Source organism: Cryptomeria japonica, chromosome 4 (assembly GCF_030272615.1).
Source record: "Cryptomeria japonica chromosome 4, Sugi_1.0, whole genome shotgun sequence".
NCBI classification, from domain to species: Eukaryota; Viridiplantae; Streptophyta; class Pinopsida; order Cupressales; family Cupressaceae; genus Cryptomeria; species Cryptomeria japonica.
The window spans coordinates 39,180,039-39,252,127 of record NC_081408.1 but is presented as its reverse complement, the minus strand read 5'-3'; the positions used below and the strand labels follow the sequence as shown (position 1 = coordinate 39,252,127).

Below are 72,089 nucleotides of genomic sequence, written 5' to 3'. Positions count from 1 at the left end.
GAAGATATAGAAAGAGGGAGTGCTAGAGAGATGGAGAGATGGAAGAAGAGAGGAAGAGGGGGAGGTGTAGATGGATGGATAGAAATATAAACATATGAGATGTGATAGAGTAGGAGAGATGGAGTGAATAAGAGAGAGAGGGAGGGGCCACAAAGCTATAAATAGGAACAGAGAACTAGGGAGAGTGAGTGAGTGAGTCAGTGGGAGTGAGAGATAAAAAGGGAGAGAGATATAGATCGACTGAGGGAGAGAAATAAAGAGGGAATAGAAGCAAAGTAAAGAGATATAAATAAAAATAAAATTTTAAAATATGATTATTCTATAATTAATAAAATTTTAAATATGATAAATAATTATAAACTAAATTATCCTAATAACTTTTAATTATTATTTGTTATTTTTTTATGAATATGTGCATCAGTATCTATTAATATAAAAATATAATACACATATCCAAAAAAAAGGGGTAGAGGGACACAAGGTCGTTTCATAAGAAGACATAGAAATAAATTCCAAACTTAAATCTAAATTAAAAATTAATATAGGATAAACTAAATGAAAATTCAAAATTTATCAAATATATATTAATAAAATAATGATTTAAAAATTAATAATTAAAAACTAGAAGTATTTTTGTTAATTTATTAAAATTAAAATATTAATGGATCATGCACCTAAATAATATAATTTAGACAACATTATCATAATTGAAAGATAAACTCAATATTAATAAATATAAATATATTATAAAATTGAATGTAGATATAGTTAAAATATTAAATCAATTAAATTTTAAAAATTAAAATTGTAATTCAAATAAAATATTAAAAATAAAATAAATTATATGAACATTGTTAAAACTAAAATTTTAACTTTTATATTAAAAGTTACCAAGTAACATTAAACCTTAAAAGTAAAATCAAATCTATTAAAAAAAATATCAATTCATAATTTATTTATTTATTTAATTCAATTTTGAGTGAGCCTGTTGATCCTAGGAATGTTAGAAGCAAACAGCCCTGACACATGTTATATATGAATAATAATAATTAATATCATTATTTAAAAAATTATTTATATTTATTTAAAACTTATTGTTGATTATTTATTTATATATTTTAAAAATGAAAATTTATCTCAAAAATGAAAGCATATTAATTAGTGTATGTGTAACAGAAGCATGTATATTCAACATGGAACTCACTATTTGATGATCTAAGAAATATTATTATTTATGATAGTAAAATATTATAATACATCTTCAGAATTATAAAATTTGTGTAATGCTAAAATATATAGATCTATGAATCTCTCACCATTATAAGTGAGGATGTTAAATCTTATGAAGAGATATAATAAAAAAATAAAACATCTATTTATGTAATAGTTTCATAAATTGAACTTGTGATAGAAAAGATTGAATTCACAATGATGAAGAAATCATATAAAATAATATAATAAAATATTTTAAATTTATTAAAAGAGAAAAAAATAAAAGGTAAAAATCAGCATTTTAATTAGACTTAAATAGTGAGTAAAGTATGTAGTTTCCAGTCCTATAAAGATTCTTAAGAAAGAATGAGAAAATTCATATAAAAGAAATATAATTGATTAATGAAAAATAGCTTAAATCTCAAAAGGGATAAATATTATTGATAGTAAGTTGATCTATTGGATCAAGCTTATGTCTAATGCATATATTGGAAAAAAATGTTAAAGCAAATCTTTAGAAAAAGGATGCTCCATGAAAAAAAGGAAGAAACGATTTCAGTCATAAATTTGTTTTCTTTTTAAATGGGAATATAATTAGGCTTGTCAATGTGATGTTTATTATTTTTTTATTAATATTAATAAAATGGATATGAAGAATTTATTTTCTCAACATTAAGTAAGAGGTGAAATATCTATATAGAAAAGCATAGGATTTGTAAAACTGGAATAATATAATCATATTTGCAATCTATAAAGAGTTTAATATAGATTGAAGAAAACATTAAGGGCATGTTGTGAAGTTTAGAAATTTATTATAGAGTTTATAAAAAGCCCATCTTACACTGATCTTTATGTAATAGAATGTGATGATGGATAAAATAAAGAAAGGTTTAGCAAGAATAACTGAAATGAACAATCTAGAAGTGTTAATTGAAATGAACAATCTAGAAGTGTTTTGCTATTATTGTGGGTAAGAAAAAAATATAACTTGACACTATTTTATTAATCTAATTATAAGGGATATGTCATCTTAAAATAATAACATCATGCATAGGTGAATCAAATGATTTAACCTTTCATAGTGTATTCTTGTCATTACGATAAGGCATAGGATCATCATTAAGAGTATTTGGAAATGAAATAAGAGTCTATTAATATGAGGGTATAAGAACTTGGCAATTTGATGAAAGAGGGGAAATATAATATATGGTAAAATAACATCTCTATAGAAAACACATAGAACAAAAATTGATGAGTATATCAAGGATATCATGTGGAATAAAATACTTAATATTTAATAAAATATCTCAAGGAAATTTATATGATGAGACATAAAATGCACTGTAAAAAAAGTAAATTTTACAAACCATGAACTAAGCTTATGTAGGTAGCAAAACATGATGTTTTTGATTAAGGAAAAACAAGTTTTTAAGGGACCAGAAACCCTTTACAAGACAAGTTTTAGGACCTGTAACCTGAACCGAAAGATAAACTTGAAAGTCCACTCAAAGAAACAGAACACAATAGAGACTCAGCACAGCCAATCAAAAGAAGGGGAACAACAAATACCCCCACCAAACACCAACAGGCTGCAAAAAACTAGCAGACCTAACCCAACCAGGAAGGATCAAGAATTTGTCCTACCCTTGTGGGATCGAAGGGTCATATCAAAAGAGGACTGGGACAATTTCAATTTTTTACTTTTAACAGTAATCCATCCCTCCTCAACCCTAGTAGCAGCCTTTTGCCAAGAGGATGGATCCAGAATAGAGGACCTCCCATCATCAGGAGGAACAGAGCCCGCATCCAAAGAGGTAGGAACAGCAGAGGTAGGGATAGCAGAGGTAGGGACAACAGAAGATACAGCAGCAATCTGGGACGCGGGAGGGTCATCCATTGAAGAAGATCCATCATTTTTCAAACGATCAGCTGGGGTGCAAGCATCCACACATTCCTGAGGAACAAAGGCAGCAACCAGAGGCACATCAGCCTGAGGAACCTGTGCCACCACCTGGGAGAAGCTTTTCTTTTTAACAAAATAGTGTTCAAAGGATGCACCCTTCCACCAAGTGATGTTTAGTTCAACCTAGAACGTCATATTTACAATGAGATCATATCAAGGTGCACATACATTTTTTTAAATAAAGAGGGAGGTTGTGATATATCCAAACTTTCGTTTGAGATGACATCAAATAAGAAAAAAAAAGTGCATCTTACAAACCATGAACTAAGTTTGTGTAGGTTGGAAAACACGATGTATAGTTAAAGATAGAACTTCATATTTACAATGAAACCCTATCTAAGTGCACATACCTTGATGCAAGAGCATCCAAGGGTGTATGGTAATCTTGCATCACCAAAATTATTTAAGTTTATGTCACTTTTTCTTTGTGATTTTTAGTTGCGGGCACTCAATTCAAGCACCTCTAAGCGTAAGAAAATGTGTCCATTCATTTGGTTGGGTAATTTTTGGTATTAATTTTATACTAAGGCATAAAGTGGGGTTTTCGCAATTTGGTAATTTGTAAAATGTAGATTTTTATGTGCAATAAAAGCCAAAAATGTCAAAATTTGACATTTGAGGCCAAAAAATAATGTTGAAATATTATTTAGTAATTTTAGAGAGCTCTCTCACATCCAATCTATGATGGGGGGTCAAATTGGGCAACAAATGAGTTGCTAGAATGATTACAGGAGCATTTATGTAGTCGATCATTTTAAAATTGAATGTATTTGGGGAGTTACATCTCCAAAATTGGCATATTGTAGGAAGTGGATGCTAGGAGGATTTCAATGTCTTTTTTGGGGCTATTGGTTTATTCATTTTCCACCAAGAGCAACAAAAGCTAATGCCCAAGTACATAGAAATTTTAATGAAGGGTCTTCAATGATAAAGTTGTAGAGAGAAGTTGTAAAGGAAGACCCAAATGCCAAATTTGAGGATTGCAAAGGGTTTGAAGGTGTATTTGTAGATGTTATATCTTATTTTGACATGATTGTTCTAGATTTTTAGTGAATGGATTATTTTTGTTGAGCATTTGCAAGGTTTTGAGATTAAATATTAATTTAAAGTTGCTTGAAGCTAGTTGTAAATTGTGGAGTTTTATGGGTTTTCCAAGATTTTGTCTAAATAATTAGAATGGTTTTGATGGTTGAAAAATGGTGATCTACTTGTAATCATGAAGATGAATATGAATTTTCATTGTACAAGTTTTCAAAAGAAAAGGCTTTCATTACATAGTCCAAAATATTATTCAACAAGTGCTTTAACCAGCGAAAGCTCAACCCTTTCTCTTCCTCCTTGACATTAGCTTTGTTCACTTTCCATAGAATCCCTATATCTCTTGTCGAGCTAGCAGCCTCCTGGATGCAGACCGCTCCATCTTCTGCAATAAAGGATGAATTTATCCACCTCTATCAAACTAAGCTTTGTTTCTTGTAACAATAAAAAATTTGGTCCCATTCTTTCCAATTGGCACTTTATGATGCACCTCTTGTTAGGGGCATTCAAGCCCCTAACATTCCATGTGATGATCTTCATGGATTTTGAAGGGAAGGAGCTCCTCCCTTGGATCTTGTCATGTACTTTTTAATGCTTTTGAAACCTTTCTCATTTGCCTTTTCCTCCCTCTTTCGTTTGTTTGTTTTCCTTCCTAGTCTCTTGGTAGTCTTATTTGATTTCTCAAGTTTCATGTTAGTTGTCTGGCTAATTGTTCTTGGTTTTGTGATTCCTATTTCATCATCTTCTGGATATTCAGACTACAATCTAATTGCAAGATAATTTGTTTTGGTGAGAGCTTCTAGAATCTCCTTGTCATGATCATCAAGAATATTCTCTCCTATGACAAATTACCCTTCAAATTGGGCTCTACTAGGGGAGAGGACCCAGTAGTTGAATTTGTTCCAATTTTTATGATAGAATTTGTTGATTTAATAGTCATACTTGTTGATTTGATACCCATACTTGTTGATTTAATGTCCAATTTTTTTGGCAACGTTGCACCAATAGTCGTGACTTTAAAGTTGTCATTATTGATGATGACTACCAATAACTTAATGAAATGTGGCCCTAAAACCTTAGTTACAAGTAGGGGACTTTCCAAGTAAGATATTGTAAAAAATTGGGAGTGATTTGAAATTTCCACATAAGATTTTGAGAAGCGCAAAGTTAAGGTGCACAACTACAGAGTCCTCTCCCCTATCTCATATGGAACCAAAGCCATTGATTCTTCCAAGAAGTCATTTTTCTTCAACTTCTCACATTGTTCTTTGATTTCATCTTCCCTTTCGAATGAGTCTGGGATTTTCCCTTCTTCCAATGCACAAGCAATCCATGTTTCGGAAACTTTCTACTGAGATTGAAAAAATATCGTTTGTTGAGCCTCTAACCTCTCCTTTGTCTCATGTTTAGAGACTTTGTGAGCCCCTTCCAAGGTATTTGATCCTTGTCTTGTGTTACTATGATAGTTTCTTTTTCCTTTTTAGGAGTTCTTCTTAACCCATGTTTTTGGGATGGGAACAAGGCAATGCTTTTCCCCATTATTCCTACCTTCGCATTTCAAGCAATAAAATTTCCTTCCTTCTACTTCATTTGGTCTTGATTTGTTATTTATTTGGTTTCCTTTAATCTTGCTTTTACTTGTTTTAGAGTCTTCCTCTAAAATCACATTTATTGCAACTCTCACTATTTTGCTTTCCTTTCTTTTCATGTGAGTATTTTTACCTCCTTCGCTACCTTGTAGAGTAGACCAATGTTTATGCATCATTTTATATTAGACCTAATTTTAGCTTCATTGTGAGTTTCATTTTTAAATTCAAGGCAACAACAAATATGGAACAAAGGATTAAACTTATTATATTCATAATACGTCTTTGAGTCTAAACAAATTTGTAAAATTTGGAATAAGCTTAGTGTAGTTGATAGATTGACCATAAATGGAGGGTGCTAAAATAAATATCAAATACTTATTAGACATAATATTTAATAAAGTTGGTATGACTTTGAGATATATTTTAATATATGTCCTTTTTATTTATCTTATTCATAATGTGGATTGACTCTTGTGTTTGTAATCCTTTCTAAGAAGGTTTTACCTTCTTATTTCTTTAATGAATATATTAGTTATTTTTGTGTGCTTCATTTCTATAATAGATATGTCAATAGATAGAACCCTGCTCAAATAAGGATCAAATAAAAGCTAGGTTAACTATAATTTTAATTTTTTGCCAACTAGCCCCATTTGTCTTTACCACTTCAAGCTAACTATGTACACGATATTTTAAGGATTCAATAAATTGATGCTCGAGAACACATTTTAATGGATTAGCCCAAACTAAACACTAGCAAAATTTTGATGATCGCATACATAAATTTACAACACTTAACTTTCCTAGTCAACAAAAGGCATGTGGATTCACCATTATGCGACAATGCCAATCCAATTGTAGCAAGTCACACAAGATGTCTTCTAATTACAATATTTCAAGGATTCTTTTGGAGAGTAAAATATGTGTATGCATTTTTCACCACAACTATATGTTCATGAATGATCTTAACACCAAAAAAAGAATTTAGCATTTAGTGTTGTTGTTTATATTAATTCATCTACACAAACTATAATCAATCATGACCAATATATGAATATACATCATCGACTATTGGAAATAAAGAAACTAAATGCACTGGCATCCATTTGACACAACATACAAATTCTTCTAATTCATCTCTATCATATAATTGAATCTTGTAAATACTATGTACATCATGGATAAAAGCTTAGCTATATTCAAGTCTTTCAATTATTATATAATTATTTTTATACCAACATGTCAATAAAATGGATAGGGTTTTATTGTTGATATAGTACTTGTGGTTATAAGATTTATTCTTATAACACATTCATGTTATATACTATCAATAATTACTTCATAATGGAATGTTTGTCAAGATAGATTCTTACATAAGCACTTAAAAACTTATGAAACCTTAAATACATTCATTAACAAGTATGATAAATATTTGTTTGTTTGATATAAAATATTATATATATTTAATGAGGTCAATTTGTGCTTGGACATGGAATTGGTCTAGTTCTTTTGTGGCATTCATTGAAGAGATAAGCACTCGCTCTATATCTCCGAAACCCTACTAACATATGATTGAAATCGAGAGTGGTGGTGAAACCCTTTCGCACTAGTAAGCCCATAGAGGTAAAATTTAACAGTGATGTAATGATGGATGTAATGTCCCACTTTGAAATATAATTTAATAATAAATAATAATAAAATTAAAATACAAAAGAATAAATATTAAAATTAATATTAAAATATAAAAGAATATAATTAAATATAATTAAAATTTGATTAAAGTTAATGAAAGGTCAAAAGGCATGAAATGATAAGTTGTGACTTCCTCAAACATGAGATATAAAAGGGAGAAGAGAAACTCATTTGATGGGGGGAGAATTTGAAAAATGAGAAGTGCAGATTTGATTTAAATAAGAAGTACATATCTGATTATAAAAGATTATGTCCTTTCCAAAGGGCAAAAATAATGAAGAGTTGCACTCTTTCAAAAGGTGCTAATGGTGAAAGGGTGTGTCTCTTGCCAAGGGGCATTACGTTGGTGGAGAAGAAAACGAAGTATTAAGGATAAGGGATTACTGGAGAAAGGAAGGACTCTGACACCACTGTTGCTGCCTCAGTCCACATCTACACCCTGACTAACACGATAGGGGTATAAAACAACCAAAGAAATTCAGAAAGAAGAATTTTCAGGTATGTCTTCATCTCCTAAAGGAATGGTAATAATTGTTGCTAAGATATTGCAAAGAGTAATACGTGTATCTAAAGTATGATAGAAATCACTTCAGTATGTCACGAATGTTAAACCATTTCCCACAGCTAATTATAATTGTAACAAATCTACTATATAGTTTTCAGTAACTTACTGTATGTCGCATACTCAGAAAATATGCTCGACTAGTTAAACGATACAAACAAGTTATAATGCACGACAGTGTTTAGTATTAAACCGTAATTATTCATCATTCAACCTGTATAACATATTAAACTGCAACTATGTATGTGAATTGATAGAGCTGTGCATTTCTAGTAATTAAACTTAATGTCATATATGTATTTACGATCCCAAGCGGTCACAATCTGATACGCATAAGCAGTTTATAATAGTAATAAATATGAATAATGTTATGCTAAGGAATTGACACTAGACTTTCACAGTACATCTGATATATTTTGATATACATAAGTAGATTATTATTAAAGTTAAACCACAAATGGCATAAGCGGGATCCTTAATGATTTCCTTTTCTGTTCACCTGATATAATAACCATAAGGTTATACATAAATTGGATAAAGAGAACTGCTGAAATATTGACAGATTATTTTACAGATCTGAAACTATAACATACTGTACAATCTTATGTCAATAACAATAAAAATGAATCTGCTCACTAATTTACTTAAAATCCCGAGAAGGCAGAGTGTTTGGGAGAGGAGGATAACTGTCTCAGTTGTCCACCTACTGATCCATGTAAGATCAGTAGGCCAGTAGGGCATATGATTGCTACTGGGCCTGGGACTGGCAGTTAATAAGCCCCTCTACAATCTGAAACTTTCTTGGTTTAATAATTGTAGGGTGACACAAGGAATGAATTGCGGGGATAAGACCCACACCACTAATAGTAAGCCAAAGGGGCATAATGGCTGCCTTTGGATCCAGAGTGGGATGGATGGGCTAACTGGATCATTCCCTGTGCTACCAACTATGGTTATTAAAGGAAAAAAAAAGTTATAAACCATATAAGTTGCAATTGAATAAATCCTGTTTCCGCTGCATATGTATAATCTGAAAAAAGTAATTTCTGTATGTTCTACTGTGATTTTTCTTTGAATGAACAAGTAAATATAAGATTATAAACCAAATTGAATTATTAATTCAATATTAGAAAGAAGACTATGTTTCTCTGTTATGACTATCGGTATCTAAGAAGTTGGAAAATGCGATATTTAAGATAGTTTGTCTCCTAATCAATGTAGTTTAAGTCATAAGCATGTTGAGATGGATTAATTATGGGGAAAACAAAGCTAGACCTAGTAGGGGACATTACAATGGATATCAGAGAATGAAAATATTTTGTTGAGCATGGCTTGATTGGAAGGTTCCATCATTTTTAGCCCCGTCTCCTCGATTTTCATCAATGGATCATTGATTGTTGGTAGCCTACTTTGCAAAAAAAAAAAAAAATCTTGAAATATACCTCTGTGCTCGTGGGTTCTTTATTGTGGTTTCCTACAATGTGCAAAATCGAAACAATATTATATGCAAGTTCTAATCTTGAGATCAACACATCTTAATGTCACCTCACTTACCTCCCAGTCGGCTTTTGGAGTGAACCATGTTTTGAAGTTAATGTGATTCTTTGGGTAACTTTTCGCTATTGATAATGATTCTTTAGAGTGTATACAATCTTTGAGTAATGTTAAGGTCATTAATCAAAATTAGTTAGTAAATTTTAAGATCTCGACTTTTAAGATCTTTATGCACTTCTATTAATTGTTTCAACTTGAAATAGTCCAATTTTAAGTATCTCTTTTTATAAGTATGACTCCCTTAAACTTAACTCATATAGCAAAAATAAATAGATAGACAAGTAAAGATGGAACAGATAAGTAAAGACACAAAGAACTCCCTTTTATTTAATATTTACTTATTTTGAAGAGGTATCTTTTGTTTTACTTATCAATTATTATTTTAATCACTATTAATAGTACACTTATTATTAAATATTAATAAATTGACATGCATATGAATACCAAATTTAAGATAAATTATTTTTGTTAACACATTCATACCATTACAATTCAGCCTTACTGAAATTATAGTTACACCTCTCAACATAATAAAATGTTCATCAAAACAATGTATTGCTGTTATGTGGATAAATAGTATGCTTATGTATACAACTACTATTCTTATGCATACAACTAATGGGGTGACAATTTGTATGCATTAGATTTATTCATATTATATGTTTGTCCTATGACAAATGTAAAAGGCAACTACAATAAATACCTTGTAAAGACAAGAAAAATGAAAACATGAAAACATGAAAATTCAAGTGCATAAATGGACTCTTTTACCTTGTTTTTTCTTTTCTCTTTTGATAGTGCGTAAGAGAAGTGTACCCAATGGCTTCACTTGATGTGTTCTTTGTGATGTGTTGATGGATTGAATGTGGTTGTCTGGTAGACAAATAGAATGATATTAGGAATAGGATGATAGATCAAGAAAATGACAACATAAAAATATAAGGAAGATGGATCACTAAATGGATAGCATGATGATAGCATAAGAGTATCAAATGGGATGTGAACCCTCCAATTTATAGATTTTTCAAGAGGAAAAATAGAAAGCCAATACATATTTGTTAATGGAGGACTAGGACATACATATTTGTTAATGGAGGACTAGGACTTGAAGAAGATAGGGGCATGGATTGAAGATTTTATCATGTGACAAATGTCCTATGAGGCTAAGAGGTAGGTGTGTGAGCATTAGATGTGTAAAAGGTAGAGTGGCTACTTTATGACATGTGTAAGAGATAGGGTGGATGCATGTGTGAGCAAGTAGGATAGGCAAGCATCCTCGTGCATGTGACATCATGAGGTATGTAAAGAAACTTTTTCAAGTGATGGCAAGTTTAGATTTTGATCCATGAAGATCAATTTAATAGCTATAATTAAATGGACAAGGATTGAAGATGATGTGGATTCAAGTATTAAAGAAAATGGTAATGGAGATTAATTATCCTAAATCAATTAATTCAATATTAATTAATTGATTTCATTGAAAGATTCAATAAATAAAATTAAGTAAAAGATGAGCTAATTCAATAGTGTCTAGAATTTGATGCGTCAAATGTAGTCATGTATAAACAAATTTATACATCTACACTTTGTATTTTAACATGAAATGTCAAAGGTTATCCAAATGTTGTCACTACTTAGAAATCCATTTATTTTTTAAAACCACCTCCAAAAGTCAACTATGGAAGACTAAGAGTTGCAACAATAATTTTCTCTTTAGATGCCCCTATGGAGAATTGAATTTGGGTCTCCACAATTAAAACACACCTTAACCAATTAAGTTCGACCCCTTAGTCATATAAGCTATGTGGTATTTTATGTTCACGTATTCAATTAATTGAGTTGGATATAAAGGCTATAGATAAAATTTATGGTAGCAAAGGTAAAGAGATTATTTAGGTTGCATGTAAGTTATAAATAATAATTTGATCTTTCTTTTTTTTCAACTACTAGAATTTCTATGATAAGATTTTAGTCAAATTTTAAAAAATATATTTTGAGGACACTTCTTACTAGATGTGTTGTTGTAAGGAGTTCCATAGTGATTCACACTACAAGCCTTAATTGCAAATAGATAAAATTCTATCACTTTATTTTTTAACAAAGGGCCTAAAGGAAGCAATTATCAAGATAATGGCTTCTTAAGGATAATACAAAACCTAATACCCATATTTCAATCACGAAAGTCATATTTAATAATTGTGCATTGTCTAAAGAGCACTAAGAAACATTCAGTAAACTACAATTACCTTCCAAGATTGGCTTTAAACTCTTCCCAATGATGGATCCAATATTGACCCCTAAAACAATGAAATCTTGACAACCCACATAGCCGAGCCTAATAAGATTATAGAAAATTTAAATACTATTAAATAATCTAACGTGAAAAAATGGCAAGCACAAATATTACAAAATTAAACTGTTTTACTAATATCGAGAATATAAAAAAAATTAATACTCGTTGAGAATACAAAAACAAGATTCATCACAATATGGCTTTTTATAAAACCTTCCCAAGAAGATCACCCAATTAGCCATCAACTAACAAGACACTTAGCAACCTATGAGAAATTTAAACAATTAACTATGCTAACAACAATTTATTAAACTATTAACACCACAAAATCACAAAATGACAATATTATTTGATGAATGATAGAAACCTAATACGTTTGAACATATAAACAATTCCTGCAATCAAACCCAAAAATTCAATGTAAATCGATACACGTACGTACTTCTCTGCGATCTAAAAATACATGATATTCGTTATGCATAGAAAATCGTGAATTTTCTTCTTACAATAAGCAGTAATGCTTAGTGTATTTTATTAGGTATTTAGACCATTTTCTTCATACAATACGTAAGGCAGTAGTCCTAGTGTAATTTAGACCATTTTCTTCACTCGATATGTAGGACTGCTTAGTGTATTTTATTAGGTATTTAGACCATTTTCTTCACTCGATATGTAGGACTGCTTAGTGTATTTTATTAGGTATTTAGACCATTTTCTTCATAATACGTAAGGCAGTAGTCCTAGTGTAATTTAGACCATTTTCTTCACTCGATATGTAGGTCAGTAGTGCTTAGTGTATTTCCTTGGAGTTTATTTTGTTTTTCACTATATCTTGACTGGCAGCCTTTTATTTAAAATAATTATAATATTCATCTTCAAATAATATTATACTTCTATATAGATAGATTTTACCTATTTATTTCTTTGGTCCATATAAATAAACTTGGATATGTTAATTTAAGGGTTTTTCTTATGTAATCTTCTTAGATATCATAAACGATTACTGTGGCTATTTTCTTCTGCAGATTTGTTTCTTCTGTGTGCTTTGTCCACTAGGAATTCCAAGGTACCTAAATCTTAAATAGAATAGCCTATCAATGCTACATTGTGTATGATATTTGTGTAGTTATCGCAGGAAAGATTACTGCCACCGTGTAGGTATATTCACCTTCAACTGAGGGTCGTTATGGTTGTGGTCAACATTTTTAACCTCCACAAATGGTAAACAAACTTGAAATGTTGGTTTTCACTCTCTCTTCAACAATTTACGTGCAGATGTATCTTAGACTTCAATTGCAAGTCTGCCATCAACCTCTTGATCGTGCCAACGTTATAATTCAATATAGGTCATGCAGAAGTTAAGAGCATGAAACAGCAGGGTGTCCTACCAGTGGCCCAGAGATTCCAAAAGCGAGGTCTCAAACATAGCCCTAAAGATGTTGGGCAGGGAATAATATTTCATGGCACTCCAAAAGAAGATAGTTCCAGAAAAAGTGAAACAAGAGTTCAGAGGATGCCAAGAAAATTCCACTACCAAAGAATGCTAACTTCAGAAAATCAATAAAAGCACAAAGGTAACCTGTGACAAATTTCGATACATCAAAAAAGGAAAACGTAAAAACAAACAAAAAATTTCAAGAAAGACAAAAAAAAAATCTTCCTAAAAGTGGGCAGGATATACACGCTCTTGGAAATACACCCTCTTGGAAAATGCCAGAACTTTGTCCATAAGTGAACCGCACGGCTACAGTTTCTCCCAAAATGAAAACTAAATATAGTTACAGTAAGGGAAAAGATTTGTCAGGTATAACTATTTTTCAAATACTTACTAAATAGCTGCAATCAGGTAAATGCTTCATACAAGGTAGCTATAATCAGGTAAATCTTGAAAGATCAAATCATTTTTCAGTTACTTCTTCCTTTTCGTCTCTTTAATTTCTGATAGTCAGAAAGCTTCTGTATGATACCTAAACAAAATGTTCATCTTCATCTATTCTTTGCCTTTTTGCTCCCAAATAAATTTTGAACATTTTCTTAAATATCTGACAATATATTATTTCACTGGTTACAAATTGAATACGATTGAATACCATTGAGGTGCCACATGCGGATCATCACTTATGTGATGATTTTGCATTTTTCCTTCTGAATTCTTTAACAGATAATTCAGTAGCTCTCATCCAAAAAAATGATACATTAAAATGGACTGGTACTACAAATCCCCAAAAAGTGAATCACAGAAATGCTTTAGAATCCTGCTATTTACTAGTATAGATATCTTAAATACATCTTCTAAGAGATGCCGAGATATACCAATATAACAAAATTAATATATTATACCAATTTATATAATTAATTATGCCGCACACCTCAGTTTCAAATTCAAATTTATTCCAAGGAATTGAGAATTCTGAGCTCTATCTCTTTTGCTCATTGTATAGATGGCTGCTTGAGTACTTTCAGATTTTGTTTGTTGTATCTAACCTGATAGTGGCTTTATGGTTTGCACTTTGCAGTACTGAGAAGAACTGAATGTATAACTCTTCAGTAACGTATTACCAGTCTCTATTTCCTGTAAGGAAATTGAGAACTTCTGTACTAAAATTCTCAAAACAACTTGTTTGGTGGTTAAGTGTTGGTATCTCTCATAACTGAACGGCTTTGGTTGTTAAGTATTGATATCTCTCATAACTGAACGGCTTACTTCTACAATCTACACATGGAATATCATTGCTCTTTTATTTCATTTATCTATCAAAATAAAGAAAATCAAACCTTAAGAATTACTTTACTCTGCCACATCAACCAAGTGCTAATCATTACTCTGCTACACACAGGAGATTGCCCTCCTTATAGACCAGTTTTATTTAAACTGTAAACATCAATTTTAAAATAGAACTTTTGAGAATGTAAAACTTCAGCCAAGTTGAACATTTACTATTGCACACATTTAAAGAACTGTATTTCAAGACTACTGTTCAATTCTAATGCGGTTAATGTGATAGAAATTCTCTATCACTTTATACTGTATTACAAGAGGATGTCATACAGGTTCTTTGAGAAGGATCACTAAGTCCAGGTTATTAATGTCAATTAGACAGTTAAAAATTACGGTTGTTGACTTCATTCAAAAACAGCATATTTTCACTAGTGGCGCAAGTTTTCCACAACATAAGATGCATAAAGGTCCCTGTGCAAAAAATACATCAGAAAATTACAGTCAAAAACACAACTAAATTTTTAAGCCAAAACATTCATGTAATTTTGTGAGAGGAGAAGCATGATAATAAAAGGAAAGAAAGGCAAAGCCATAGGAGAAGAAACTAACATGGAGTACTTTATGGCTTTTTCTGCATCTTCTGCTGGAAGAAAGTCATTCACGGCAACTTCCTTATTTTCATTCTTTTTGTCTGTACCACACAAGTCAAGGCTCCCTCCCAAATATGACCACATAAAACCTTACCAATATGCAAATTAATTATTATTAAGATCAAAGCAGAAATAAATGGAGACCTCTAGCATACCTTGTGGACCACCAGCTAACTATCTGGATATATTTTCACTAAATAATGCATTGAATAGTCTAAAACTTTACCATATAGAGAACAATTGTTGCTTGCTAAGCATCAAATGCTGATAAATTATCCAAAAATATGCTTATAAATATCATATTCAAAAAAGTCTAGATGTCTAGCATGAACTTGATTGACCATGTGAGGTAAAATAAGGGATGAACAAGGTTAATCTGAGCAGTTGGGTCAACAGAAGCACCAAAACTGATTGGCATAGGTATAGCTATATAGTGTACCAAATATATTCTGCAAGATAATCACCAAAGAATACAGTATAGAGATACCGGAAAGAAACAATGGATTTTAGTGAATCAATGAAGAGAAAGCTCCTTGATGCCTCAATAATGAGGAAGGTATTTTTAACAATTGAATATTTCTGAAAGCATCAATTTCATTACCATCAAGCAATGGCAACTGAAACTGATTTCCTGCACACTTATCAGAGCAGTTTTCCTGGATGCAAAGGGATTCAATTGATCACGTATTACATGAAAACAAACACACTTTGCTTTTATAAAATAAAGTTATTCAATCATACTTGATACTTGATACTTGTCCCCCTGTTCCAGGTATTTAGATTTCAATACTTCCTAGATGTAGCACAAAGAGGAATGAACATTGCAGATATATCAGGCAGAATATTACAATCCACCGAATTATATTGTATCTGAAATTACATTTTGCATCACAGATACATGGAAGCGCTTGTTTGGGATTTTGGGCTGGACCCTCAGCAAATCCAAGGCCGCTCCAAACCCAAACCTGTATAAGAACCATATTTTGCTATTCGTGGACCTATATAGATGAACCCAGTAACATAGTATTATACTGTTGTTATACTGCTGTATATTGCTGTCATGATTAATTGTTGTTATGATGTTGTGTTTGATCTTGAATTTGGAGATCTCTCTCTCTCTCTCTCCCTCTCTCTCTCTCTCAGATATCTTTGATAATATATATTGCCATCCCCAAAAAATGGACCTCAGATTAACATCCCCTACCATCCCACTGTCCCTGTCCCTAAAACACCATTCAACAAAGAATTCTTCACTACATAAACTTTCTCTTTTCAGATGTTAATGCATGTGGCTGCTAGTTCTTCCTTACCATACACCAATGCATGTCTAAAACCAGAAACTTTCTTTATTCAGTTATCTTCTACAAATAATGAATTGAACTTTTTATTGTCCTATGTTTTGTTGTTTGTTTGTTTACGTGTGTGTTTGCGTATGCATTTATGCACACGTGTGAGAGTCAAATACTCAAATATATGCAATATCCATGTGTCATATCCCAGGCTTCATAAATTTTGGCATATCCATTTCGGATACAGTACCCTTATCAGGTTAGGGTATCCATATCTACACAGCTTTGATGAAAAAATCAAAATATCATTGAAAATAAAGGATACAGTCTTCAAAGAAACGGCGAATTTCAGCAAGTCGATGGGGAGGAAGCTCCTTGATATCTCGATAATGACGGAACTCAGGATCATCAGCACATACAGCAATAATCTTGTCATCCTTTTCGCCCTGCATTTGGGATACAAATAAAGGATTTGAGAAGAGATCCTAATACAATTATGCATAATATGAATTAATTTTGAGCAGGCTGACCATGAAAACAAAAGCAAAATCCAATAGTCAGTGACAGTAACTAAACAAGGCTGAAAATAAAATCTAAATTAAAATCAACTCATAGTAAACATCAATCTAGAACATTGGAGCAAACATGAATGCTTGCACTTGAGACAAGCTTTATAAGAGCTCTAATATTAAATATTGATTATTAACTTAACTCTCACATTATTTATGAGAATATATCTAGAATTCACAAGAGAAAGATGAATGTTTACAATTTGCTGATGTACAAGGGGCAAGTAAAACTTTAGCAGTTATTTTCAGACCTTATCTTCTAAAAATGAAATTAAAATGCACAAAAGTAATCCTCGGAAAATCCTTCAGTCAAAAAGCTGCTACAAAGGAACTGAATAAAGTCAAGTGGAGGCCTCCTGACTGTAATGTCCCCTAATTGGGAATGCCCTCAATTTGCCCTGATTCTCAATTTCTAAGTAAGTAGGTGGGTTTAGAGTGTACCTTCGCCTGATTTAAACCCTGCAAACAGATTAGCAATCATTTACAATAACAATAATATCAATAAGCTGGTTATAATAATTGACATTAGTGAATCCATGGCAGAATTATCAATTCAGTCATAAGCATTTAACATATTTGGAAGGCCCAACCATGAGAGAACATGGGAAAGAGTGACTTCGATGGGGTGTTTCAGACCCTGTACACTAGGCCCAAGAGCGGATATACCATCCCTCTTGGCCTAATGTAGCCTATGCCATCCATATGAGGTGGTCTACCTAGTGAGGTGTCCACTTTCTGTTAACCCCTCATCTTGCCAACCAATTCCTTCTATGATTGGTTTCCTTATATTGATGCACCATGACAGGGGAAAGAGGTTACAACAGGGTGCCCCAGAAGCCATCTCCTTTGGGCCCAAGGGCAGTGTCCTTTGTACCTCCTTGGCCTCATGGAACCATCTAGTCCCTCATAGAGATGGTGTACCATAGAGGAGTGCCCCATCACCGTACTGAAAAACAAACAGAAAATACTGAGGGGGAGGGGGTGAATCAGTATTTTCAGATTTATAAACTTTTGAATACACAAATCTGATTGAATACACAAATCTGAGACCAAGATAAACAGAGAGATGAGGACACAGGTATTTATCTCATGGAAAACCCAATAGGGTAAAAACCACGGTATAGTGTATACACTAATCAAAAAATGGGCAACAACCCAGTTACAAAACAGAGCTCCAACTCTGACTATCTGAGGCTCCAACCTCAAAATTTAACAGCATACATAAAGGCTTCAACCTTCACAAAGAGATTTGCAGTCTGAGAAATAACACAGCTCTTGTTAGCTGTAGATTTTCTCCATTTAGTACATAACACAACACAAAAATTTGTGCCTTTGATATAACACAAACAAAATCACCTTCAAGCTCTTAGCATAACACATAGACTTGATTTCCTTCAGTCTAACACTCAGACATGAAAATCACTAGATTCAACTTAATTAATCTCCACTGTTGAAGACTGTCAAACAAAAAAAAAACTTTCATATACTCAATGCGATTGAAAACGTCTACTAAGTCTGGACGTTATGGCATTAGTAACACTTGCAGCATCATTGCATAACTCAAATCAACCAATGCGCACTGCTAGTTTATCAAATAGGGCACTGAATTTTTGATACATCCAACCCAAAATGCGAACTGCTGGATATACTTGGAACGCAGCCTATAAAATTGGCAAACTGCTGAATATCTTTTATACGCAGCACACAGAAATTTGCGAATTACACCATATCATTTGAACGCGGCCTTTTCTCTATCTTTTTAACACTACATCCCTCCTGAAAACTTAACACAAAAAAAACACTCCTAATACAAACATCAGTATAAAACGATTTTTCAAGACAAATTAATGATTTTAATTTTTTTTACACCAAAAACATATGTTGATATTCCAAAACTATCCACTGAGAATAAAAACGGCTCACCAAACAAAAGACAACTGGCAAAGAAAGCCACGTTACAGTCTGGGCAGGGAGAGGTTTTTCATACATACAAACAAACTGCCATGTTCCTTCAAATTCGAGTTAGCTGCAAGAAGCATACACTTGGCAAAGATGTCTTTTACTGCCGCACACAAGGAATATACTCACTGTCGTGAAAGTCTTAATGAAAGACTGAAACAATAGATTGCAGTGTAACTGATACTTCGTCAGTCTGAAGGAGAATCTGATATAAGCATCCACTTGGAGATTGTAGAACTAAAAGAAACAACCTGATCAAAGATCTCAGATCAAGTTATAGGATGACAAAGAAATGCCACTTGTAGCCAATAAAACAAATAACCCAGCTGCCAGTGTTGTCAAACTGCATTGAGACTTCCAAGTTACAAGGCTTGATTTTGCTGGCTTCCATAGACATACAGAACGTACACCTTAACGGAAGCATTTTGACATCAATGACACAACGCAACACGTACCCCTCTTGCAAGCCTATTTTCCTTCTATCATGGCAGGAAGCACTCAGAAAACATGAAAGATTCCAGTATCATACATATACTTAACATATAATAGTTAATGGTCACTGTGATAATATACCAAACACTGTTATTTAGTCAAACTGCTGAATGTTTAATGTCTTATAAAATACCCAATGTGATTCATTCCCTGCCTTCCCTTGAATGTTGGAATAATCTCTTAGACCCTTCCATCGGGTGGAGGGTTTATGTCTTTCCATTAAGTGGTGACCGTTGAATGGAGGTGTGTCTCTTTTCAATCGTTTTACTCTTCACGCCTCTCCATGCTTAACCCACTCTCTTAATGCTTTGTTGTTTATTTCTAAACTACTCTTCATTCTGTTTAGAGGAGATTGCTATAGCTAGAGGGAGAGAGTGTCGATCAATTGGTAAGCTTCATTATCTCTATGCTGTTATACCCTGATTGCTGTAGCATGTTTGATTTCTGAAACTGTGAAGTCTTACTTCATAAGACAGTTTCATTATTTGAAATCTGCTGATTTAGGAATAAGTGTCGCTGATTATAGTGTATCAAATCGGGGGCATGACACTGACACAGCTTGGGTTAAAACTAACATTGTTAGTGCTTCAAGAAGAAACCTGGACAACACAAGAGCTGGTGGCCTTTCTAGGGACCACTGGAGCCTACCTGTTGGTGTCTGTTTTATCATCTACCAAACATTAGGAAAGGATACCCAAAGGCATTCCATCCTCTCCTGAAAAATCACAACTGATTCCAAGGTCTATATGTGTGAACAAGCAACTTTAGTGGAATAGCTTCTTGGGTAGTGTATGCTGAAAATCTCAAGGGGGACTTACGTTTAACAAGTATCTTGAACTGCTGGACTTAGATGGATTTAGCAATTTTAAGCTCTCTTTTTTTGGGGGATTTTCTGGGATTTAGACTTTCGGAAGAAAAGGAAAAAGGATAGGGTTGAGAAGGCTAATCTAAACCTACGAACTCTGGAGACGGTGTCGACTAGATGCTCTCGAGAAACCAAACCTTGCTTCGCCACACTAGGGACAACTACACAAGGCCGATGCAATCTTCAATGGGTTGTGCTTATGATCGAGATGTTGGGATGCACAGGGAATGGGCTCAGACTAACTTTGCATGGTATGGTGGAAATCATCCATTTACCAAAAGTATGAGCGGAGATACACCATCAGTTGACGCTTATCAAATCCTTCATTCAAATTAACAATGAAAGCAAATCTAAGTTAATTCTAACTAAGTGTTGAGGAAATTGAAACCATGCAAATCATTCAAACAATAGGGATTACAAAGCAGCGCACATGCAATTTATTATCTAGAAATGACCTTAAGCAACAATACATCAAAAACCTCACACCTTCCAAATGAGAGGAGGCAACCTTATATAGTTTTTCAAAATAAATGAATGGTCGAGATCAAACAGCGATCAAGGGCCAAGATTGAAAGTCCTAAACCCTAATTAGGGTTTCCCAAAATACTATCAGTTCAAACAAATGAAAGAGTGACAAGTGGCACAGCTGCTAATTCTACTGAGGTGAGTGGCCACTTTCTTCTTTCAGAGATTCAACGTATTTGGACACAATGAGCTTGACCTCCTCCATGGCGACACTTGGCAAACCGCCAATCTGGAAGTCGATGAGGTCCACATCATCGGCACATGTGGCAAGGATGCCTTCCCACTCAACTGCTTGGGTGAGGAAGCTGTCATCAATGGAGAGGAAGTTTGCAATCTTCGAAAGATCGCCTTTGTCAATCATCCCTGAAGAAGCTTGCCTGAATCCTGGCTCTCAAGTTCTCTGCTTGTAAATGCTTCTCCCTTAGGCTTTCCTTCTTCCAGATTTCTGATGCCACACAGAATACCTTGCCCAGGATCTCTCTAACGCTTGCTTCTGTCTCAAAACACTTGGTCTCGGATTTCTTCAGAACCTCAATCCGAGTGACCAGAGTATAGTACCACGTGTCGAAGTCGTACCTGTCTCCTGTCTGTATGATGCCTGCATCCACTAAACTTCTCTTTGACATGCCTCGGATCACCTTCAGATGAGGGAGTATTTCATTATGAATCTCATCTACCTCCTCCCAATTGGAGGCTAGATCCTGGATACGATCAATCAACAAAGAAGTTGCTTCATGTGCCAATACTAAGTTTTCCACCAAGGTGTCAACACGCATCGAAGCGTCTGAAATCCATTCCTTTTCCTGAGTGTACGATCCCTTCATATCATCATAGTCCTTCATTGATCCCTACTGAAGAGGTTGTGGCGGAGTGGCCGGGACTTCGCGGTTGAGTGGACTGGTAAGATGGAGAACATACTTCTTCCACTTGTATTTTGGATATGGGATGTACCAACACCCGAACCGACCAATGAAGTCCATAGACTCCTGAGAGAGCCTCTAGTGCAAGCCACCTTTAAGTGTCCGGGTAATGTGCATCAGGAAGGTATCATTCACCCTTTTGAAATGGAACTTCTCCTCCATGTGGAGTTGGGGATAGCAATCGTATACTAGAAATTGGTTCTCCTTGTTCCCAACCTCTCCTCTACAAGTGAGACCTTTGTACCGGTAGGTCCTAGCCAAGGAATAAAACAGGTAAGAACTCATGAAGAAAGTCCTATTCGCCTCCAGGTTCCTCAGCTGGCTGTCTAGGTTGTCGCTGATCATCCTGGCCCGATCTATCATTTTTACTCCGTTGATTATTTCATTAATGAAATAATACATCCAAGGTTTGAATGGAGCCCCCTGGGGGTTTCCCATTATTCTATTGAGCAGGACGATCATGTCCCCGATGTCTTCCTTGAATTACGCCCGTACTAGGCTCTTCCTCTAAAGTTTGGAAGCACCCTTTCTCGGTTTGTCTAGCTAGGAATGGTTGACTATGGCGTCATACTCTTCCAGATGATCCTGATACAAATTGTCAGCCTCGTCCTTTGTCATATACACTGTGTTGTGATATTCCGGGATCCTGAAGGCCTCTCTGATGGCTTCATCACTGATGTTAGCCAGCACTCTTCCATCAGGTGCAACAATGTCTTTGCTGATGGGATTGTAGTGTTTGGCACATTCAACTACTAATTCATTGCACTGCATGGTGGGGAGGAAGCCAGCAGCATGCACGATAACACTCTTCATCATCTTTCGCACAATGGTGGTAGGCACAAGGTTGTCCAGACCAAACATTCGCTTCTTAAATTCCCTCAGATTGATGTGTTCGAGGTTGGTGTCGCTGATGTTCTTCCACTTTGAAGTCATCCTCGACTCTGGAGGAGCATCTTTGTCTACTTGGAATTTCATAATGCCTAGGGCCTCTGACTTGGATAGAGGTAAGGCTAGAATTTTCTCCAGAATACTCAGGAAATTCAAAGGAGTTTAGATAATCTTTCCTAGTGCCAGTTGCCTTCCTCCAAAAATCTATAAAACTTTTGCCCAAAATATTACCCAACTTCCAGCAATATCCAGAATTTTCTCTAGATGATCTTCAAACTGACATACTTTACTAAGCTCTCCTTAGTAAATTTGAACTTCTTGGTGTAATAATGAAGTTGATAATGAAGTATTTGTAGACAAGGTTAAATCTTCAAATAAAAACCCCTAAAATCATCCAACTCATACTTCTAATTTTAACTTCATGTTTCCCAGTTTTAAGATATCTAAAAAAAACTTTCCATTTTGATCTAAGTTTGAAGATATTTATCAATTCTCCAATATTCCCTTTCACAAAAAAACTTTCCATTTTTGATTTAATATCTCAATTATCTTTCAATATTCCTTCAAAAAAAAACTTTCCATCTTGGATTTGTTTTGAAGATATTTAATAATCTTGAGATATTTTCTTCATTTTGGATTTTAATTTTGAAATCTCAGTGGATTTTGTGACATCACTGGCATCTTGTTGATTGTGTTTGACTTTTCAATGCGTTGGTGGAATTTTTGAATTTTGAATTTCCATCTTTTAAATTTTGGCGCACTTTGGACATTTCTCCAAGGTATGGCAGACTTGGGAGGTCTCTCCTACGTGGCCTCCATTATGGCGAAATTTTGGCTAAGGCATGGGGCGGACTTTGGAGCTCCCTCCTCCATGGCCTCCTCCAACCTTGGCGAACTTTAGACAAGGCTCCTTCATGGCCTCCATCTTGGGCGGACTTTGGTGTTAGCTCCCCCATGGCCTCCTTATCCTTGGCAGACTTTGGAGTTGGCATCCACATGGCCTCCATCTTGGGCAGACTTTGGTGTTAGCTCCCCCATGGCCTCCTGAAGTGTGGCGGACTTTAGGCATCCCTCCACATGGCTCCCTAACCTTGGCGGACTTTGAAGTTGGCACCTACATGACCTCCAAACCTTGGGCAGATTTTGGAGTTGGCATCCACATGGCCTCCATCTTGGGCGGGCTTTGGTGTTAGCTCCCCCATTGCCTCCTAAAGTGTGGCGGACTTTAGTCATCCCTCCACATGGCTCCCTAACCTTGGCGGACTTTGAAGTTGGCACCCACATGACCTCCAAACCTTGGGCAGACTTTGGAGTTGGCACCCACATGACCTCCAAACCTTGGGCAGACTTTGGAGTTGGCTCTTCTATCTCTCCACATGCTTGGGCGGACTTTGAACTTGGCACCCACATGACCTCTCTAGGTGTGGCGGACTTTGGAGGAGGCTCCTTCATGGCCTAGGCGGACTTTGAAGACCATTACCAAGACTTCTCCAAGACCATGGCGAACTTTGAAGACCATTGCCAAGACTTCTCCAAGACCATGAAGGACTTCTAAGTGGTGGCCTTCATGACCTCACACACACATGGCATTATTTATATAAGGCTCAAGGCAGACTTTGGAGTGTCCTCAACACATGGCGAACTTCTGGAGGGTCTTCTCTTCATGGCCTCCCGCATCGTGGTGGAGTTTGAACATGTAATACTTCAAAAACCTCTGGTTAGCCAGACTTAAAGAATTTTCAAAGAAATTTCAAAATTTCATAGCTTAATCAAATTTAACCAGATTAACTTGGAATTTGAAATCCATGCCTAAGTGGATCCTCTGAAGCAGCAAAAAGCCTAAAATCTTTTTAGGTCAAAACTTGGAATTTTCGAGTTCCGGTCGAAGCTGGTCAGTGGTGCAAGTGTAAACCCTAGGTTTGCATCCCAAAAAAGCAAAAAGCAGGCATCCCTAAAATCTAGGAAAAACTTTCTAAAAATAGCCATACCGGTAATCGGGCTGAAAATGCCAAAAACAAAACTTCCTAAAAAATAGGAAAAAGCAAAAAAGCAAACTTTCTAAAAATAGAAAGTTGTCCAAATTCATCCAAATCAATTGCGATCTTCGTCCTTGGACCTTTCTAAGCACCCTGGTGGCGTTTGTATTCTAGAATCACGTGGTTTGCAAAAACTGACTTTCAATCTCTAGGACTCAAACTATTCAAAACTGGACAAGGCTTGGTGAAACTGAAGCAAAAGGTCACCAGACACTAACAAAACCCTAGAAAGCAGGAAAAGAGAGGATCCCCATTTGCAATGGGGCGATGTGTGAAAAAGGTCACAACACTACCCAATTTCATCTTTTGCCAGAATCTCAACTCAACCACACAATACAATGCTGGCTTTGGTCATAGGAAATGTCTAATTTTGGCCAAACACAGAATCAATAAACTTGTCACTGAATCATGCTGGAATATTAAGGTTTATGTTAATAAAGTCACCTTAGTGACTTGTACTTGTAGTTTCTTATTGTTCGTAAATAATTGTTTGCAAGGTAATTCAGGAAGTTATCATTAGAAAAATTTATGAAAGCCATATTGGAATATATTCTTGTATGAACTCAATAATATAATCATTATTTTGTGTATTTTTTGTGTGCAAATGTAAATGCTCTTTTATCATCCAATAAATCAACCTCCTAGATCCTGGTTACTGGACTCACGACAAAGTTCACTTAGAGGGATTAGATATTGGACCAAAGCGTCTCCGACATTTCACAATTAGCCAACAGCTTCAGCACTATGTCTCCCAACACACCAAAAAAGAGGCTGCCTGTGCTGCTGACACCTAAGCCAAAAATGTCTCTTACCTTCAAAATGCATATGATTAGATTGCAAAAGAAGCTTATCCTCCCCACACTGGGCTCAAAGCAAGCTTCATCTCCATAATAAATGATGTGAAGCCAAACAAATTGGCAAAGCAAATTGGCCATTGATAAAGATTGTTGTTAATCAGCATAACAACTACCACCCTTGCATCATTTTTCTCATTTCCAATTCATTCCCCCCTTGCCCATCACCCCACTACCACTCCACAAGGCAACCTATCATTTTGAAAGACTTCCTTTTTCTAATTTTTGCACCCTACATTTTTTCTAATATCATCTTGAAATTAGCTGCTTTAATGAGTCCACATCACATTCCAAACTATCAAAAGTTTGCTGGCTGGTAGTGCAAATATGGCAAGATACATCATCTGTCAAACCTCATGTGTTCAATGTTCTACCCTCCTCACACCTATTTTCCTCCTCAACAATTTCTTGTCCATTCCATTCCTCAACCTAACTCTGCTCTGGTCTCTAATTCCATTCCTCTACGATGCTCAGAATGCATATGATGCTCCCTACAAGCAATTCACAAAGGAGTTGTTTTTGTTCTATAGCAATCTCATCTTCTTCCCTCTCTCATTTATTCTTCCTTGACTTCCATCTATAGCATTACCCTCCATGGGCAAAGATAAGCAGAATGTTCCAACTTCCACTTGCCTACTACAAAGGAAAAGGCCTTACCCACATCCAAGTATTCCTAATCTAATCACACTTGCCCTAGCTCCCCCCAACTCCCAAGACCCTTGCTAACATGTCTTATGGTTAACCAACCTTAGATAGTGGAATCGTGCCTAGAGATCTGGATCCAGGTACAGGTGCAAAACAGGTTTAGGTACAGTCAGGGTGTGTCCAGGTTAGCCCCCAAGTACGGTCTAGGTTTGCCCCCAGGTACATCCTAGTTCGGCCTCATATCTTCACAGCTGGATCCATCAACAAATGGAGTCACAAATTGAGATTCACAATTGAACAACCCCTCCATCTATAAGTTGAACAACTTTCTTGCTGGTGTGTGAACTAGCAATAGGTGAAGGTCACCCATATGAAAACCATTGCCCACATGGCAGACAGATTGTTCCACCAATGTCAAAAATAGTGGTGGCGACGAAGAAGAGAAACTCTGGTCCTTTTCAAAATGCCTAACTGCTAAATAAAAACTAATTTGATACTTACCAAACTGTGGTATTTATTGTCTTTTGAAACCTAAATTTGACAATCAACTTTCTCTATTGGCAAATTTATGATGATAGTATCTTTAATTGTTTTCTTTCAAATACTAAGAAGTATTTTATATTATATATAAAATAAAATATAAGAATATTGGGATATTAATTGGCAATTATGGATTTATGAGTATCACTCTTCTTATAATTATACAGTTTATATTTTAAATTTTGATGTTTGAACGTGTGTGCGCATAGGTGTGTGAGTACTATGTACCTGAATCTGTATCTATATCTGTACCCGTACCCGAATTGGCAACGTAGTAGCCAACTAGTACAATGCCTCATAAAAAAACTCGAGCTGAGCTTAACCAGTGACCTTCTGTTGTGATGTTTTCACACATCGCCGCATTGCAAATGGGGACCCTTGCTTTTTTTGCTTTTTAGGGTTTGTTCTTTAGGTTTTTTAGGGTTTTTAGCCTTTGCATTTTGAGTACTGTCGGGGAGATCAATAGGGTAGCAAGTCCTACTTAAGTGATGCCCTGGTCCTGAAATTTGGCTAAGTCTGGAATGTCCTGAAATTTGGCTAAGTCTGGAATGCCCTGATCCTGAAATTTGACTAAGTCTGGAAACTGAAAAACCTCAGAAAGCTAGATTTTGGAATATAACTCCTGGAGGTCTGAAACCACTCTCAAACATCCTGAAAGTATATATGGAATATAACTTAAAGTATAAGAATCTTATACTTAAATGTTATATTCCATAAAAGTTATCCTGATAGAGAGTTCAAAAAGTCAAATTTCGCTCCTGTCCCTCCCAGGAGGACCAAGGCGAAGCGCTCCTGTCCCTCACCAAGGGACCAGGGCGATAATACTTATTTGAGCCATTCCTGACCTTGTTTGGACGAATTGAGACATCAAAGGCATGGTGAAGGGCAAAATGAGCATGATAGAGCATCCAGACTTGATCAAAAGCAATGAAATGATGAAGTTTTTGCCTAGAAGGTCAAATTCGCTCCTGTCCCTCACTGAAGGACCAGAGCGATTTTCTTTATATGCACATTTTTAGACCTTTTTTGGACATTAACTTTTATTCGTACCCTGAAGCAGGATGATATCTTCCCTAGCAAAGACATTTCATGGTGAAAAGTGAAGCATTTGGGCCTGGAGGACAAAAATCGCTCCTATCCCTCACTGAAGGACCGGAGCTTGAAATCCAAAATTGCCTTGTCCTTGAAAGATTTGAACGATTTCGCGAATTGAGAAGATCAAAGGAGATACATTTTATCAGTTGAATATAACTTGAAAGCGCAATCATGAGGAACATTGACCCTAGAAGCAAAATCGCTCCTGTCCCTCTGCCAGGGACCAGGGCGAATTTTAGTGATAGCTCTCGTCCCTCTCCCAAGGACCAGAGCGATTTTCCTTATAAGACAAGTTTTGGGCGAAGATCAAGTGATTTTTAAGTTTGGGGCAAGCAAAAGGGGCGTAACGAGTCCGTTGAAGATAATTTGAAGATTGCAAAAACGCCAAGTGAAGCCCATATTGTCCTAAGTGCTCCTGTCCCTCTCCCAGGGACCAGAGCGAAATGTTCAAAGTGTGTCCAAATTTAAGTTGCCACTCACATTTCAAGTGTTCAAAAGGGAGTAAGGAACATCATTTTACACCGTGAAGACAGTTCCAAGTTGATATAAACAAGGATGAGCACAAGGAACAAAGGTTCGCTCCTGTCCCTCACCAAGGGACCAGGGCGATATTCACTCAAATATCAAATTTGCATTGTAAGGGATGAATTAAGCTCAAGATTCCCAATTAAAATGCTATTTTGGACATCTAAGACAAGACTCTGAACGTGAAAAACATGAAAAACAAGGCCAAAATGAAGGAGCGCTCCTGTCCCTCTCCCAGGGACCAGAGCGATGTGGTTAGTGTCCCTTATTCCTCCCATGCTTAGGCGCTAATATTTTCGAATTACATTAAAATGCCAAATTCGCTAAAAAAAGTGAAATATTTAATTAAATTGGTATTTAAAAATAGCGCATGGACATTCAATAATTAATTTAAAGCCTTTAAAAAATCGAAGTTTTTAATTACAAAGGCATTTAATTAATTATTATTAAATTAAATTTTAAGAAGGGGGCGCTTGGGGTATTATTTTGCAAGGTCGGCCCCCCTCTTTTATTAAATTTTATTTGTTTTTTGGGCCTATTTTCCAAGTCGGCCTAGGGGCAATTATCAAGATGAGCGCCTATATAGGAGGGGTGTGTTGAGCATGTTAATCCATCATTCAATCATTTGTCCAAGTGCGATTTTGAAGGAGCAATGGAAGTGCGAAATCTCATCTAGGAAGGAGTGCCAGTTAAAGGCTAGAGGTGGAGCGAATTTTCCTCAAGACGTTGAAGGCTAGAGGTGGTGAAGTCGATAGAAGAAGCACATTTTGAAGACTTCGATCCACATTTTGCCTAACAATCTTGCTTAAGTTTGCATCTTTTCTTAGAGTTAATTCCCAAGTGGAGGTATGGCGAGATTCTCCTAGTCTCAATTTTCAATTTTCAATTTTCAATCTCAAGTGGCTTAGTTAAATTTAGGAAATGATAATTCAAAGATTTACCATGAGGTTTCCTAATTTAAAACTTAAATCCTCTTTCTAGTCTATATTTCCACGTTGCAAAACATGTTACTAATTTTGAAATGTTGTGTAGGTATCAAGATGGCGACTCCCAAGCCCGGAGGATCTACAAGTCGGCAGGTTCTCATCAAGGACGATCAAGCCAAATCAAGGACGGTCTCCTCCAGCCTAGTACCAACAAGGACAAGGGCGGCCTCTTCCAATCCAGTATTCTCGGGCGAGGTACATCATCATCCTGCAAATCAAGGACACAAGAAGTCAGAGCAAAGGGTTCGTTGAAGAAGCAAATAGTTCCAGAAGAATTAATTAAGGCTAACTTCTCAACAACATCAAGTTGAATATCTACCAAGTTACAAGTGTCAGATGAGGTGGCATCCTAGTCATCACTTCTCCAGTCAGTGTGGTCCATCTCAGCATGTCCAGATTCAATGTACCTAACTCATGGAAGGTGGCACAAACTCCGATGTACCTACCCCGGCTATCCATTGGTCGAATTTTTCTAGAGAGGACATGTGTCCAAGCAATACAATTTTATCATTGGTCAAGCATTAAATGTTATGTAATGGTTGTAACAAACCCTAATTAGGGTTTTCATTGTTGAATCTTGGCCATTGATCTCGAATTGATCTAAGCCATCAAATTGTATTGTGGGCACTATATAAGCCCTGACATTTCATTTTGTAAAGGCAATTAGAAAATAGTTGGAAGCAGTTAGTAGATAGAGAGTAGATAGAAGTTGATAGAATAGCAATTAGAGTAGAGTAGAGAGAGAAGGCAAAGATTGTTGCCAAGATGTTGTTGTAAAAGACTTGTAACTTCATTGAAGAAATGGTGAAATTTATGGGTCGATTCGACAATTTGCATGGTCTTTATACTTCTCATATTTGATTTCATGTTATTAGATGAGTGGAAGAAATATGCTTGATTGATGGTGAAATTCGCATATCCATACTACTAGCAGTTTGTTGATTGCAGACTTGCCTTGTGTAGTCAACTGGAATCGTTCAGCTTAAGCTTAACTTCAATTGTCGCGTCTTCATTGATATGCATCAACCTGATGGTGTCTATGCCTGCAGTGATGATTTGAACATCATAAAGCTTCCCTTCGAAGATCGCACTAGCCTTGTGGAGATGGTCCTGCGATGTCAAAACAAGACCTAGTTAGAGTTTCATCAAAGATCAATCATTGCTCCTACATTCTTAGTATTAGGATTAGATCCTCTCTTCGCCCTCATCCTTTTTCCATTTTTTCAAATCTAAGCTAGTAAGAGCCTGTGTTCCAGCAAAGCAGATCAGAAGTTCAATCATCAAATGTAAGTCCCCTTGTGATTCCAGCAAATCACATCATACCACTGGAGCTTATCCACACGTAGAGACCCTACTTAAAAAGAACATTGGAGTCATCCTAACTGATCCTTCTTGCGATATCTTCAGCAGTTAGCGACTTTATTCAAGAGAGGATAAGATGCCTTTGGGTATTTTATTCTGTGTATGATTGTGTATAAAATACACGTCAACACCTTCCCAATGAGATGACCATATCTACTCCCCTCATTCTCAAACACATCTAAATGGCCCAACCGATACTAGAACTAGGAGGCCCGTTTATAATAATCAGGCTGCCATTACTAAATCCAATTATGTGTGTGTGTATTGCGTACCCGAATCTTTATCTATATATGTACCTGTACCCAAATCGGCAACATAGTAGCCAACAAGTACAATGCCTCATGAAATAACTCAAGCTGAGCCTAACCAGTGAGCTTACCAATGAGATGACCATATCTACTCCCTCCATTTTCATCTACATATAAATGGCCCAACTGATACTAGAACTATGAGGTCCATTTATAAAGATCAGGTTGCCATTACTAAATCAGATAAGGCCTAGATAACAAGTGCTCTAAGAAACTGGCTGAATTTTCAATCTCCTATTCAAAATAGTAGCAAACCATCAGCTGATAATGTTCCTATTGGGAGATGAGCTGACCATTTTTCCCGAAAGGTGCACCTGTTCAAAAAACTGCTACTATCCCAGATAAGGATCTCATAGGAGGCTGTTTAACCATGTCACAAATCCCAAGGGGAGACGTTGGACATGTTCCGACAATCCCAACAATCTCCCCCTCAGCATTACCTAATGAGGGGATTCAAACCTGCAACCCCACTTTGATACCACTTATTGGGATTCAAACTAGCTGTTCTTTCAGAAGGGGCACCTGTTCAAGAAACCGCTACCATCCTAGTTAAGGATCTCAGGGGAGGCTGTTAAAACATTTCACGAATCCCAAGGTGAGACACTGGACACATTCCAACAGTTCCAAGATATTTGCCTACATTACTTACACCCCTTTCAAGCCTAGAAATACCAGTGACACATCCCCCTGGCTTCTCCCAGTACATCAAACAGGACATTGAAACATGATAGCTTGGTTTTGGAAATACCAAACTGCCCACACTAACCCTATCCCTCTTAAAGCTGGGCTTGATTTTGGATACTCTAAAGATGAGACATCAATGAAACAAAAAATTTGTTGTCTATATGACATTAGCAGTAGAGGACCACACAGTAAGGAAACTATTTCAACCTCCACCTTAGGCTCAAAAATCAATCCATAATTGGAGGAAAGTTATAGGATGTGGGCCCATGACTATCCACTAGCACTGAAGAACAGCTCCTTATCACCCTAGACTTTCAGTATGACAAGATACATCGCCTGGGCTGGACAATCGTGCTAAAGCTAGTTTTCCATTTTCTGTTGTGTGTTTTTTCATGCAATTTCTGGACATAAGAGTAAATGCCTTCAAAGATCACTATATTAATCTATTATCTGTGAAATGGCACTATTGTCTGGTTGGTTACAGTTCTCTTAAATCTAAAACTTTGTTGTTATTAATTCTTGTATTTCTTGGACCAAATGGTTACCGTGGTTAGATATTCCCCTTGAACTATCTAAGTTTACCATGGTCTTCACAAAGTCATACCTTTGAAAATTGAAGTCAACAAGAGTGGAACACATGTACTTCTGTCTATTCTTTTTTCTTATAACATATTTTGCTCTGGAAAAATGTTGGACCAATGTACAGAGTATTTTTTACTTGCTTAATTCAGATTAGCTATGACCTGCAGGAAAAATGGATGTATGTGTTCAAACTTCACACTTCACAATAAAGTATTTCTAGTATAAGTAAAGCTCTTATGGAAAGAAAATGTTTACACAGTCCAAGCTAAGTTTAGCAGAATGTTTTAAAAAGTAAGAAAGAAATGGCATGCCCATCCCTAAACTGTCAATTATATGTACAAACTGATGTCAAAACCAACTTAATCTTTGAGGAACCTCACCAACAGAATGGAGACTAATAGGTCGGATGTGTTAATTTAAACCCTAGGTATGATAACCAGATTTATCTTATTTAATAATGCCCTAGTTTGTATTAGATTTGCAGTAGTTTAGGGAGCCAACATGCATTAAATTGTGCCCTAGATTGTAATCAGATTTGCAGTACTTAGTAAGACAACATAAATCAGACATAGAAGACAAACAAGCATACCCTGCGAAAACCTCCAAGGAGGAAAAACCCAGCATGAAAGACCCACAGGTCAGATTATATATTCTCCTCTAAATAACAGTACAATACTTAGCTCGAATCTGATCTTCACATATCAGATCTGTCCTTGTATGCTTCAATGACTTGCCTCAAGATATGCTATGTCCCCTTGGACAATATTACACCAAACTGAATAATTCGCCCTCTTCCTTAGGTTCGCACAGCAGAGCTAATTCGCATTCTGATTTAATTGAACTTGATGATGATGACTTGCAAAATGACCTTTACTTATATGCCTCTTCACTCTATTAAAGTCGGCCTCCTTGTAAGTCGGCCTCCTTGATATTTGTGGCACTAATGTTATTTTGGCGCTAATATTTAATTGTGGTGTGTTTTAGCCTGGCAATTAAGATAGGGTCACATTAGGGTAGGACCCGGTCCTAAAGGGGTTCGGATGTTGCCTTAAGGCAATCCAAACCCCTATACCCCTAGTTACAATCAACACTCCCTCTTAACTAGGGAGGAGGAGAATACATAATCTGAACCTTTTACGTTCCATCTAGCACACAAGCATAGAATTAAATCTTCCACCTAGCACACAAGCATAGGATGGTTCTAGCACACAAGCATAGAAAGTGTAATACACCAATGGGTCTTTACATTATTACAACTATCCATCTAGCACACAAACATAGATTGGATGAAATTCATTCTTGCACACAAGCAAAGAATGATTCAAAGTGCTACCAATAGTCACTGAGATTGAAGCTCCCTCTCAATCAGGGTTCCGTTTTCCATGACACCGAGTCTATCTCTGAAGTACTCGAACTTCACTCTGGATGAGGGTTTGGTGAGGATGTCAACAATCTGTTCATCTGTGCTAATGTACTTTAGATGAATGGCGCCTCTCTGCACCATATCCCGAATGTAATGATAGTGTGTTTCCACATGTTTGGACCAATCATGAAATACAAGATTTACTGACATCTTTATACAGCTTTGATTATCACAATGAATGGTGGTAGGATCATTGACTTGACCAAATAATCCAACAAGAAGCTTACGGAGCCACACTGCTTCTCTGGATGCAACAGATGTGGCAATGTATTCAGCTTCTGCAGTGCTTAATGCTACCGAAAATTGCTTCCTGCATGCCCAAGGGATTACTGCGGAGCCCAAGTTGAAGCAGATGCCTGAAGTGCTTTTCCTGTCCTTGACACTTCCTACCCAATCTGAATCTGAGTAGCCTTTCAGGAGGATTGGGGTATTAAGTGTATACTTCAGCCCATAACCAATCGTGCCATGTAGATATCTTAGAATGTGCTTGGCAGCAACCAGGTGAACATGTTTCGGTGAGCTCATGAACTGTCTGAGAGCATTCACAGCATAACAGATATCTGGCCTAGTAATGACTAGGTACATCAGGGAGCCAATCAACTGCCTGTACTCAGAAGGATCTGCAAAATCTGAGTTAGCTGCAGAAACACTTAACTTCTTTAAGTTAGATTCCATAGGAGTACGCATAGGTTTACAATCTATCATTCTAAATCTTTTCAAAATATCAATAGTGTATTTTCCCTAACTTAGAAAGATTTCATTAGCTCTTTGCCATACTTCTAACCCTAGGAAGTAGTGCATTAGACCTAAATCTTTCATTTCAAATTCTGAGGCTAATTCCTTTTTACATCTTATGATTAATTTATTTTCACCCGTGAGAAATAAATCATCTACATACAAAACTAAAATAAGCATCTCATTATTATAAATTTCAAAGTAAATGTTAGCATCAGCATCATTCTTGGAAAACCCTAAACTTAGTAAGTACTTATCAATTCTTTCATACCAAGTGCGAGGAGCCTGTTTGAGCCCATATAAAGCTTTCTTCAACCTGCAAACAAGAGAATCTCTTTTATGGATTGCATAACCTTCTAGTTGCTCAATATAGACTTCCTCCTCAATGACTCCATTGAGGAAGGTTGTCTTAACGTCCATTTGATGCAGCTCCCAACCTTTGGCTGCAACAATAGCTATTATAGACCTAATAGAGGTATATCTAGCAACAGGGGCAAAGGTTTCTTCATAATCTATTCCTTCCTTTTGAGAAAAGCCATGAGCTACAAACTAGCTTTATATTTTTCAATACTACCATCAGCATTATGTTTAATTTTAAACAACCATTTGGAGGAAACGACGGACTTACCTTTGGGTCTGGGTACAATGTCCCAGACATCATTCTTGATGATAGACCCATACTCTTCATCCATGGCTAATTTCCAAGCATGATGGCACATAGCTTCTCCGATATTGTGGGGTTCAGACTCAATTATATTGCACATCACAAAAATGTAGTTGGCGTGATTTTGGACACTCTTGCTGTTTCTGAAGGTTCCTCTGGGAGCAGCAAACCCTTCAGCATCTTGAATTGTATTTCTAACCCAAAGTGGTCTCTTCTTCCAGACCACAATATCCTGAGGTATATCGGTAGATTGCATGGGTTCTGATGAGTCATTCTGAACTTCCTGATCTGGGAGATCAGTAGACTCCTCCTGTAACTCAGGGCTAGCATCAACAATTGAATCTTGTTTTTCCATCATCATATCATCATTGTTGATTAATGAACCTTTAGATCTTTTGAAAGCAATATCTTCTTCAAAAGTTACATCTCTACTTACCTCAAGATACCTTTGACCTAAAATGTAGATTCTGAAAGCTTTGGAAGATTCATTGTATCCTACTAGGATGCCTTTCTTTCCAGATGGATCCAGCTTGGTTCGTTTTTCTTTAGGCACATGAACATACACAGGGCTTCCAAATATCCTTAGGTGACTGATGTCAGATTTGATTCTTGAAAATGCTTCTTCAGGTGTTACATTCTTTAGGACTTGATGAGGACATCTATTCTAAATATAAACTGCGGTTTTGGATGCTTCTGTCCATAGAAAAGGTTGCAAGTCTTGATCATGAATCATGGCTCTTGCAGCTTCAACAATGGTCATGTTCTTTCTTTCAGCAACTCCATTTTGCTGAGGGTTGTAGGGAACATAGAACTCCCTCTTAATTCCTGCTTTAACACAAAAGTCATAGAAGCTACCTGAGGTGTATTCACCTCCATTGTCAGACCTCAAACATTTAATTCGATTTCCTATAGTATTTTCAACTAAGGTTTTGAATTCTTTAAATCTGTTTAGGACTTCTTCAGACTCTTTAGTTTTAAGAAAATAGATCCATGTTTTCCTAGAGAAATCATCTATGAAGATAACATAATATAAAAACCTGCTAGGAGATGCTACTGACATGGGACCACATAAATCTGAATGAATAAGCTCTAACCTTTCTTTAGCCCTACTATCGCTTTTATGAAAGGGATTCTTTACATTCTTACCCATTGCACAACCTTTACAAGCATCATCATGAGATAAACTGAGATTAGGCATACCTTTGACCATTTTACCGAGAGTGGGAAGAGCTTGAAAGTGAAAATAACCCAATCTTCTATGCCATAGCTCGCATGATTCAGGTGTCTCATTAATGAGAGCTTGAATTGGATTGGCTGCAAGCTTATATAAACTATCACATCTATTTCCAATAATACGAGCAAATTTGAAGTTAGATTTCTTAGACCAAGCGAGTACTTTCCCTTCAGAAAATGCTATTTGCAAACCCTTATCTTCTAAAGCCAAAATAGAAATAAGATTTCTTTTAATACCAGGTACAAATAGAATATCACAGAGTTGTAAGGAAATACCAAAATCTAGTTTTAGAGAGGTAGTACTAGAACCTTTTACCGAGTATCGAGCATCATCACCGATTACAACATGAAGATTGGTGTTTTTTTCAATCAGATCTGAGAGATGCTCACGAAATCCTGAGATGTGTCTGGAGGCACCACTGTCAAGTATCCACAAATTGCTATCCGTAGGAACATTGCTGGAAAGAGCAGAGATAAGAAGGTAGTCTTCACTTTGTTCGGCAACCTCATTTAAGTTAGCTTCCCTTTCCTTTGGGTCATTTTGACAATCTCTGGCATAGTGACCATACTTATCACATTTGAAGCAACGAATGTGAGAGGAATCTCTTGACTTTTTCCTTGGATCATAGGAGGAGGATCTAAAATCTTTGCTTCTCTTTTCTTTCTTCCAATGACCACCTTTCCTAGATTTAGATAAGAGAACATGATTATCTTTGAGAGAGTTTTTGAGTTTTCCTCTTACCTAAATTCGAGATTCCTCTTCGATGCAATCAGATTGAAGACGCTCAAAGTTGGGACAATTAGCTCTTCCACCAATGCTACGAATGAATGGTTCCCATTCATCTGGTAGACCATTTAATGCAATCATAACAAGGTCTTTATTTGAGATTTGCCAATCAAGAGTGCTTAGCTTGTCCTTTAGTTCATTGATCTTCATGAAGTAGGCTATGATTGAGTCTTCTTCTTTCATTTTCATGTGTAGAAGTTGTTGTCTTAGGGCAAGAGCCCTGTTGAGATTGTTGACTTCATAGATCCCTTCCAAGTGTTTGATCATTTCTCTAGCAGATGTAAACTTTGATATGACAGTGACAAGATGATTCTTGACGGACTCAATTATGATCCTTCTAGCCTTGAGGGAATCTTTCTTGAACAATTTCAGCTCTTCAGCATCTTCTAGAGGAGACAGGCTTTCTTCTTCTACAAATTTCAGTAGGTCATTTTCTTCAAGGATCAACAGAATACGAACTTTCCAAGCAGCAAAGTCAATGGCTCCCTCAAGCCTATCTTCGGCCTTTAAACCTGACATCATTAATCTGAACACAAACAACAGCTATATGCAACAATTGATCTGCTAAAATCAGAAGTTAGTAACACCTAGAGCTCTGATACCATGTTAATTTAAACCCTAGGTATGATAACCAGATTTATCTTATTTAATTATGCCCTAGTTTGTATTAGATTTGCAATAGTTTAGTGAACCAACATGCATTAAATTGTGCCCTAGATTGTAATCAGATTTGCAGTACTTAGTAAGACAACATAAATCAGAAATAGAAGACAAACAAGCATACCCTGCGAAAACCTCCAAGGAGGAAAAACCCAGCATGAAAGACCCACAGGTCAGATTATATATTCTCCTCTAAATAACAGTACAATACTTAGCTCGAATCTGATCTTCACATATCAGATCTGTCCTTGTATGCTTCAATGACTTGCCTCAAGATATGCTATGTCCCCTTGGACAATATTACACCAAACTGAACAATTCGCCCTCTTCCTTAGGTTCGCACATCAGAGCTAATTCGCATTCTGATTTAATTGAACTTGATGATGATGACTTGCAAAATGACCTTTACTTATATGCCTCTTTACTCTATTAAAGTCGGCCTCCTTGTAAGTCGGCCTCCTTGATATTTGTGGCGCTAATGTTATTTTGGCACTAATATTTAATTGTGGTGTGTTTTAGCATGGCAATTAAGATAGGGTCACGTTAGGGTAGGACCCGGTCCTAAAGGGGTTCGGATGTTGCCTTAAGGCAATCCGAACCCCTATACCCCTAGTTACAATCAACAGGATGAAGCACCAAAACAATAGATCAAATAATACCTTGTATCTGAATTCAATGCGAGGTATCAAATGGCTATGAAATCAAATAATCGATTTTTAGGTATAAGGTCAGCTGAATATTCTAAATGTAGTTTAATTTTACCTTGATACTTTACTAATAGATCTAGAGTTCTCAAAGAGGACCAAGATATCTTCCTCTATAATGCAATCTACAAAGTACCATTTATGTACAGCTGTCAAAATAATACCTGGTCAATCATAGGCATCAGCCCAATAGCCCTGGCTCTAAGAAAACAACCTGGTAGCACTGGTTCCTACACATGAAAATTTACAATCAGTAGCAGAAAATCAAAACATACAATGCAACAATTAAGCAAACTACTATCCAAAAATACTGCCAACAAACATCACGCCTAGATTAATCTACCTGCATCAAGACTAGCACATCCATGGGATCACTATCTTCACATATAGTGCGAGGGATAAAACCATAGTTGTGAGGATACACAACTGATGAGTACAAAACACGGTCGATCTGGATTCCGACAAATATATTAGCCAAAAGAGCAAACAGAACTTGCAATAAGTCATTCACGAAGTCAAAAAGATGCTTCTAAAGAAACCACTGACAGGCTTCATGTTATTTTCTTTAACCTATTAAAAATAAATGTCAAGTGTTGAAGAGATCACCATTCCATAAGGTGCTTTCTAAATGCCTTACAAGTGTGATGGAAAGCATTTCTTATATCTGTTAACGTTTACCTTTATGAGTCCAGTTTTCTTGTCAAGCTCATACTTGACCTTACTGCCCTTTGAAATCTCCACGACCTGTGCAAAGAGCATCTTCAAGGTCTTACATATATGTCATTGCAGCTGCATGGCTAATATTGAAGTCTTAAAACACAAAAGTAACAGCTAAGTGACAGCTATTTCTTTTAAAATCAGAATTTCAGAGTACAAAGCCAAAGAAGCAAAAGATAGTCACATAACTATCAATCCAAATTTAACTGAAAAAATATTAATACATTCCTTTATGCAATGTTAGGCTGATACTTTGGTATAGATGAAGACTGTCCTTAAGAAGAATTCCTAAGCAAAGACCAAATTCAAGTGAGACGCATACTAAATGTTAAACACATAGCATTCCAGATTATATGTGCTTCTTAGCTTGCTCCTAAATTTTCTTAATGAATACTCAATTAGATGTGTAAAATAAACAAAATTCCTCTTTTAACCTAAACTTCCAGAATTGCAGCAATGAAAAATACAATTTAACATCAGAACACAAAGAAAATCAAGGTAAAATTAAACTACATTTAGAACATTCAGCTGACCTTATACCTAAAAATCGATTATTTGATTTCATAGCCATTTGATACCTCGCATTGAATTCAGATACAAGGAATTTCATAGCTTGAGGGAAAATGAAGACCTCAAGATCCTCTGGACTGTTGTGTACCCATGTCCTTTACAAATTCTTTGGCAAAGGCAATGATTTTAGTCTAACACCAATCTACATGAACGATGATATTGAGATAAGAATGAGTTTAGGTAGAAATGGACTCACACAATTGAAAACTGCAGGAGCTCCTGGTCCTGCAAGTGAACCACACAATCTCACATGTCAAAAAAAATGTCCGAAAAACATTACTTCATCAGAACAAATATACTATGATTCATTAGTTGGAACAAAAAAACTCTTGATGGGTTTAATCAACAGATTAACAAAAGAATGACCACTCCACAATCTGTACAAGTAAAGAATTCCGCCTGAAACTCTAATCGATTTACCAAGCAAATTTTGTCAATACCTCCAGATCAAAAACTCCTGGCCATGACTGTTCATTAATCTTACCTTTTTTATGGGTACAAAATAACAAATCACCTTAAGTGCATTTTAATGACAAATATAAAAAATAGATTACAGAGAATCTTCAGTTCAATAATGGAGCAGCATGGAAACATACTCAACAATGAAAAGGCACAGAGCCCACAGCCCAAATCATAAAAGTCCAATTCAACGTCACACTATTAGTATTACTACCAAAAAACTCCTTCCCAGAAATTAACATGACTAAAATATCTCCAATAATCTAAGTCACCAGGTTTGAATTCAAATTTGTGTTTGGCAATTATTAAATTCGGATGAAATTTAGCAAGGAGAAAAAATTCAGAAAAAAACTCAAGATTAAATTTGTCTGATATAAATTTATTTTAAAAAGAATATAAATAATAAATCCATAATAAAACATACTCCTAAAAATATAGAGTCAAAATAAATTAAAAGCTCTGCTCTGAATTAGCGAAAATGCGAAATATTAAATACACAAACATAACAGCCCCACCAATTAAGGAATGTCAAAGGGTGTCTGCAAGGTATAACCCTAATGAGCCAAAGGGGTGCTGTAATCTGTATCTCCCCCTCGACTCGGCACAACTCCTTTTTGACAAGCAGATCGCTCGCAGGGAAATAGCAAGCAAAGAAATGGAGCTTTTAGGACTGATAAAAACATGCCATCGAAATTGTTCAGAGACTTTCCATACCCGCGAAAGTTCGAAGGTGGGCAGAGGTGCGAATTGCAGCCCAGGGAGGTTTATAGACCACAATGGGTGTTTACCAACGGCAGATGGGTAGACAAAGCCTGGAAACCACAAGCTCAAAGTCCTGGTAATGGATGGCAAGTGGTTAAATCTAGGAAAACTCTTCGGGCGGAAAAACTGGCTCATTGTCCCCCTCTGCAGGATGGTTTCCCCAAGGGCATTATTTCCAGGAGAAAAATTGGAGGATTTGCAAACCCCCTTTTTAGATCAAGGCCGTCTGAAAGGCCCACCAAGCAACCTGTCGCGGGCAGCATCAAGCAAAAGATTGGCACTGCAAAATCCTTTTCAAATAATGTGGCCATCGACAAGAAGAACCACAATCAAAACATCCTGAGGCAGACTCCAATTGCAAACAAAACTGATGAAGCTCCTATACAAGCAGCAGAGCAGAGATATGAAGGCACAACCTTTGTGATTGGTGACTGCATTCTGGGCCCATACCGTAATCGCTGCAAGGAGACGGGTTTGTTTGCAAAATGGAGCGGTAATGGGCAGGCGTATTGGGCTTACCACCGCCAGGTAAGTATTTTTGTCCTCCCTAATGATTTTATCTACATAGAATGTGTAACTAAAGAATTAAAAGACGAATTATTAAATGGAAAACCAGTTATATTCAAAGGGTTTAGCTTTCATTTCATTGACTGGCATCAGAATTTTCAACCAGAGGTATATAAACCAAAAACTTTTCCTAGATGGGTAGAAATCTCATATCTTCTTGTAGAACTGTTAAATTTCGAAGCCCTGGTAGAAATTGGAAATGAAATTGGCACCCTCCTAGGTTTAGAGGAGAATTTTCGCAATTCAACTAGGGTTAGAATGCTCCTAGATTTGGATTCTAGCATTTCCTCCCCTGAACCTCTGGAATTAATTGCCGAAGGATTGGCTTATGGCATCAAAGCAAAATTCTACAACAGGGGCATTAGTGGCAACGTCATCACGACTAAAGAAGATCTGATGAAATTTAACCCACCATGTGCCCCCCCTAGCAATAACCCTAGAGTCAACATTAAATTTAATCAATATAAGGGAGGTTTCTTAGTGGAAGCTGACAGCGAAATTCAGGAGATCGATGCAGGTAATTTGGCTAACCCCATCTGCAAAGAAGTATCCCACTTGCCACCTGAACGGGTGTTGACAAATCAGGCAAATGGCAATAAGCAAGGGTCAGTGGGAAAATTGGAGGGCATTCAAAATTGCACAGAAGAGGAAAGGCAAGAACATATTCCAGGAAAATTGGAAAGGGTTTATGAGATCATGGGTCTGAACTGACTCAAAATCAGAATATGATACAGAGGATGAAAATAACGAAGTATTAAAAATGGAAAAACAAGAACTGATTAAAAAACCTTTGGAACTAGATTATGGTGAGAATATACATGGGGATACTCATGAGAACCTTATGGTGGAAGGAAATAGTTTTCCTACTGCTAAGTTAGGCATTGGTAAGAATTGCCCTGATTTGTCAAGTTCAGATTTTGGGACAGCCCCTAAAAAGAAGGGGAGGAAGTCCCTCACAGAATTAAGGATTCTAGCAAGGGAGGCTGAAGATCAAGCTAAAATCACTGATCTTTTTCACAATGGGAAGGGGAAGGGTCTTCCCAATGATCAATGAAGATCATAACCTGGAATGTGATGGGGTTAAATGCCCCTAACAAGCAGCGCTTGTTTAAGCGCAGTCTATCAATCATGAGAGCAGAAGTAGTGATAATTCAGGAGACCAAACTCAGGGCTAATGAATGGGACTACCTTAAAAGAAAATCAGGAATTTGGAGTGTGGAACATAACCATATATGTGGGGCTGCTGCTGGTATGGCTGTTTTGTGGGACCCTAGAAGGGTTAAGTATGTTCCTTTGGCTAACCACACCCATTGGCAGAGTGGTAGAATAAGTTGCTTTAATAGTAATATAAGCTTCATCCTCATCAATGTATATGGGCCTATAAGTACCAACAGCAAACGGTATGTATGGGGAGAATTGGATACTTTCATGTTGGAAGATGTAGAGCAGAATTACATTCTTCAGGGGGATTTCAACACTATCTCAAGCCTAACAGAGAAAATAGGAGGTGTGCAGACGATTACTAGAGCACAGATTGAGTTTTGAGATTGGATGCATAGGAATAATTTGATGGACATTAGAATGAATAATGGTTTATTCACATGGAATAATAAGAGATTAGGTCCAAGTTACATAGCAGAAAAACTAGATAGGTTCATGTTTAAAGGTGATTTGACTACCTTTCAATTTACTCTGCAATCCAACATTCTTACCTTATCAAGGTCTGACCACTTTCCAATCTTACTTGACTTGGGTGCTGAAAATATATGGTTCCAAGACAAAGGTTTTATTGAACTTATAGAGCATTGGTGGACAAAGGAACAATTTCAAGGCTCCAAAATGTTTTGTTTTATATCCAAGCTCAAAAAAATCGAAATGAAAATTCTTAAATGGAATCAGGAACTCTTTAAGAATATCTTTGTGGAAAAGGAAGAAATTGAGAAGGAAATGGATTATATTAATGAAAGTATCATAAAAGAAGGAATGGACCAATACAAATACTTTAAGGAAAAAGAAATTTTACATAAATATGAAGATATTCTAACAAAAGAGAAGATACGCTGGAGGCAAAAATCTAGGGAAAATTGGCTAGGGGCAGGAGATAGGAATACTAGATTATTTCATAATAGTGTCAAACATAGAAAAAACTTGAACAGGATTAGTAAGATTAGGAGTCAGGGGGGTCTTATAGAAGACCTAGAAGAGATCACAAGGGAAATAGTCAATCATTTCAAAACAACCTTAAACAATTGGGGAAGCTTAGATCTTAATGTTCAGCAAGAACTACTGAATTGTATTCCTAAGATAATATCAAAGGAAGACAATAGAAGACTGAATAGCAACTTTTCACTAGCAGAAATTGAGGCAGCAGTCAAACAGTTACACCCGGACAAGGCACCAGGGCCGGATGGATTTAATGCATGTTTCTTCCAAAAATGTTGGCATATTTTGGGATCAGAACTTTGGGAAGCAATAGAAGGCATGAGAAAATTAGGGGGATTTTTCAAAGAAATTAACAACACATTTATTGCACTAATCCCCAAGAAAGATAGTGCTAAGACCCTAGATGATTTCAGACCAATTTCCTTATGTAATACAATATGCAAAATCTTTTCCAAAGCACTTGCAAACAAACTAAAACCTATCCTGGCATCCATCATTTCGGATGAGCAAACGGGTTTTGTCCCAGGGAGGTCAATCCTCAATGGAGTGATTAAAGCTCAAGAAGCTATACACACTATTCAGCATAATAAAAACCCTAGCATGCTTATCAAACTAGACATTAAAAAGGCATATTATAGAGTTGACTGGAGGTTTGTTTGGAGGCATTTGCTTTTAACAGACAATACATAAATTTAATCTTCAACTATATCTCTACCCCTAGATTCTCTATCTTAGTAAATGGATCTCCTGAGGGGTATTTTGAAGCCTCCAGAGGGCTTAGGCAAGGGGATCCCATCTCCCCTTTCCTATTTATCAGGGATGAAAAAATCGCGAATAGATCGGCTGAATCACGATTTATCGCGATGCAAATACCCAGCCGATTTAATCGGCCATAAAATCGCGACAGATATTTCCGAGAAAATCGCGAGTTTTGGGCGGAATAAATCGGGTTAAAATCGCGATTAACTTTTACAATATCGCGTCTTAAAAAAACCCTAATTTCTAAAAAACGAAAAAACTAAAAACTAAAACGCGGGCGGAAAAAAACAAGGCGATTTCTTCACCGCGCGACTGTGCTCCCTGACGCCCAACGCCCAACGCGATTTCGTCTTCGGATTCCTCCGACCGACGCGATTTCAGCTTCCTTTGACTGACGCCATTGAAGTTTTGAACAATTTTTTTAAGTTTTTTTTCTTCTGCACAACTGAAAAAATATATGAATAAATATATATTATGTTGATATAAAAAACTTGTGACCTTTATCCAATTTGTGCCAGTTCCCTTGTGGTCACTGTGGTTGTTCTACTTAATATATTTTATGAAATTATATATTTTAAGAATATTTTAAGAAATTATATATTTTCAAATCTTCGATAATTTTGCCGATTTATTGTCGATTTTTTCTCGATTTTTTCCCGATTCCCAATTTTTTAAAAATTTTCGGCCAAAAGATTTATTGCCGATTAAGATATTTACATCTTTGCTATTTATTATTATGGCAGAAGCCTTTGGAAGGGGTATTAGCCGAATTAATGCACTTGGCCGGATTCAAGGTATTAAAGTCACAGAAGGAGTGGCTAATATTACTCATCAGCAATTTGCTGATGACACAATGCTCTTCGAAGTAAGCAAAGTTCAGGAGGCAAAGGCATTCAAAGATTTGATGGATTTATATGCTACTACCTCTGGGTAGGAAACAAATGCAAACAAATCAGAGGTATTCTTCTTTAATGCTAATCAACAAAAGGAAATTACAATTTGCCAACTTTTAGGGTTTAACAAAGGTAAGCTCCTGTTGACGTGTATTTTGTACACAACCTAACACAGAATAAAATACCCAAGGGTACCTTATCCTCTCTTGAGTAAAGTTTCCGAACGCTGAAGATATCGCGAAAAGGATCAATCGGAGAAACTTCAAGGTTCTTGTATGTAGGGTCTCTACGTGTGGATAAGCTCTCTGTGGTATGATGTGATTTGCTGGAATCACAAGGGGACTTACATTTGATGATTGAACTTCTGATCTGCTTTGAATATTGCTAGAACACAAGATCTTACTGCCTTAGATTTAAAAAAAAAGGAAAAAAGATGAGGGCGAGGAAAGAATCTAATCCTAATACCAAGGAATGTAGGAGCAATGATTGATCTTTGATGAAACTCTAACTAGGTCTTGTTTTGACATCGCAGGACCATCTCCACAAGGCTAGTGCGATCTTCGAAGGAAAGCTTTATGATGTTCAAATCATCACTACAAGCATAGACACCATCTAGCTGATGCATATCAATGAAGAAGTGACAATTGAAGTTAAGCTTAAGTTGAATGATTCCAGTTGACTACACAAGGCAAGTCTGCAATCAACAAACTGCTAGTAGTATGGATATGTGAATTTCACCATCAATCAAGCATATTTCTTCCACTCATCTAATAACATGAAATCAAATATGAGAAGTATAAAGACCATGCAAATTGTCGAATCGACCCATAAATTTCACCATTTCTTCAATGAAGTTACAAGTCTTTTACAACAACATCTTGGCAACAATCTTTGCCTTCTCTCTCTACTCTACTCTAATTACTATTCTATCAACTAGCTAACTACTCTCTATCTACTAACTGCTTTCAACTATTTCCAACTCTCTAACTGCCTTTACAAAATGAAATGCCAGGGCTTATATAGTGCCCTCAATACAATTCGATGGCTTAGATTAATTCGAGATCAATGGCCAAGATTCAACAATGAAAACCCTAATTAGGGTTTGTTACAACCATTACATAACATTTAATGCTTGACCAATGATAAAATTGTATTGCTTGTACACATGTCCTCTCTAGAAAAATCGACCAATGGATAGCCGGGGTAGGTACATCGGAGTTTGTGCCACCTTCCATGAGTTAGGTACATTGAATCTGGACATGCTGAGGTGGACCACACTGACTGGAGAAGTGATGACTAGGATGCCACCTCGTCTGACACTTGTAACTTGGTAAATATTCAACTTGATGTTGTTGAGAAGCTAGCTTTAATTAATTCTTTTGGAACTATCTGCTTCTTCAACGAACCCTTGCTCTGACTTCTTGTGTCCTTGATTTGTAGGATGATTGATGTACCTCGCCTTGGAATACTGGATTGGAGAAGTCGCCCTTGATGACGTTAGTCCAAAGAAGGTCGTCCTTGTCGATGCTAGGCTGGAGCGAAGAAGGTCGTCCTTGTCCTTGTTTGATCATTCTTGATCTGGCTTGATTTTCCTTGAGGAGAGTCTTCCGACTTGTAGATCTTTCGAGCTTGGAGTCGCCATCTTGATACCTCTTCTTGAGAATTAACTCTAAGAAATGATGTAAAAATAGATTTTGCTAGGCAAAGCATAGATCAAAGCCTTCTCTTGAACAACTTGCGCCCCCTTTAGCTAGCTTCTTCAAGATCTGGAAATTCGCCTTCAAATGTCTTCAAAAATCTGGAAATTATCCTCCAATCTAGCAAGATTTCGCACTTCTTTCTTTGCCTTTTCCAAATCGCACTTGAAACAATGAGTGAATGATTTGAATAATGAAAACACACCTCAAATATATAGAGCGCTCACCATTTTAATTTCCCATAGGCCGACTTTGAAAATAAGCCAAAAATAAATAAAAATTAAATAAAAGAAGAGGCCGACTTTATAAATAATATTAAAATAATACCCCAAGCGCTCTTTCTTTTGATTTTAAATTAATAATAATTAATTTCAAATGCCTTTATAATTAAAAAATTTCGATTTTAAGGCTCAAAATTAATTATTAAATGCCATGCGCCATCATTAAATGTCAATTTAATTTCAAAATATTTCAAGGTTTTATCGAATTTGCAATTTGAAGGATATTGGCGCCCAAGCATGGGAAAATAATAGATATCAACAAGATCGCTCTAGTCCCTTGGAGAGGGACAGGAGCGCCTATACCTTTTGGACCTCACACTTCTTGTTTTTTACGTCCAAGACCTCATTTTTGACGTCCAAGATGGCATTTTTACTTAGAATTTCGAGTTCAATTTATTCGATCTTTGAAATGAGTGCACTTTAAAGCATTTTTGCCCTGGTCCCTTGGTGAGGGACAGGAGCGATTTCATCTTTTGTCCTTGGTCTTTGTCCTTTAGATCGCCAAATCAAGTTTGGAGGTAAGCAATGACCTTCGTTCATCTCTTCTATGTATGTTCAACCCGCTTCTTCAAGGCAAAAACGTGCTTTCCCAAGATTTTCGCCCTGGTCCTTGAGTGAAGGACAGGAGCGCCCTTTGCCAATTGTCATCAAAATTCGTGGTCCTTGTAACTCCTTTCCACCTCGAGGCATTTTAAACATCATTTCAAATTCGCGCCTTGGCTTAGATTTGTCCAAACTTGGCGAGAAGGACTGGATATTAAGTTTTTCACCCTGGTCCCTTGGAGAGGGACAGGAGCTATTTTGCAAATCCAAGCTTATCCGTCCTTTGTTAGCCTTCCAAATTATATTCAATGGATAAATCATGTTTTCCTTGGTCTCTTCAAATCATAAAATTGTCTTGATCCTGCAAGAACAGTGCAAATTTGAAATTCAAGCTCAGGTCTTTCAGTGAGGGACGGGAGCACTTTTGCAATTACAAGCCAATTCGTCCTTTGCTAGCTTCGAAAATTATCTTCAACGGATCGATTGTGTCTTCCTCCACCCACCTCAAACGCAAAACTTGCTTTCCTTTTGCCAAAAACTTGCCTTGAGGGAAAATCGCTCTGGTCCCTTGGAGAGGGACAGGAGCGCCCCTTTGAAAATAGCCCTGGTCCCTGGGTGAGGGGCAGAAGCGAACTTGTCATTTAGGTTGGTTTTCTCCTTTGTGGCCCACTTAAATTATACTCAACGGACAGAGCACACTCCCCTTGGCCTCTTCCAATCGCAAAATTATTTAAGTCTTGTGATGATAATGCAAATTTGGGATTCAAGCTCCGGTCCTTCAATGAGGGACAGAAGCGAATTTTGCTCTCTAGGCCAAATCGTTACAATTTTCATCAAAAAATGTCTTGGCTAAGGAAGATATCATCTTACTTCATGCTATGAATAAAAGTTAATGTCCAAAAAAGGTCTAAAATTGTGCATATAAAGAAAAGCGCTCTGGTCCTTCAGTGAGGGACAGGAGCGAATTTGACCTTCTAGGCAAAAACTTCATCATTTCATTGTTTTTGATCAAGTCTGGATGCTCTATCATGCTCATTTCGTCCTTCACCATGCTTTTGATGTCTCAATTTAACCAAACAAGGCCAGGAATGGCTCAAATAAGTATTTTCGCCCTGGTCCCTTGGTGAGGGACAGGAGCGCTTTGCCTTGGTCCCTTGGAGAAGGACAGGAGTGAAATTTGCTCTGGATCCTCAGTGAAGGACAGAAGCGAAATTTGACTTTTTGAACTCTCTATCAAGATAATTTTTATGGAATATAACATTTAAGTATAAGAGTCTTATACTTTAAGTTATATTCCATATATACTTTCAGGATGTTTGAGAGTGGTTTCAGACCTCCAGGAGTTATATTGCAAAATCTAGTTTTTTGAGGTTTTTCAGTTTCCAGACTTAGTCAAATTTCAGGATCAGGACATTCCAGACTTAGCCAAATTTCAGGACATTCCAAACTTAGCCAAATTTCAGGATCAGGACCTCACTCAAGCCGGAATTGCTTATCCATGTGATCCCCCGGGCGACACTCAAAATGCAAAGGCTAACTGACAAAACCCTAAAAAACCTAAAAAGACAAACCCTAAAAAGCAAAAAAGCAGGGGTCCCCATTTGCAATGGGGCGATGTGTGAAAACGTCACAACAGCTCCTCAGCAAATACCTAGGATTGCCTCTAGACAAAGGGAATAGGGTTAACAAGCTTTGGGATCCAATAGTTAACAAAATAGAAAAGAAAATGGAAATCTGGAAAGAAAAATGGCTCTCCAATGTTGGGCGAGCTACCCTTTTGAAGTCAGCATTAACTGCAATTCCAGCATTCCAAATGTCATGTCTCCCCTTGAATAAAAGAGGTACTAAAAGCAACTCGGGGAGTGTATCTAAGAGATTATGTGGAATTCCCTAATGGAGACCCGATGCTTGGTTGGAAGTGGAAGAATTTGAACAACATTCCACTTCTAGAAGATGAAAAGCTGGAATTTAGGAACATTCTAGCTTCTAGGGCAGTTACATTTAAGAATGGGAGTGATAGGCTAATCTGGGTAGGAGCTAGCTCTGGGGAATACAGAGTCAAGGATGGGTACTTGAAATTAATTAGAGGTCTGCAATGGGAAAAGACAGAGATACTAATACACTTATGCTGGAATAAAGAATGTCTGGCCAAAGCAAGTATGTTTCTTTGGGCAGCATTGCAAAATAGGATATTAACAATAGATCGATTTAAGAAGTTAGGCTTTGAAGGACCATCTAGATGTCCTCTATGTGAGAATAGTGAGGAATCAGTTGATCATCTACTGCTTTCCTATCCATATGATTTGGAGTGTTGGAGTTGGTTGTGCTCTAAGCTTTCTTGGAATTCTGCTCTTTCCAACAACCTATTAGATGTAATGAAGAGCTGGCCTGACATTGGCAAAGGTAGTTTGTATAGAGTCTTATGGAAAGTTGCTCCCTCTATATCGGTTTGGGAGATATGGAAGGAGCGTAATAGAAGGATATTTCAAGAAAGGAAGATGAATACTACTAGCCTCAAAAATAAGATTGAAGTAGTCATTATTGAAACAACCAACAACAGAATTAAGAATGATAACCTCAAAGATGAAAAATTTACTAGTTGGGACAGCAAGATGAGGACTGAATGGTTTGGCCTGCTTATTCCGCCTCAGTATGGGAAGGGAGGTGAGATTAGTAGGAAATTAAGAGAACAATGTGTGTGGACAAGACCAAAAGTTGGTTGGTATAAATTAAACTTTGATGAGGCCTCCAGAGGCAACCTGGGGAAAGCTGGCATAGGTTGTATAATTCACAATTGGGATGGATCAATTAAAGCTAAAATGGCTAAACCTATTGGAGAGACCATTAATAATATGGAAGACTTAGAAGCGGTCATTGAAGGACTTTTGCTTTGCATAGAAATAAATGTTAAAAAGGTGGTGGTAGAAGGAGACTCACAAATTATCACTAATGCCTTAAGAGTTAGACAAACACCGAACTGGAGGTTGAATTCCAAACTAGGAAGAGCTTTAGTGCTTCTCAATCTATTTGAGGAAGTAATAATTAATCATATTTATAGAGAGGGAAATGGAGAAGCTGACAAACTTGCAAACCTAGGCACAGATGGACACTCAATCAAAACTATCGAAGCATGATTTTAAGCATCTTGTCTTATAAATATTAGCTTGCTTTATATGAAAGGGCCAAAACTTAGTTTTATTATTGCTAAGAACTATATAGGCCTAAATGGCATAATTAAAAAGGTCATTAGTATTAGATTGTATAGATTTTGGATTATTAAGTAACGTGGTATCTGTGTGATATTTTTGAGATGGCTTCTTCGAGTTGATATCACAAGAAAGGCATGATTTAAAGTTATCCTTTACAATTAGTTCGCACATGAGAACTACCGAGCTTCAAGTCAGATGCTCTCGTAATGATATCTACAAGTAGCTTCTAGAATTCAATAATTTTTATAAGTTTTATCGGGGAGATTCCTTCTGGAAAATAAGAAAAGGAAAGATGGAGTCGAATCTAAAATTAGTGTCTATCAGCAATCACAGAATTGTTTCCTTCAAGTCAATAAGGTTAATTTGTGATAAAGTTTTTAACATATCCAATAGTAAGTAGAATGCATGCTAATTTCACATTCAATTATTGGTCATATGCAGGACTGCTTAAGTGCATACTGATATGAGAATTTTGAAAATGTTATATATCCAGCCATATCTTAGGGCAATGACATAGCTTTGAAAAACATTACTTTGGAAGGCTACTCCTGAAAACATCTTCAGACTCTTAAAGTTGAATCAAGAGACAGTTAATCTCATTAAAATGGAACTCAGGGTTACAATTAGATTTGATCTCTTCTCTCCACAAAAATCCATGTTATTTCAAGCTTCATAAAAATTATAATATAATGAAATTTCATGAACAGAATCACCAGCATCCAGACCCATCATATCATACTACTTTAATTCAGTACTCACCAATTTCAAGGTCATGCCATGGATGTGCTGCAACAGATCGTCGAGTCATCGATGAAAGAATGCGCTCATTCAACTTAACTTGAGGAAACCCAGAGCTTGAAACCCCATCTCTATTTGGAGCAGACATAGCTGAACAAGATAAAAGGTTTCAGGATGACCTTTAAAGAATTGTATCCAGTAACTGCATGATAGCCAAAATAAAGGTTTAGAAATACTGATAAATTCCGTGGCTTGTACCAAGCATAAATCACTAATCTAAATCATACCTACCAAATGCTGATCTGAAAGATAAGATGAATAAAATTAGGCATAAACAACAAAAAGAAATACTTTGCATGCTATATCTAACAATCTGAATTTCCCCCATTTAGGAGGCCATAATTGTTGAACCTCCCAAGGAACAAAAGAAAGGATGCCATCTGGATCCTAATTCTTGTTGAACAACTTTGTCTTTCATATCTTCAAACAATTTTGCTTAATGATTCACATTTCCCTGCATAGTTTACTATGTCATACCCAACTCTACTAATTGTTTTGACCCTACAACTTCTAACTTTCTCGGAGGCTGTTCTTTATGAAGAAGCATTTCACCATTCATTTTCTGCTGCGCTACTCTGATATCATCACAATTTGTGGAACTTGAACCAAGATATGTCTCTACCTTTATTTCAAAAAGTGAGTTATCTCAATGGACAAACTTCTTTGCATTCATTTCAAAAAGTAGATTATCTTCCTTGTTCTTCATCTGCCGTTGCTCCGTGGCTAAATCTTCGTCAACATAAATTGTCTTTTGCTCCTCCCTTTTTAGAGACTCTTCAAATTTTTTCAGAAGTTTCACCAAATATTCTCTCTGTGTCTTAGCATGTTTCTTTTCTTTATTTTTTTATTTAGATTTCTTTTCAATAGCCATATTTGAAAAATCTTTTTCAACAAAAATTCCATCATTTGCATGTGCTTGCAAATCTAGTTTCTCTTCTATCTCTTTAAAGTTTAATACCAACAGTAGTTGTCGATGTGAAAATGTCTTCCAATTTTAGGCCCTTCGAACAGCATCTTTTAGAGATGATGTCTCAAAAGCTCAGACTAACCCCAAAGTGACATCGAAAGCCCTTCAATTAAAAAAAAACTTAAAGTCTCTCTTCTAAAATATCCGGCACTACAACTGAAATCCTTTGAAATTCTACAACATACTCTTCTACTATATCCTGCTACCTTAGTCATGTCAACTCCATAAAGTGTATCTACAAATCTTTCCTATCAAATATATCTATGAGCCTTTATGTGAAATCAACGTATGTCATGATTTGATGATGCCCTTGCGTGACCAGCCCATGAAGCCAAAACTCATGTGTTGTACCCTCTCAGTGAAGAATGGAAAATTTAACAGCTTCATCTTCTGTCATGGGGCTAAGAGAAAGATAGGTATCTAGTTTTTGCACCCATGCCCGTGTAGTCAGCTTCCCTAAACCATCAAAAGTGGGTAGAGTTAGCTTACTTAATCTTCGTTGCAAACCTTTATTGGGCTGTCTTTCTCCACTTGAAATATTCCTTGATCTTGCATTAATAAAATGTATAAATGGAATCTGTCTTCTAATATCTGGATCAAGTCTTGACTATGCATCTATGCACTCATCAAAGTCATTTGCTGACATGTTTGGCTCTTCCTCTTCCCGTGGCTGCTCACCTCTAGGTAAGAATGTGGGCTGCGTAATTCTGGGCAGTGATCCCAGTGGAGTTCTATTCTTATGTTGTAACCCTAAATATTTTGAATTACTACCTTCCTCTCCATTAGTTTGTGCAAGCTTGAGGGAATTCAATGTATTATTTCTAAAACGTTTGAAGGAGCAATTGTGTCATTTGTTCTCGTCTTTGCATATAAGCTTTCCACGCATTCTCTTGTTCTTTCTCTCGATCAGCCATCTTATTCTTTCCTCTAACTCTAATTTGGTTGTACCTCTTGTAACGTTGCCTCTAGTTTTTTTTCTCTCTCCAAGGCCCTCTGATCTCTTTGGCTCCACCGCATAAGCTAAATTTAGACCCGCAAGCTAGCAGGAATACCATTTGTGAAGTCCCTTTTAAATTGTCCTTATTTTCTTTTATAATAAAATCTAACTCTCAATCATAGAAGTTCACATTATTAGAATAAATATGGAATCCATATGATTCAGAAAAAAAAAAATTGGTAGTCTAGGGTATCCCTGTGACTCAACCCAGTGACACAGGTTTCTCATTATGGGGCGAGCTGAGGCAAGACTAGTCCCTGGAGATGAACCAAGCCGCCCATAAGCCAGATCCATCGGGTGAGTCCATGCCTCAGAGTCGAACCTGAGACCAATGGGGAGCACACCCACAGTCCAAGCCAACTCTGCTACCCATCCGTACCATGTGATTCAAAAATTATTGCTAATAATGAATTCTGTTAATTAGATTTAATATTCAGAAAATGGTTTTGAATGAACAAGTTGTCTATTTAGAGCAGTTGATTAATCAATCCCTCTTCTTCTGCAGCAATTTATTTCTCGATGAAGTGCCCTTTCTACTTTTAATCCAATCTGATATGTGACCTAGAGGGTCACAATCAGTTGCTGATTGTAAAAGTATTTTGATTCAAACTCAGATTTGCACAATCGTGATTCCGTGTGAGAACACCCTTATGTGGGTTTTTGTCCTCCGATTCCAGGCCTATAGGGGTTTCATCCTTAGGTTGGTTGGGCCATAGTTCTTGCTCCACATGGGGTGATAATCAAATTTGAAATGAATACTTTATTTGCTGCTTATTTCTCCTTGTTTGGTGTCTCTTATGTATCTTTTTCCTTCAATGGTTGTGATTCCTCACATTCCTCACGTCCCTTGACTTATAGTTAAATTAATCTTTAATTTAATATTTTATTATCAAATTATATTTTCTATTTTAATTTATTATTACTATAATCTCATCTTAAAAAGGGGATATTACAGATCAAGTATGAAGAATCCTCTCCCTCTTTACAAAGGATAATCGAGCACAACAAGAACAATGGATATTTCAAATTGCTCAGGCTATTCTCATTGCTTGTGCTCACACAATATAATGTCCCCATTTTTACACCATCCTGTTCTACAAGTATTGACCAGTTTTTTGGGTCTGTTCTCTTCAATCCTTGGAGAACACTACTATTTATAGTAAGTGCTTGCACGGTACCAATCTTTATGGATTTTTGGGGGTTTGTTGTCTTTGGTCCTTGAAGAGCACTGCTATTTATAGCAAGTGCTTGCATGGCACCAATCTTTCTGGGTTTATTCTCTTTGGCCCTTGCGGAACACTACTATTTATAGTAAGTAGTTGCATGAAACCAATTTTTCTGGTTTTTTCAGGGTTTGTTCTCTTTGGTTTTCAGAGAAAACTACTATTTATAGTATATGGTCATTCCAGCACCGAGCATCATTCTTCAACACCAGTAATATCTCAGATTGTTTGGTTTCAATTTTTGATGCTGGTGGGCCTTTCCGCAATGTGCTTGGAATTATTTACATATATGCACTAACGTTATAAAGTTGTGCTTTAATATTTACTTTAGTGTTAATTAATATAAAGTTATGTTCCTCAAGTGGATGCCTAGGAGAGATAACGGGGGACTTCACATATGAAATGTTTTAATATTTCAAAGGGTCTTTTTGAGTGGAAACTTCGCTTTTTCGAAAACAAGAAACAAAAAAGTGGTTTTTCCAAAAAAAAAAAAAAAGCAACAAAAAACAAAAAACACATTTCCGAAAAAGTAACAAAAAAGCAAAAATTGCTTTTCCAAAAAATTGGCGAAAAAACAAAAAAAAACTTTTTGAAAAAGTAACAAAAAAGCAAAAGGCACTTTTTCAAAAAAACAGAAAAAAAGGCAAAATGTTTTTTCCTTAAATAGTTCTCAAAAATTATAAAAGGAAAATTGGGGCTCTCAACCGGCATATACAGAATTGCACACATAACAGGATGCTGTTGGAATTAACAGTGGAATTTATTTGGGTGTTATTGAGAACCAAAACCTTCTTCAATCTGCTGGTTTTGATGGTGAGAGACCCACCCTAGCTGCTCTAGTGATTTCACAGAGGACACATAGGATTTTAATGCAGTTTTGATTCCAGGTTTCAAAGAAAAAAGAAGATTTTTGAGATGAGCTGATTGTAAAGTTTTTGATTAATTTTGACATTGGATTTCTGGGAGTTATGGTGTGGTTTTTAGTGTTGATTAAAGAGTTCATTCCAAACCTGGCTATACCCTTCATAATGTTGGTCAAAACCCTCAAAATGCACATTGAAGACTAGGGTTGATGAACTTTTTATGAGCATAGTTGCTGAGTCTTTCTAGACCCAAGGTGACCCCTTTGCAAGTGGTTTTCAGAAGTTACCAGCTGGTTGCAGCTGGGTATTTTGGGGTTGCCAAAAAAGAATTTGGAATCTTCCATTGCTTATCGCATTTCATGTTCAAAGCCTATGATTGCTGCTACAGGCAGACTGAATTAGTTTTCAGACCATGCAGTGGGCTTTTTTATGCTAAGGGAAGGTAAGCTCTTGATCTGAGCACTTAGGGAGAGTTTTGGCATATTGGAATAGTCTCAAAAGACATTATTGCTTCTCCTGGAAGGTCTGCAGAAAGACAATGAAAATCCCCTTTCATCACTGCTGTTGATTGTCATCACGTGGATTGTTGCAACAAATCAGAAGACAGAATTTAATGCTTCCTATAAAGGTATTTGATGTATATGGCTGTTAGCTTCATTGCAAAATTAATTCCTTATTTTATGCCTCGTTTGTATTGACAACTTTCATGAAAAAAAAATGTCAATATTCTGAATTGAATATTGAAAGGATTGAAAACCAAAAATACATGTCAGCAAAAGGTTCTATTTTGCAATGTTATGTTGACCTTGAAATTAGATTATCTTCCCAATTTATCAGCAGCAAAGGTACTGAGCAATTATATGTAGTCTCAGACGGCAGACCTTAATGACAGTAGATGTTTTCCATGCATTTGTTTGCTACTGAAATGTTTATTTGAAAGTCAAATTTCCACATGAACATTGCTTAATAGAACATTGGAATTTCAAATCAGAAAATTTACAACAGCCACGGACATATCAATTTGCATGATTGAATGAAACAACAATCGCCACAGCAGTGATCTGTCATATTCCATGTTGATTGTTACTAAGCAAACTGGCAAATCTTTCTCAAAAAAAGAAAATTAGAGGGTGCATATTACACATACACACACATAATTTATTTTGAATTTATTTCCCAGCCACCACAATAAATGTGAATTAAAGCCTTGCATACTCAAAGCAAGATTATATTGCGCCCAAGCCTTGACTCTTGACATCACCTCTTGGCTTCTGTTGGCTCTACAATTTTGACCCATTTTATCTCCACTCTTAGTGCAAAGACATGGCCTTACACAGGCCAATCGTGGCAGTGGGCTCAACATTATATTTCACACAGACTCATCACAGGCCATGAATTCCATTAAGAAGATCATCGGTGAAGACTATCTAGTGTTAGATATGAGAAGTAGAATTAATTGAGGTGACCTAATACTTCCTCCTCTCAAATTTCTTCCACCTCACCCACTCCACAGCGGCAATGATGTGAGTTGGGGAGAGATTTGTTTGGCAATAACAAAGGCTCAGTCTTTCTGTGGTTAAGACCAAAAATGGAAGTTCTCACACAGTTCCTGTGGTTGATGCCGAATTCAGGGAGGTGGCATTTATGGCTTTTCTAGCAAAACTGGAAAGGAGAATTATGAGAATTGTACAGAACCTACAAGCCATATGGGAGGTGTTGGAAGCAGCAGATTTGGAGGCGGTGATAAGGAGAGATGGCAACATGTAATGTCCCCTAATTAGTTACAATTTAAATTAACCTAAATTTCCCAAATCTAAAATAGGTGATTAAGTTCTATGGGAGTACCCTTGTATCCTGTTTTCCTACAACACAGAATTAGAGAACACATATGAAGAAATACTTATAAATCTGAAACACATACTAATGAATTGTATTGAATGATATCAGTTCTGCTGTATTAATTACCATTAGAATTACATCTGTTAGATATAATCAGATTATTATGTTTCTTTGATGAAATCAGGTTATTATATTTGAATAAAATCAGATTGTAAGTTAGTTATCAATTTTATTATCCAATTTCCAAAGTACACTAGAGTAGGCTAGTTGGATAGGGTGTCCCAGAATCCTCCCTCCTAGGCCCAAGAGCAGATACCATATCCCTCTTGGCTCCATATGGTAGGTGTTTAAGCATCCATCATGGAGTGGCATACCCAGCGAGGTGTTCTATCACCGTTCCCCTTCATCCAACCACCTCCTCTCTTAAGCCCAAGAGCAGATGCTCCATCCCTCTTGGCTCCATGTGGCAGGGGTTAGGCATCCACCATGGAGTGGTGTACCTAAGAGAGGATCCCATATTAAACAATAATATGCAGTTGATTTGATTAATTAAACAATCTCATATAGATGGTAATTTCCATTGTAGAGTTACATCAATTTACTGTTAGTATCCTCATATTTATCACATCCTTATTTATCAGTGATAGCTTAGTTTATTGTGTTATATCAGATTCTGTGATAGTCTTCAAATTACACTTATTTATCAGATTTATGATAAACTAAATTCAATCCGTTATATTATCCCATTTTTTATATTAACAGCATTATAGAATTCATCAACATCACATTCGTATTCCTCATTATGACATTGCATTTGATTATATTCATTAACTGATTTCAGTATTAAATCATATTTACTGATCATTCATCAGATGATTGATTGCATTATTAAATCCTATTCACTGTGGATGATCATTTACCAGATAATCGTTGCATTATCAGTTTGTAGTGATGGTGCCATTGTGTATATATTTCTGGGTATGTCTAGGGTAATACAGAATCCATACCTTTGCTGAGTTCAGTCTGATGGGGGCAGCTCCTTTATCGATCCCTCTTCTCTTTTCCTTCTTGGCAGTTTGTTTTATATTCCTTGCTGGCAGATACCTTTTTCTGTTTCCCGTGTGTCTCCAAATCGGCAGGGTGGGGGGTATATATCCTACCCCATCGTGGTGGAAAGCCACGATTCTCTCTATTTGGTAACGTCCCTTTTTGGAAGGGTCACTACATTCTCATCTAGTGGGGCCCTCCATAATCTGATTTGGAGTCTACGGAATTATTTCATATAAATGCTTATTGTGTCTTGGGTTAATCGATCAAACAAATAATATATATTTTAATACAATAACATCACTTAATATTATTAAGGTATATAATATAATGTATATTATATTATTAATGCATCATTTTTAATATTGTGTGTTATATGAAAATAGTACATTGTTAATAACATCATTCGATATATATAAAATGTAAATTGATAATATAATATAATATAATATCATTTTTAAAATCAATGTAGAATAATATAATCTTAGTATGATTTTAACATATTATATGATAAAATGTATATTAATTATTTCTACTATAAATGGGGGGACATGACACAACATCCTCACAGAGTTGAATACTCCCATCATTTCATTCAATTCTTTCACTGACCAGGCCTGATATGAGAGATCACCGAATGCAGCACATTTGGTCTTAAGACTTGAAGCCGATAACGGCAATCAGGCTGTCTAGATTTCTTGGCAATAAATCTAGATACTCAATGTATGTTTTTTGATCAGGGAAATGATAGGCATATCGACGTATTCAGCAAACATCTGCATTGGTCTGCCTTGGAGGAATCACCCTTTGGCAACCAATTGAATTTTGCGTATCTTTCTTATTTATAATCTGAATTTTTTACTTTTTAAGAAAAGAATAAATCCAAAGTCTTATTGTGTGCATCAATCTTGTCTGCAGCTATCGTGTGATGTGAAAAAATGGAGTCTTAACACTATAATTGTTCATCATCTGAAATGTATAGTAAGTTCATTTATAGTAAATATGAATCGGGAAAAATTCCCGATTATTCCCGATTATTCGGCAATCGGCGGTGCTCCCGATTAATTCCCCCAAAAAATCGGGAAAATCGTTGACTATTTTTTGCCGACTTTCAACGATTTTTTTCGGTTTTAATCGGACAAAAAACGCGATTAATCGCGCTGTTCAAAAGCCCGCGAAAAAAAAACCGCCGCAAAAACCCTGCAGCTTTCGTGGTGAGGCGAGTTCATTTCGTGGAGAAGCGACTCTGCAGACTGCAGCTTTCATATCATTCTCTGCTGCCGTCGCCGCCATGTCATAAAGAGGCGATTCTGCAATTAACATATCGCTCTCGACTCCTGCCCCGCCATGTCCAGACACGCGATTCTTTCCTTCTCCGCCGTATATTTATTTGGTTGTTTTAGGTCTTAAGTTTTTAAGAATTTGATATAGTTTATAATCAATATTTATTACTACATTTTTTATAAAATTTATAAACTATAAATTAAACTGTTAGCTTTATATTATTATTAAATTTTATAAACAAATATGTTAAATCAAATAATTATAAAAACATTATATGATGCATTTTTATTATTTAATAATAGATTTAAAATGGCCATTATTAAATTGCAATTTTATTTTACTATTTTATTGTAATAATTTTTTATTATCATTTAATAAATTAAAAAATTATATTATATTTTATTAAATTAAATTTTATAAACATATATGTTAAATTTCAAATCTATTTAACAGTGTTAAACTATTTTGATAATTTACTGGATATATTACTTATATTTAAAAACAGATAAAATTATATAAGGTGAATTTAATCCGAATTTTTTTTCCAAATTGTTACCCGTGCAGAATTTCATTAAAAAATTATGGTTGCCAAAGATGGGGAAATCGCCATATAGCTGGGAATCTTGTTTGTACATCAAACATATTTTTCTTCCAATCTTTCTGAATGTCAAAATTATACAAAGATAACAAACTGTTGTTGAATGTCATCATGGGAGCCATATGTCTCACATATTACTCCTTCAATTTCTAAATAAGCTCATTGGCTTGATATATTTACTCTTGAATGCCTTAAAATATTAAAAAAAAGTAGTTTTTGATTGTTTTTCTGCAATTTTTTACGTTTTTTTGTAAATACAATTTTTTCTCGATTTTTTCAAAAAATCTTATACTTTTGTTTCGCCGATTGATTTTCCAAACGATTAATGTTTCTTTGATTTATAAAGTTACTGTTTTCAGTTTCATTGCCATTTCTTAATATATTGTTTTGAAGGTTTTTTGAACAAAATACAGACTTGCACAAAAAACTATCACATATGAATATATGTTGCCAAAACTCCAATGACATGTTTTGGCACTCAAAAGCATTTTAGATACTGAATCTACCTGGAAATGCTTCAAAGACATTTCTCCAAACAAACAGATCTCAGAAACATTTCTGTATTGCTTTTATGACATTTCTGGCAAAAAATAGTTGTTTTTCACTCAGCTTGGGGTTGTATTTCTATGAAAAGCATACTAATCACAGCCCTTTTCAAAAGGCTTGCAATACTGTGACAAATAAAATATGTAAACCAACAAAAATTGGAGTAAAACAAACAGAAACTGGCCCTATGTAGAAACTAAAGTTTAAACAATACATCAACAGTGTTAAAGAAACTACTTGTTCTACTGATGAAGTCCTAGACATTAATCTATAGAAGAAAACCATAAATAGATTTTTTTCCAAGGAACCCTATCATGGCCCCAAGAAAGGTTTTGGGTACTAAAGCTCCTTTGAAATGCCTCAGAAACTTATGAAAAATGTACCCATAAAATTTCTTAAAATGGAAAGATACTAAAACCGATTATAAGTTGGTCTCAAGGCATTTCCAAAATAACATGGTTCTCTTGAGCTGGTTTGGAATTTGTATTTAGAAGAAAGGTATAGATATTACTGCCCTTTTCAAAAATGTTTACACTCCTGTAGATATAAAATATTAAAATGTACGACCAACAAAAAATAGAAAGGGTAGATTACTAATAGCTGGCCCTCTATAGACACAAATGAATTGATCAGTAGATCACCAAGAAACAGCAACTACTTCAAAAAAAAATCCTTTAAGGAAACCAAATTGAAGACATTCTATACCATTCATCATTGAAATTGTCTAAGGATTTCCTTTATAAATTTATAGTTTGCACAGTTCAGTATCATTAGATTTTCTGAAGATCTTATTTTACAGCTTCTATTTCATGTGTGAAATACTTCTGACTCAAATCGTGAATGCTTTAGCACTTTTCCCTATTGCTTGTATCTGATTTGTACTCTCCTTTCATAAACATGAACGATGATTACCACAACTATTTTTCACCGTTTCCCATACTGCAGCCCGTTACCACCATCCGTTCTGATAGTCAAAACTATCTTGAAAATGTCTCTTCCCAGTAGAGCTGGACTTCCTCTGTTGCAAACACCTTATTCTGCCCGTATTCCTTGACCTTTGGTCCCTTGGAAGTCAAACACTTATGCTCATGTCCCTCGCATTCAATATCATGTTTCCTCACCTCTCTCCTAACTCAAAAAACCTAGGCTGTCACCAATGGCTAGAAAAGGCTCGGAAATGCTAAGTAGCTGAACCAGGTTTGTGGATTCTGGTTAATGGGTTAGGCAAAAAAAAACTGGCAGTATGGTTAATTTTGGATTCATTTATACAAAAAACATGTAAAACTCATAAATATATATGCATTTACAGCATAAAAACTGGAATTAAATTTAGAATACTACATACCTTTGAGGATAATATACTGATAAAAATAAAATTAAAGTCTTATTGCCTTTAGCCTTTCTAAGAGAAACTGTGTTTTGGGCAACCTTTCAGTGGACACTTCCCCAATCAGCCTAAGAAAACTAAAGCCTTTCCAGGCATAAGGTGCAAAAATACTGTTCAAAGCATAAACTTCATTCTCTAATAATGAATCCACTGGTGGTAGGTACTCAAGGCATCAGATTTGAATCACCTATTAAATTGTTTCCAAAAGTATCTACCAAAAATACAGCACTGCATACGAAACCTCAAACCTTTAAAATATCGATTCTGTAACTGTGTAAAAAGTTTAATTCTCACTTAAAACATAAGCTTCATTTCCTGACAATGAATCCAGCAGTGTCACTCTAAATCATACTTAAAGCACCTATACAGTTAATTCTAAAAATTCACTACTAAAATGCAGCACTGCAACAAAACCTCAATTTTGTTAACAATTCCTACCTTCTTTTCTTGCTTATGCAGGGAGAAGTTTTCTCCGGTGTAGCCGTATTCTTCTTTAAATTTGCAAAATGAATTTAAATTCTATTTAATAAAATTTAACATAGTATTGATTGATTACAAACCAGCACTAAATCTCGAGATCTTATTATCCTCGTTTATGTTGCCAGCGATTTTCCTTCCTATCCTATCGCTAAACCGATGCAATTTAAAAATAAATAAATTTCTTGTCAATAATACATAAACAAATTTAGTAAGGGTTTAGGCCTGGTGAGCAGGCGTAGCAAATTTACCCAATAGTTGCTAAATGTAACACATTGACCCTATAATGGTGAGTTCCCCGGTTCAAAACCTGAGGGGTTTGAAACTTGTGCTCAGATGGTGAAAGGAAAACAAAGAGGAAACACTCAGCTAAAGTGCTGATTATAAAATGGTATATTCAAATGTATTCCATCACTCTTACCAGAATAAAAGGGAGGTATCCAGTTAAGGGTGTACCGTCAAATTCTACCAAAGTTTAACTTGACAGGTAAAACTAGTACTACTTACATTTAATATTATATTTATAGAAAAAATTCAATGAAATACATTTATGATACACTGCTTGCCAATTTTTAAGTTTTTTTTCTGTTTGATTGTTCAAAAATTTTACTTTCTTTTTCAATACGACTCAAATTGGCATGGATTCACCCCTAAATCTTTCCTTTGGGCCGTGTCCAGCCTCCACATCTATTGAACCCAATACTTCAAACACTGCAATATATTGCTTTTAAATGAGAGTAAATTACACAGTATCCGCAAGAATTTGATATAGGTACTGAAAATATATAAATTTGACGGTAGTTTTGCTGGTTAAAACCCTACACAAACAGCTAGAAAGGAACTCAATATTAAGCTAGACAAAAGGCAGAAAAAATATCCAGGGGCCTCGAAAACGTACCAAAATCGTGAGGCAGCGAAAATTTGCCAAGCTTTCTACAATCTTTGCAGGTATGTGATTATGCGTCGTCGTTTTTCCGCTTCAATATTTGTATATGTGGTCAAAGGGAACGAGGTTAGTTAAGTTGTTGAAGGGCTGTTGGCCAAAGAACCACGGTCACATGGGGTGGTCAAGGATGCCTTACATTTTATGATAAAATATGAAGGATAGAATAGAATAGTTTTTATGTTCATCAGGTTAAAAGATAATTTATGAGAAAATATGTTAGGAATAAGATTTGTAAAAGTTTTACACGAATTAATTATTTAATTATGTAAAAATAAAAATTTATTTGTGGTGTATTTTTAGGCAATGTGTTTAGTCACATTAAATATGTATTTGTGTTGTATCTTTAGATGATGTGTTAGTCATAGTAAATATTTGTGGGGATTTATTTATAGAATTAAATATAATATTTGTTAGATATATTGTGTGAGTTGTACATGGATATAATATTTAATATTTGAGAAAATTAGTACAAAAAATAAATGTGGGATTAATGGTTCAATGTACTCGTGGGTTTGAGGCATGTGATTTTATCTTACTATTTGGTTGTTTTGTGTAAACTTTATTTTACAAAAGCAAGCACATATTAAGTGGTTGAGATTGGTTGATTGGTTGCTTAATGATGTTGGTTTAGTTGTCACTAAATTAAGCTATCTTCTGAGGAATGCATTTGTAAAGCATGGCATAGGGTGTGTGGATAAATACTTGGACATATAGAGATTGGAGGAGATTGATATTTTTTTATATTAAGAATAAGGAGATCACAAAGTCAACAAATACCACCGAGAATCAAAGTATCAGAGGACAAGCCTCACACAACAAAAAAGATGAATGTTGTGCACAACCAGACTGATACAAAAACTGGACTAGAGCAGAAAACAACATCTAATGCAGCACATCTTCAAAAGAGTCCACCCACGCAGTCCACCCCAAAGCACCTTCCATCCAAACCAAGTTCTTTTGATCTTGGATTTGCTTCCACATGTATAACATCTCTCCAGTAGTACACTGAGGGTTTCTTTTAATTTCCTTGCAGATGCGATCAAAAGTAAGGTTGAAATTGTGGATATTGTCTAGGTGCAGCCTCCAGAAGTATCCATTCTTAACTTCATTAGTAAAGAACGTAGCATGTCCATCCCTAAGCAACCTTTTGAACTTAGCTTTGTTAACCGTCATAGTAATTTGAATCTGCGAAAAAATTTTGAAATAAGTGAGACTTCGAAAAGACTCGGCAAGCAATCTGGGGACATTTTGAAATCTTTCTTCATTTCTGCACTTCCAAATTTGCCACAAAATGTTAGCTGAGAGAATATACCAGAACATACTAACATCTTTTTTAATATTAAAAATAAAGCCAGTAATAACTTCAAGAATATTGAAGGAAGCATGGATAGAAATACCAAACATCAACCAAACCTCTTTAGCAAAAGAGCACTCGAAGAATATATGTCTTCCCGTTTCCGAGGTTCTGCAAATGCTGCACATGTTAGTCTCAGAGAAGTAATTCCTAATAGGAAGTTTATTAAGAATAAGTAACCATTTAAAGAATTTGATTTTAGGATCTATAGAACTTTTCCAGAGATTGTCAAAAATCTTATTCCAAGAATGAACATCCAAATTAACATACCAAGTATCATTAATGTGCTTGATAATGTCATTATTGCTGTTAATGATGGAGTAAATGTTTTTAGATTTAAACCTGGAAATGATAATACCACCAAGCCATTTGATTTTCTGATAACTATTAGAATCAACATGGCAAACATTAGGAATACTCCTAATGGCCCTAACAATCATATTATACATTCTCTTATGAGAATCTGAGAGATTAAATTTACTTTTAAGCTCATCCCAATGAATAAGCATGTCATTTTCAAAAATATCAATAAGCTGCTTGATCCCAAGGTTAGCCCAGCATTTGGCAGAACAGCCTTGGGTAAGGGCAAGGGGCTTATTGCCAAGCTTAAGGTTCCACCAAATGGACCTCTCACTGTGGAGGGTCTTATCATAAAAAAAATCCTTATTCTTAATGAATTGCCTAACATGGTTCCAGGCTTTCTAGATAGACTTGAACACAGCCGAGCCTTGAACAATGATAGGGAATTCACTACAAATAAGATCAGTAAGAGGGAGATTTTTCCAAAATTTAGCGTTCTTAGGATAACCCCTTCCAATATTGTTACGAATAAGAACTCTCCAAGGGTCATCCCCCTCCAAGGCATGAAAGATCCATTTGGAGGCCAAAGCAAGACCACTCAGTCTTAGGTCTTTAAGCCCCAAGCCCCTAAAGAGTTTATCCACATGACACCAACTCCATTTAACGGAGTGAGCCTTGTTATTTCCTTTCCCATCCAACCAGAGATACTTCCTGATAGCCTTTTGAATTTCCATAACTTGGTAATCATTAAACATCCAAGCCGAAGCATAGTAAATATTGTAAGAAGAGAGAATCTTTTGACAAACTTGCACTCTACCCGCAAAAGACAGAGACCTATTATGCCACTTATTCAACTTATTATGAATCTTATCTTTAACCCAACTCCACATATCTTTCAAAGAAGGATCGACAGAAAAGGGAATACCCAAGTATCTAACAATATTTGAGGGACCACCCCACTGAAATTCAAACTTACTGAACCAATCAGGAGGATGGTCATTCCATCCAAGACAAATAGACTTGGACTGGGATAACTTAGCTCCATAAATCTTACAAAAAAAATTGAGTTTATGAGTCATAGCAACAAAGTTATCTTCAGAAACCTCATGAAAGAGAGTAGTATCATCAGCAAACTGGCAATTAATAAGCTCCTTGTTATCAGGAAGAGTGATGCCTTTGACAGCAGGGGATAAGGTGTTATCCCTAAGAATATAGAACAGAGCTTCAGAAGCAATAACAAAAAGGGCAGGGGCAAGCGGACAGCCTTGTCTAATAGATCTACCTAACGAAGAAGGGGTTGATAAAGAACCATTAATATCAATTTGGGCATGAGCATCTCTAAGAAGCATTTTAACAATGTCAGAGAAGAAGGAAGGGAAGCCAAAAGCATCAAGCATCATACTAATAAAGCCCCATTCAATTCTATCATAAGCTTTTTCAAAGTCCAGTAAAAACATAGCAACATTATGATTAGTATGCTTAGCCCAATTGAGGGCTTCCCAACTAGTAATCAAGTTCTCAAGAACATATCTTCCTTTAACAAAACTTGTTTGGGTAGGGCAAACAGATTTAGGAAGAACAGTTTCCAACCTTCGAGACATGATTTTGGCAAGAATCTTGTAAGAAACATTTAAAAGAGTTATAGGTCTCCAATTTTTTAAAAGAGCTTTATCACCTTCTTTAGGGATGAGCTTGATGATCCCAGAATTAATCTCCCTACCCAAAGTACCGACATCAATAGCTTCATTATAGATGTTAAGAAGGTCTTTGCAGATCCACTTAATATTGGCTTTATAAAACTCCACAGGGAGCCCATCGGGTCCCGGAGCTTTATCGTTGCTAAGAGAATTGATAGATTTTTCAATTTCCTCGAAAGATATAGGTTGTTCAAGAACAGAGGCATCATTATCCGAAATTCTTTTGGGGATAAGGTTCTTACACTGATCTCTAAGAGTCCTAGCTTCCTGAGAATCTTCAGAGGTGAAGAGCTCTTCATAAAAAAGAGCAAATTCTTTTTTAATATCATCAATATTAGAAACCATTTGATTATTAATAAGTAATTTATCAATAGTCTCTTTAGCCTGTTTCTGTTTAATGAGATTGAAAAAGAATTTACTACCTCTATCACCAAATTGAAGCTAGTGGGCTCTAGAGCAAATTCTAGCTCCTAAAGCTTTATGATGTTGATGTTTTCTTAGCTCATTTTTAGCATAAGCCAGTTGATGGCAGAGATAGGGATCATCATGATTACTTTGGATAGCCATCTCAGCATTGTATAAGTTATTGTTAAGCCAAGACTCCTTATGTTTGTAATCCTTGGCCTTCTTTTGGCCAACCGTTCTTAACAAATTCTGCCAGGCACGAATGTCCAAGTTCCACCTATCGATAAAGGATAATGAGGGGTACTAAGATTCATTAATAAATCTAATAATTGAAATAGCAGCAAGAATGTCTTCATCTTTCAACAAGCTAGTATTGAGAATGAATTTATTATTAGCCTTATTACCACATGAAGGGGAGCGACCAAGATTGATAGAAATACAGATCGGGTGATGATCTGAAAGAGTAATAGGAGAGACCAGAACAATATTATTAAGTTTATCCGGGATCACAGAGAAGGAAATATGATTAAGATAGAAACGGTCCAATCTAGAATAGATTCTAGCTTGACCTTTCTGATAATTGCACCAAGTAAACCAGAGCCCAGGATTATTGTTCGTATTCCCAGATAACGAATCAAACAAAGATTTAGAACATTTAAAATTATTCCAAGCAAGCCTTTCCTGCTCTTTCCAGGAGAAGGGGAGACCCCCCATCTTATCTTCTTGACTTTCAATCATATTAAAATCACCACCAAACATCCAAGGAATATCTGGAAGTAAACAGAGCCAAGACCAAAAATTGGATCTTTCATTATAATCATTGGCAGCATAAATAGAGCAAATACCAAATTCCATATCATTATGTTTAAAAATTAACCAAATAGCTCTGTTACAGGGGGAAAAGCCAAAGCCCTTAATTTTAGGTCCCCATTTTACTTCTCTTGTGTGTGTGCAAGTGAATGGAAACTCTATAAATGTATTCTAAATTTTTTTATCGTTGGAAGGGTTTTTCCAAAGTATATCTTGTGTTATCTTGTGGTATGTTTGATCTTTGCAATAGTTATTATGTAAGCTTGTATGCATATTTTTTTCATGGGATTATGTAAAAAATAGTTTGATTGACTTGTATTGTATTTCTAACAAATGGTATCAGAGCCATAGTTATGGTTGATGGAGGTGAAAGACCCATGATTTGGCATAACTCTTGTATGATTATATTTAATGTAAACTCGAAGTCATGACAGTATTAGAGATATTTCAAACATTTCAATGTATGAGATGAGGTTGAAATATGCAAATTTGAGGTTTTATAGTTTACACATTTGTAAAATATTTTGATGATGCCCTCCTAAATGGCACAAGGTTAGTCAATGATAAAATAACACAAAAGACACAAAACTGTTAGTGTTAGTCAATCAAAGACTAATCTACAAAAGGCATACCAAGAGAGACACTAAAAACATGCTAATGTATCTAACTAAAGAAGTAAAGATAATGAGACATCTCCAACTGTCTCTTAGCATGGTCTTAGCTTCTTCTCCCTTGTTCCTCTCCTCTCCAAGTTCCAAAATAGTGTAGCTCTCAGCAGCTTTTTGCACTATGGATGCTTATGGAGGATTGAGATTGTAGTATAGCTCTAAATGTGAAATGAAAAGCTAATACTAATCTATTGATGCTAAAATGATATATTTTAACCAAAATTGATAAGATGTTAGATTGCTTATGCTAAATGCTCTCTAAAAATGTCTATAGCCTAAATGCATACAAGTTTTCAGGATCTGGATTATGAAGGAATGGGCTCTATTTATAGAAAAAATGGAGCAATGGATGGCCAGGATTGAAGGGTTTAATCAAGGGTCAAGCTTGAAAGTTGGGGATCCATGTGCACAATTTGCACCAATAAAATGGTGACAAGTGTCAACATAGGGTTGGGTTGAAAGAAAGGGGTTGGAGGCATTAAATGCCTGAGGAGACCTCGTGGTTATCTAGAAGGTAAGGGTCAAGTCTAAATTAGGATTACCCACTGGATTAAGAGTTAATCCAAGGATAAACCTTTGTGCAAATGATTAAGAGATAATCATGGTCAAAGCATTAAAGGCCTGATGAGACCCTTGGGTTGGGTAAAGGTTGAGTCAAAACAAATGTTTTAACCATGTAGGAGGGTTTGGGTTAACCATTAATGGTTTTTGAAGACTTTGTGGATTAAGTGGTTGAAGGTTGGAAGCTTTCAAAGGTTATCCAAGACTTTGAGACATTTAGTGGTTGAAGGTTGAAAGCCTTTAATGGTTATCAAAGACTTTTAGGCTTTGAGAAGTGACTCCATTTTGCTTAGGAATGTGACAATAATTAGGGGACGGATTAGGCAAATTAGGAAGGGGTTAGAAGAATCTAGAAGGGGATTAGATTTTGCAAGTGGATTTGGTGGGTGAGGGAAAATAGGATTTTATTTAAAATAAAAATCCATTTATTTCAATAAATGTGTGCAAGTTGCATTTGTAGGAAAAATGCAAGTGGGGTGGGGATAATGATTTAAATAAATGTTTTATTTAATTTATTTAAAAGAGGAAAAAGGGATTTTAATTAAAAAAATTGATTTTATTTATTTAATTAATTGGAATTTGATTTTAATGAATTAATTTACAATAAATTAAATAGTTTATTTAGTTAATAGAAGAATGTTTGGAGATGAATTAATTAAATATTAATTTAATTAACTGATGGCTAGTGGATTTTTAATCAAATAAATAGCAAAATATTCATTTAATAAAAATGGACAGATTTGTGTGACTACATTTGCAAATCTAGGTTTTGAAAATGAGATAAAGGAATTTATTTATTTTTCTATACATGATGAGGATTTTATAGGGGGAGTTTCATAGATGAACCCCTATGATAAAATAGACCTCATCATTAGATCCAAAAGCCCCAAGAAATGAAGTTTGACATAAAATTTAGCACGTTTTAGCCATTGTGATAAAAACCAAAATAAATTGTCCTCTCCCCTATTCGATCATATAGTCATCAAATTATAGAGTTGAAAAAATTATAACCTGTACATAAAATGTTTTATTGAAAATTTAATATAAACAAGGCAGGTCTCTAAACCCCCATACCTCATAAGTATGGGCAAGCATGTGTTGCACATAATGCCAACTTTAACAGAGATGACAATCCTCTTCGACATTAGCAAACTCTTAATTGGTAGTCGTTAGGGCCAACAAGGCTTAGCCCCTAACTTGTCCTCCATTTGTATGGCACCAATGAACAATCCCTATTAGTGATTTTAAAATTTAGAAATTAAAATAAATTTAAAATAGCTTTTAAATATGTTGCCGACAATACACCCAAATGCCACCCACATGCCACCAAGCCCATAGAGGCACTTGTCTACTTTTGTTGTTACATTATTGACATTACTACATGTAGAGGGTGGTGTACATGGGATCCACTAGTCTAATTATGCAAACTATGAATCAAACACATTTACCAACTCAATACATTAAGGAGATTCAATAGGCCCTACCTCAGACCTATTGAAAGGGGGTTGGGCTCTACTAAGTATCTTCTTTTAGTTGGATTGAATTGGAAATTATGTATATTAGGGTAGATGATGAAAAATTGGCAATAATCAACATAAACAGTAAGCTACAAATCATATATGTAGACTTAAGTATAGGTCTGGAAATGGGAGTCAAAGAGGAACCTAGATTTGAAATTTGAGCTCAAAAGTGTCAAACTACGGGGCTACACAACTAAGCTTAAAGGTGTTAGATTCATATTTCAGAAACAGTTTCAGGATCAGGATATGGCTCAAAATATCCTTTTGAAATTTCATCAAAAAAGTGTCCAACATTGTTCGTTGATTGCCACTCTCCAAGATTTTGTAGTTCTTCAAAATTTGGTTCAATTTGTGTCAATTTGTACTTCTTGGATCTTTATTCCCTCTCTTCTAAAAATGTCACTTGCACACACAAGAGAAGTAAAATTTTGTTGGTTTGATAGGGGTTTCCTTAGTCAAACCTTGAGTTGGAATTAATTCTTTAACTAAAATAGATAGAAAGGAAAGCTTTGAAGTAAAATGTTGGATCCATAATATTATACCTCAAGTTTGATGTTGTTGATGATTACGATTGTGAAATGTT

At 35.9% G+C, this 72,089-nt stretch overlaps 1 protein-coding gene across 2 annotated transcripts; it reads right to left on the bottom strand.

The window, feature by feature from the left end:
• Positions 1 to 14,816: 14,816 nt before the first annotated feature.
• LOC131047844 (soluble inorganic pyrophosphatase) lies at positions 14,817 to 64,299 on the bottom strand. Of its 2 annotated transcripts, none has more exons than XM_057981628.1 (9): positions 64,144 to 64,299; positions 51,979 to 52,159; positions 40,083 to 40,111; positions 39,278 to 39,343; positions 38,943 to 39,050; positions 38,764 to 38,829; positions 16,884 to 17,004; positions 15,229 to 15,310; positions 14,817 to 15,090 (listed from the first exon to the last, which is right to left on the bottom strand). In XM_057981628.1, the coding sequence occupies exons 2-9, from the start codon at positions 52,103 to 52,105 to the stop codon at positions 15,048 to 15,050; spliced, it is 642 nt and encodes a 213-aa protein (XP_057837611.1). In that variant the 5' UTR covers positions 52,106 to 52,159; positions 64,144 to 64,299; the 3' UTR covers positions 14,817 to 15,047. The 2 variants fall into 2 exon arrangements, with proteins under 2 accessions (XP_057837611.1, XP_057837613.1); XM_057981630.2 differs by lacking the exon at positions 64,144 to 64,299 and adding an exon at positions 58,914 to 59,052.
• Positions 64,300 to 72,089: the final 7,790 nt, after the last annotated feature.

Bases quoted from the DNA above. Each gene is read 5' to 3' on its own strand.
- LOC131047844 (XM_057981628.1), bottom strand. From the start codon at position 52,105: ATGTCTGCTCCAAATAGAGATGGGGTTTCAAGCTCTGGGTTTCCTCAA. The intron at 40,112-51,978 runs GTGAGTACTGAA...GTTCACTTGCAG, and splicing joins ATGGCATGACCTTGAAATTG to GACCAGGAGCTCCTGCAGTT. The intron at 17,005-38,763 runs GTATTATTTTGA...TCCCAAATGCAG, and splicing joins TGATGCCTATGATTGACCAG to GGCGAAAAGGATGACAAGAT.